Source organism: Helianthus annuus, chromosome 7 (assembly GCF_002127325.2).
Source record: "Helianthus annuus cultivar XRQ/B chromosome 7, HanXRQr2.0-SUNRISE, whole genome shotgun sequence".
NCBI classification, from domain to species: domain Eukaryota; kingdom Viridiplantae; phylum Streptophyta; class Magnoliopsida; order Asterales; family Asteraceae; genus Helianthus; species Helianthus annuus.
The window spans coordinates 131,810,585-131,881,790 of record NC_035439.2 but is presented as its reverse complement, the minus strand read 5'-3'; the positions used below and the strand labels follow the sequence as shown (position 1 = coordinate 131,881,790).

The following is a 71,206-nucleotide window of genomic DNA, read 5'->3' as shown; positions in this document are numbered from 1 at the left end:
GGTACTAGTTCATTTTTGGGGCGCATGGTCTTGGGCGCATGTCTCTGGCATCCACTGCACTTCCTCAACTCTTTCACAGCATCTAAATGCATCCCGGGCCAGTAGTACCCGGCGTTCATCACTTTTGCCACCACCATTCGAGGCCCGGCATGAATACCACAAATTCCTTCATGAACTTCCCGGATTAAGTAGTTTGCGTCTTCGGCATCTACGCATCTTAGCAACGGGCCTAGGTATGACTTCCTGTATAAAATTCCATCGGCCATCTGGTAGTGCTCGGCCTTGTACTGGATTTTTCTTGCCTCCGCTTTGTTTTCCGGGAGAATCCCAGACTGAAGGTACATGATTATTGGGGTCATCCAAGAAGTTGTCCCTGTTTGGATGACGCTTACTTCTCTGAGTGGAACGGATGGGTTGCTCAAAACTTCTATGCGCACATCCTTTGCTAGGTGTTGAAAACTTGTTGATGCGAGTTTACTCAGCGCGTCTGCTGGCTTGTTCTCGCTTCTGTTTATGTGGTGCACCTTGTAGGAGTAGAAGGTTTGTAGCAACGTTTTTGCTTGGCTGAGATAGAGTGCCATTACATCCCCCTTGGCTTCGTATTGGCCGTTGATTTGCCCCGCTACTAGCATGGAGTCCACATGCGCTTCGATGTGCCGGACCCCCATTTTGACCGCCAATCGTAAGCCTGCCAGGAAAGCTTCATACTCGGCTTCGTTGTTTGTGCTTTTAAAATCTAGGCGTATGGCGTACGCGAATTCATGTTTGTCGGGGCTTACCAGCCTTAGCCCTGCGCCTGCTCCGTCTTCGTTAGACGCGCCGTCGGTGTATAACAACCATGGCTCTTCTGTTTGCTTTTTCTCAGCTTTTTCCATTGCTTTACATTCTCTATCTTTGTCATCTGGAACTTCTGTCATAAAATCTGCCAAGACTTGGCCTTTGATTGATGGTCGTGGTCTGAAAACCACATTGTGACCTCCCAGTTCTATCGCCCATTTGGCTAGCCTTCCTGATATTTCTGGCCTTGCAAGGATGTTGCCGATGTTGTAGTTTGTTAGCACATGGATGACGTGATTGGCAAAGTATCTGCGCAGCCGCCTTGAAGCATGAATCAGTGCAAGGACTAGCTTTTCCATGATGGCATACCGGGTTTCTGGGTCGGTCAAGGTTCGTGACACATAGTAGACTGGTGTCTGAGTACCTTGACGATCGACAAGTAAGACTGCTCCGACTGCCCTATCGGAAGCTGATAGGTAGAGTACCAAAGGTTCTCCTTTGTTTGGTGCGGTTAATGTTGGCAGTTTGATGAGACAATCTTTCATCTCGCGGAACGCGCTCTCTGCTTCCGGAGTCCACTGAAACGGGCTTTTTTTCATACAATTGCGCAAGGTTTTGATGAACGGGAAGAATTTTGCAGCATGATTAGCTAGGAAACGATTGAGCGCGGCTAGTCGCCCTGCTAATTTTTGCATGTCTTTGAAGTTTGACGGAGAAGGCATCCTTTCTATGGCTTGGACTTTTTCTGGATTCACCTTAAAACCATCTTTTGTGACGATGAAACCTAAGAACTTTCCTTCTTCCATTTCGAATGAGCACTTTGCTGGGTTCAGCTTAATACTCACGCTGCGTAGCGTGTTGAAAGTCTTTTGGATGTTAGCCAGCATCATGCCTTCTTCTTTGCTCATAATCACCAGATCGTCCATATACACTTCTATGTACTTGCCGATGGCGTCGCTGAACGTTTCGTTCATCAATCTTTGGTAGGTCGCGCCCGAATTCTTTAAGCCGAAAGGCATCTTGGTGTAACAGTACAGCCCTGTCGGCGTGCGGAATGCGGTTTTATCCTCATCTTGGACAACCATTTGAACCTGGTGATACCCCTTGTAGCAATCAAGAAAGCATTTCCACCTGAATGTTGCCAGAGAATCGATTTTTTCGTCTATGTCTGGTAAGGCGTAGCAGTCGCGCGGACATGCCTTGTTTAGATCTTTGTAGTCGACGCACATTCTCCAGCTGCCGTTTGGTTTCTTTACCATCACTGGGCTTGCTACCCATGTTTGGTATCTGACTTCTCTGATGATGCCTGCATTCAGTAATTCCAGTACTTGCTCTTTCATGGCGTCGTGCTTTATATCGCCCAGGTAGCGCTTGGCGTGTACCACTGGCTTTGCGTCCTCTGAGACGTTTAAACGGTGCTCTGCAATGTGCCGTGGAACACCAACCATGTCAGCTGGTGTCCAGGCAAACACGTCCATGTTCTCGTGTAACAACTTCTTGAGCGCTGCGCGTGTTAAGTCGGACATCGCCGGTCCTAGGGTAACTGTTTGTTCTGGGTGAGGGCTGTTCAACACCCATTTTTCTGCCTCTGCGCATGGCGCTAGTTTACTTGCTTTTGCAGGCCTCATTTCATCTGTTGCTAAGACTTCCTTGCTTGCGTATATCAGTGCGATGCCTGTTTCTGTTGGGAATCCAACGGCTGAATGTGGTGCAGAGCAAATCATACTGAAGTCTCCTTGGGATTCTCTTCCTAGGAGGATGTCGTGTCTTGAGTGTGCGGGTAGCACCATGAACGTGACTTCTTCTGTTCTTGAATTTCTTCCGTCCGAAAGTAACACCGGGAATGATATCTGTCCCAGGGGAAAGACGACCTCGTTGCAGAAACCAGTTAATGGGTAGTCAACTGGCTCCAAGCACGCCTTATCCTCCTGATCAAATTGATTGAAGCATTGTTCATATATGATATCCGCGGTGCTCCCCGAATCGATGAAGATGTAGTCTGTCTGGTAGTGACCAATCACTCCTGGAATAACTATTGGTCGTTTTTCCCTCGGGCCTCCTCTAACAATTGGGAAAATAACTTGCTTCTCGCGCCATGAATCATCCTGCGTGCGCTTGTTGTAATTTTTCCTTGGTCTTCGTGGACCTCCCTGCACCATGTGGGTTTCCAACTTCCTGAGTTTTTTGTTATCTGGCCCTTCATCTCTTCTTTGGATTTGGCGGTAGTCGCGCTTTCCGCCTTTGACCAGGTGAGTGAGCTTTCCATCTCTCAGGGCTCTTTCAATTTCTTGCTTCAAGCTAAAACAGTCATCGGTTAGGTGACCCGTGTCTTTATGGAATTCACAGTAGAGATTGGGATCTTGACCCCTTTTGTTGCGCATCTGCAGGGGTGGTTTGAATTGGTGATTTTCAGTGGCCAAGACCTTTGAAGGGGTCTTTGTCAATGGCGTCCACTGCTTCTCTCTGTTTTCTCCTTTTACTTCTTTTCGGTGGGCTATCTGATTGATTGTGTGTCGCGCATCTTCTCTTGGTGGGCTTCTTTCTCTGTGATTGGAAGTCTTCAATGACTGGCCTCTGCCTTTTCTGCCATGTCGGTCATTAGAGTTATGTGCGCGATGACGGTGGTCGTCACCGGTCAACTGTTTGTCTGTCTGCGCTATTGTTTTGGCGGCCTCAATGAAGGTTTCCCAATCTTTGGGTCCTCCGTCTCTTCCTTTCACGCGCTTGATTAGATCATCACACTTGACTGCCCTCATGAAGTGCGCGCGCATCATTTTCTCGCCTACGTCTCCAATCTCCAGACATTCCTTGTTATATCTTGTGATAAAATCTTCCACGCTTTCGTGGTCTCGGCGCCATATGTTTAGACAATCTGCTGGGTCTCTGGTGTGTCTCCGCTGTTGAGAGAAGTGTGCTAGGAACTTCTCTCTGAAGTCGACCCATGACTTAATTTTCCCTGCTGTTAAGCTGTCGAACCAGACGCGCGCCGCGCCTACGAATGTTTGTGCGAACAGGTGACACCAAGTTGGTAGGTTCCACCCACCTGTTGCTCCTGCGCCTTTGAAAACCTGGAGGTGGTCATTTGGATCTGTCAGGCCATTGTATTTGCCAACGTTGTGCGGCAGCTTGGTTTTGTCTATAGCGGCTGTGGCAATCTCCCTGATGAATTTTGAATCTTCAGCCATGTCGTCTGGACGATAGCTTAGGGTATAATCATGTTCTGCCTTTGGGTTGTACCCTGCGCGTTTAGCGGGCTTGTATGACGCGTGTTCCGGATGTAACCTGCTGAACACCATGCTTTCCTTGTACGTTGGGTCTTCTTCTTCGTCTTCCCACTCATTGTTCATGTTGCGCACGCCCAGGCGGCTTTGAATCGGCTTTCGTTGTAAGTTGAAGTGCTGCACATAGTTGCTTTCTGTTTCACCGTAAGTGTCGCGCGTGTCGTGCGCACTAGGCTTTCTAATGTTTGTTGCAGGTCCTTTTTCTAGGCGTAAAGTCCACGCATTGACCTGCTGAGTCGTATGTGTGCTCAGAGACCGTTGCGGTGGAGTAGCGAACGCCGATTGGTTAGCCTGTGCTTGGAACAGGGCCTGTTGCGCGCTCAGTTGTGTGTAAAACAGGTTTATGGATGCCACTTGTTCGGCGTACCAGGAAGCCAAAGTTTTTCCTTCGGGTAGCCCTAATAGTGCAGAGAAATTTAGTTGTACTTGTTCCGATGGAGCTGAGGGGCCAGCTCCATGGCTTGATGTGTGCACCGGTGGAGGTGTTTGAACCAACCCGGATGGGGGTATTTGCTGGACTACCCCTTGTGGAGGTTGGAAAGTGGCTCCGTTTGTGGTCTGGGTGATTATCCTGGTGGGAGTTTGGAAAATGGGTCCAGTTGTGGTTTGGCTAGCAACCCTGGACGCACTTCCGAAAATGCTAGGAAAATCGTTGTTTGTTTGCCCTTCCTGGATGATTTCGTTCCTCTGACCCCTTTGGACGTGTGCTGAGTCCGAAACGAGTTCAAAGGAAGAAACTTCTCCATCTACATGGTGTGAAGGGTTTTGCTCAGCCATTTTACGAGTGTTTCTTGAAAAGAAAAGAGATGAGATTGGTTTTGCAAAAAAGCGGATGGCGCCAATGATGAAACACCGATTAACACCAAGGTTAACCGATGGGGTTATTTCTTTTATGGGTTCAACCTCTTTCCTTACTCGTGACAATGGCTCGAAACCTGCAAAACAGTAACCACCGTCAGTCTCGTTAAGAGGGGGAGAAAGGGGATTTCCCTCTTAACCAGGCTCCGGCGTGAGAATAAGTACTGTTCTGAGAGAAATAAACAGTGTGTGTATAGTGTGAGAGAAAAAGAGCCAAAAGATCCTGAACCTGAATGATGAAGGGTCCTATTTATAGCCGGAGGGTGAAGAAGGAAGGAGCAGCTGTGCCAGCTGTGGGCGCGTGCCAGCTGTCCGACCAAGGGGAATATCCTCTTGGTCTGCTCTGTCACGGCAGGTGTAGTGATACACGTGGCGTTCTTACATTTGCCCACGCTGGAGACCTCGTACCGGTGTTGTCAGCTCTGCTCCCTGATTTGCCGCAGGCCTATGTGGCGTTCTGCAAGTGGTGACACGTGTTGTCCTTTATGTTGGATAGAGCATCTTTGGTGCCACCTGTAGATCTTCCAAAAGTTTCTAGAAGCTTCTGGATTGCTTCGCTGATGTGGACGCCCTGTATGCTCCAAAGTGGTGTGGTCCCTGCCATGTAGGCAGGGAATTGGGACCATACCTCTTCACGATAGGATTTAAACTAGTGGCACCAAGGGTGTGTTGATAATGTGTATATCTACGTGAAGTTGAGGGTTCGAGTCTTGTGATGGACAAAACACATATATATCTAATCTAACTTATAATAAAAGACTCCAAATAATGTCACACGAGATTCTCTCCTTTAACCTCATGAATTTTATTTATATTTGTTGAATGTATTTCTTTTAATATTAATAACTAATATATAGATATCACTTATATTTATCTTTATCCTTATCATTATCTAAGACTAATAAATAATTTTAATTAATGTTAGATGACATTTTCTCCTTCAATATTTTAATAATATTATTATTCATATCTAAATCTAATATCTAATAAATTATTAATATATCTTGAACTAATATGAAAAGAATTAATTCACAAATATTAAACTAATCAAAGAATAAAAAATAAATTGAAACCATATCGTGTATTATGCACATAATAAATAAGTATTTAACCATTAACTAGAGTTTACTCTATTGATATATAATATATAATAATTTATTCAAGTTTTACAAAATTTAGATTTCTAACTTTTTTTTGTAATTTATGGTGTTGTACCTTATGTATAGACTTCTTTTTTCTTTTCATTTCTAACCAACAACTTTTCTTCTTTTGCAATTTAGACCCTTTGTTTTTTTACTTTTAACTCAAAGTTTTTCATCTTTTGCAATTTAACCCCAACTCTTTGTTATTTTCAATTTTGGTCCACCATACATTTCATCTTTCCCAAGTTTTTCGTGTTGTTCAATATTTTATGAGTTAACGCACCGCAACGTGCGTCTGGGGTTCAATATTTTTTTGTATATTTTTCCCTGTTTGACTAGCCCGTCGCAACACATCTATTTTTCTCCATTTGACAAGTTCGTCACAACGTGCAGGTCATAAATTGACTTAGTTATCTTTTTCTATGTTTTACGTTTCAGTTTAATTTCTCTGCAATGAGCGTGCGTGATTCAAAGATTTTACGACTGCTTTTCGCGCAACGTTGTTTTTTTCCGTTTTTATTTATTTTGTTTTTACGAGCTTTTCCAGTGTTGATGGTCACTGACAGTGGTATAGCATTAGTACTACTTGACACACTACAACTCAGGGACAACTGTTTAAAAGAATATAAAAAAGCGTTTTAATTGATTTTCTTCAAACCCGCATCAATATTACTATCTTGGTTCTTTGCTTTAAACAAAAGCAATCATGTTTTGAGTAACTTTTCAAATTAATATTCTTAAACTTTGAATAACTTTTCAAATTAATATTAATATTCTTACACAAAAGCAAACATGTTTTGAATAACTTTTCAAATCAATATTCTTTATTTAACATGCCCTCCCTCAGTCTCTTCAATTATTCTATTACAGTTAATGATCATCCTTATATATACTCTCTTGAAGCCCATATTTACACCTCATTTATACCTTCATAATCACAGAAGATCAGTAATGACATTGGAATTACACAATTCATCTACAATGGAGGCACACTTAACATCTGGGAGCTGTAAGCTTATACCGGACAATGACGTCGTGACCCCTCGTTCGCTAATCAAAGAAAAACTTCCGATCATCCATGGTAGTGTTGCTGTTAAACCTCGGCGGGTTTCTCTTCGTTCAACCGCTGATTCTCGCAATATTGATATTGGTATCGATTTTGTTCCATACCCTTGATTACTACTTGTTTATTCGAGCCTCGACTTGTCTAGGCCCGTGAATGATTTTTTAAGCTTAAGTTTGGCTTGTTTATAACATAATTTATTGTCTATTTTTATTTTTATTATAAATCAAACTATGTATGGTAATTATTATATCTATACTATATAATAAAAGAAACCAACTTTGGGACACTTGTCATTCATAGAGGGCATCCATAATTTTATTTTTCTGCCTAATATAAATTAATTAATTAACATTAAATACAAAGGATTTAATGGATAAAATTAAATTTTTTTAAAGTTATCAAAATAGTATTGAGAATATATAACGTGTAATTATCTTTTAACTTAGATTTTGTGAAATATTCAAAAGTAAAATACTAACGAATAACATCCGGGCCGGTTCAGTAAACAAGAAAAAAAAAAAACTATGGTTTTAGGTCCCAAAAATTACATATTTTACGTTATCCTCATGCTTGCAAATGTTTCAGATTAGATTAGAGGGCTTAACCATTCAGACTCTGTATAAATTTGAACCATTCAGAGGCAAATGTTTGAACTATTCAGACATCTGCTTGTGAAACAAACAGTCTGAACCAGTAAGTGATCAACCAGTGAGAGATCTGAACCATTAAGAGCCTCATTAAGAGGTAAACAAACAACCCCTTAATGGGTTCTTAATGGTTCAGCACTTAATGGTTCAGACTGTTTGTTTCACGAGCAGATGTCTGAATGGTTCAGACATTTGCCTCTGAATGGTTAAGCAATATACTGAGTCTGAATGGTTAAGACCTCTAATCTGAATTAGTCAGACATTTGTCTCTGAACGGTTAAACTTTATACTAGCTCTTATTGGTTCAGACTTATTACTGGTTCAGCACTTAGTGGTTCAGACATCTTACTGGTTCAGTACTTAACCATTCAGATGTTGCCGAACAACCCCTTAGAATTCAACTCCACTTCATTCTACATACTTGGTATAATATTTTGCTCTTCATATGCTATACATATTATCCATATAGATCACATAGAAAAGATCATGTTTTTTAGACAAATTTACCATGTCAAATAAGTAATAATTTATTCCCCTTTAATCAAAGAAGGAAAACTATGAGTTATTTTAAAAAAAAATTGAAAGGGTAACTTTCATTAAAACACACAAGACAACCCAAACCGGGCCGACCAAAAAAACAACTACAAAATTACATATCTACAAAGGAACTCCATTTGCCCCAATAATCGAGTTATATACTAACGATATACATGTACCACGAGCTGTAACTAACATGTGTTTTAAAACAAGGTACCTTATAAACTCTTAACATGCAGAATTTTTTCCTAATATTTTTAATGTAATTATATACTAATGATATACATGTACCACGAGCTGTAACTAACACGTAGAGGTTTGTGAAAGGTATATTTACATTCGAAATATCATATTTTTTTTAAATTTTGATTTATATAGCTGTCGTATAGTGTCTTATGTCTTTGTTTTTATTTTCACTTATAAATATGTTTCCTTGGTTTAGTTGTACATGTAAAGTATTGCAATACACATAATATTTTCTCAACTACAGTTAATTGGTTTTATTAATTGTGATTCAGCCCGTGTATTACACGGGTCAATAACCTAGTAATATATATAAAATATATTAGATATAAGTTACATAAATAATAAGCTCCTTTAGAAGTTCGACAAGTGAAGCTCGATCTTGGACTCATTTATTAAATAAACTTATTTCTAGGTTCATGTTTGGGCTCAGACTCATTAATTAAGCTCAGCTCGATTCAAACTTTTAGCGAGCCGATCTTAAGTAACGAACATCTTGGCTCGTTTATAGTCCAGAATTTCTATATTTTTTTTTCAATTGTAGCTTTTAATATTTTTGGATTCCGGTTTATTGGATTTTCATTTTTGAAATGTAATGAACATATGGGGTTTTGTGACACTATTTCTCGGGTCTTTTTGGTATCTTTGTTTATTTAAGTGGTCTTCTGATTGTTCATTGCTTGATTAATATAGTAGCTTTGTTACGGTGGTTTTTGACTTTTTTCACGGCCGTCTCAAAGGGCTTCAGACCCTAGTCCCAAGCCTAGGGCCACCCAAATTAAAAGACCTCTAAAATTTGGTGTGCTTTCTTTATACTAGCCTCAGTTATTATAAGATAATATACTAAACAACCCACTGAAAAGGCCTGCAATTTAAACAACCCATTAGTCCATTACCCAAATTGAAAGGCCTACAATCATTAGCTATTATATCAATCGAAAAAGATTTTTAGAAGAACTTGATTACGATAATTTCATCAAACAATTTGCCTCGGTTAAAGCTAGAAAAATAAATTTTATTTAAATATATGCTATATCTATAAAAAATGGAACTTACTTTTTTTAACTACGCCCACTGTAAAATTTATAGTTTTTAATTGTATGTCACAAGCTCGGGTAAAGAATCAGGGTTTTGTTACTAAATATGTTGAAAAGGATAATTTTGCAAAAGGGCCTCCACTTTGTAGTTCGCTTAGGGCCTTCGAAAACGTAGGAACGACCCTGACTTTTTGTTGGTATATTTTCTCTTGTAGGAGAAGAAATCAAGAAACTCTTATTTTTTGTGTGTTATATCTCTATGCCCGTATCAGAACATGCATAAGATACGTGAATTTTTGGTTGTATATATGGGTTTATTCGCATATTACCTTTAGTTGTGTACAATCTGATTATTTTATTGCATATATGAATAATAAAATGTATGCATTGAACAGTCTAGACGTGATACAGTGTAACGTTATCGAGAGTCTTCTATCTCATGGCTAAACAAGTGATTTGTTATGAATAGACCAAGTATTGATCTTTTATATATGGTGCTTGTTGCATACCAATTAGTTGGTGTCAGTAAGTTTTAACATGGTTCAAATTCAGTGGCGGACCTACACCCTTAAGAAAATAAATCTTGGGTCCGCCTGAGTCTATTTTGTGCTTAATTTGCCGTACACACTAAAGGAGAAGGATTGTCATTTGAAGTAGATGTATCAGTTTTATCGTAGGACTTTGATGGATAATTCGGGATATGTTTGATTGGGTCAAATGTGTAATATCATACAAATTAGCTAAAAAGAGAACAAGTCAAATGTTGTCTAAAGTGTAATTTTAATGCATATAATGTACTAAATTAAAAAAAAAATAGGTTATAGCTGTAAAAAAATATATTTTGACGAAATAATAGCTAACACATAAATAATAACATCAACCCGCCATATTATCTGAATTATCTTCGTTCAAGTTTTTTTTTTTCTATATGTTTCTTACTAGGTTATAATCTCGTATATTACATGAGTTGAATCTAATTTATTTAATTTAAAATAAACAATTCCAGTTAATGTCACGTGACATTCTCTTTCAAACTTACAATTTTACTGATGTTTTACTTTAAAATATTTTTTTTAATATTTATCCTTATCCTTCTCTCAATTTTAATACATCAATCATGATTCACTAATGAAATTATACCTTATAAATTATTTATATCTATACTACCATATAATAAAAGAAATCAAATGGTGGACGCATGACACCTTTTACGAATTTCCCGTCTAAAATGATTTTTCCCATTTGTCCCTACTTAATTGTTCAAATTCGAATAATTATGATAAGTATCAATTTCAATTTACGTAACTAATTAAAATTATATAACATATGAGAAATAATTTTTTTATTCATAATCACAAATGACTTCGTAACTTTCGTTTATCCAAATCATAATTTTCAAGTTTAACTTAATATGATGGGTATATTTGGTTTCTCTTTTATTTTAATTTAATCTCTTCTAATTAATTATAGATAACCCTCCTACTAAATATTATTTAGTTTAATATCTTGTGAATAATTATATTTAGTTTAATCTCCTTCTCATTTATAATATTACTAGGTTAGAACCTAGTGTAATACACAAGTTGAATAAATGTAATTTCATATACTAACTAATAAATTAATTTGTATATTAAATAATAAAAAAGTTTAATCTTTAAAGAACCTTGTGTAGGGTTGAATAAATCTAATTTTATATATCAGATAATATTGAAAGTTATGTACAATTTGATTAATAAATTAAGTAATAAAATCAACATAATATTTTTTTAATTAATGAAAAGAAAAATGAATAATATATTAATACAAAGTTTGGTTTTCGTGATTGATAATTTGGTGTATTTAAAAAATTAGTATATGAAGTTACATTTATTCAACCCGTATATTACACGGGGTTCTAACCTAATATATATATATATATATATATAACCCTAAAAAATTGGTCAACTTCCTAATATTATAAAAAAAAACATTACAACAAACACGTTATATAATAACACAAATAATATTAGAACTAGTTTTCGCCCCGCCCGCGATGCGGGGCAAGAAGCCGAATATTTCTCTCTCATAACATGTATGTCTGTACAGAGGGTAAAATCGTAATTATATTTTGAACTGGAGGTGAAATCATGATTTTAAAGTGAGAGCAAAATCATAATTTTGAGCTAGGGGAAAACATAATTTTATTTTTAACTGTGGGAAAAAAACGTAATTTTGAGCTGAGGGCAGAATCGTAATTTTGAACTAAAGGAAAAAAAAATTATTTTTAACTGGGGCAAAAACGTAATTTTAAACGGAGTGCGAAACCGTAATTTTAAACTGGGAACAAAATTAAAAAGGAGTTTTTGAACCGAGGGAAAAAGCGTATTTTGAGCTAAGGCAAAAGTATAATTTTATTTTGAGCTGGGAGCAAAAACGTAATTTTAAACAAAGGACGAAAGCGTAATTTTAAATTGGGAAAAAAATTTAAAAAAAATGAGTTGGTCCAATAGGGAAGTGACAGGGAGCTAATAATTTTGAGCTAGTGGGAAAACATAATTTTATTTTAAACTGGAGGCAAAAACGTAATTTTGAGCTGAGGGCAGAATCGTAATTTTGAGGCAGAGGGAAAAACAAAATTTTATTTTGAACTGGGGGCACAAGCGTAATTTTGAACGGAGGGCGAAACCGTAATTTTAAACTGGGAACAAAATAAAAATTGAGTTTTTGAATCGAGAGCAAAAGCGTAATTTTGAGCTAAGGGCAAAATTAAAATTTTATTTTGAGCTGGGGACGAAAACGTAATTTTACCTAATTTTATTTTTTAGATGGGGCAAAACCGTAATTTTAAACGAAGGACAAAAACGTAATTTTAAACTGGAAATAAAACTAAATCAAAAATGGTTGGTCCAATAGGAAAGTGCCAGACAAGCTGCCTGGCACTATTCCTTTTGTCACTTCTAAATGTATATGTGGATAATTTTAATTTATAATATTATAAACTACCACCTCCGCACAAATCTTATAAAAAACGATTACATTTATCACACGAAAAATTTAAATAATATTTTAATTTGTGAAACAATTAATATATCCGTCAACAATACACAATATTCTACCGTATGATAAGGTTATAATATTATTACATTTATTAACCATGTTACACATTTTTATAAGGTTATATTTATATTTCCTCAACCCGTGTGATAAAATGCATGATTAGCCTCAATGAGATTATGAACTGGTTTACAACCAGTCATACCAAACTCAGCAAACAAATCTAAACAATATTTTCTCTAAGACAAACATAAACCTTCAGTGGTTTTAAGAACTTCAATACCAAGAAAATACTGTAACATACCTATGTCTTTAATAAAAAAAATTTAGACTTAAGAAGACTTTTAATTTTATTAATTTTAATAGAACAACCACCAGTAATGACAATATTATCAACATAAACAAGAAGAATGATAAAAATAGAATCACTGGTTTTAATAGACATGGAATGATCGCATTTACTTTGTTCAAAACCTAATTCAATCAAGACATTAACAATCTTTTCATTCCACATACGAGGAGCCTGTTTAAGGCCATAAAGCGATTTATTTAATTTGCAAACTTTATCTTTTTGACCAGAATTGTAACCATCAGGAAGACATATATAAACTTCTTCATTCAAATTACCATATAGAAAAGCATTGTTTATATCAAGTTGATGTAAACTCCAACCATAATGAACAGCAATAGCTAACGCACATCGGACAGTCACCATTTAAACCACAGGAGAAAAAGTATCAAAAAAGTTTATACCCTCCTTTTGACTAAAACCCTTGACTACAAGTCTAGCCTTATACCTTTCTATTTCTCCTGAAGCTTTGTACTTAATCTTATAGACCCACTTACACCCAATAGGTTTCCTATTAGGAGGCAAATCTACAATTTCCCATGTATTATTTCTATGTAATGCCTCTAATTCAGACTTGTGATCACTTAAAGGGAATAGATCTCTATGTTGTTTGGCTCTATGACAGATTTCACATGGTGAAAGATTAACATTTTTAACATCCAATTTGTTTTTTAATACATGTAAAACAGGTTCAGCAGGATGGCCTAATCTAGCATGCCATATATTAACATCACAATTAGCATTACACAACTTAACAGAAGAACTACCACAGAAATAGAGACCATCAAGTTGATTACCAGTCACCTGGATTTTCTTAATTTGAGAATCCTGAATATAATAGTTATTTTCATCAAATGTCACAGTTAGTTTGCAATCTTTGGCTAACTTCTAAACAGAAACAAGATTGACACAATAATCAGGTACAAGAAAAACATCATATAAAATGACCTTATCACTTAACTTGATATCACCGATTTTAGTAACCAAAGCACTAGTGCCATTTGGATGTTTAATGTTTATATTATATTCAGTAACATTAATTTGATTAATAAAACCAACATCAGTCATGACCATATGTTGATTAGCCCCAGAGTCAATGATCCACCCAACCCTATTTCCATCCTTGAAAAAATTAGAGAAACAGTAAACAAGTTTGATATCACATGAGGTTTTGCAAGATATATCAACAAAACTATTAAAACACACAAAATTGTCAGACCTACCAGCAAAACCACTGCTCTGTGGATCATTTTTTGACTTATCATTCAAAAGACTAAGAAGTTAAGCCACCTGTTCACTAGTCAAAGAACTCATAGTAGAAGATGGAGGAGCAGTATCAGACGATTCAGCAATAACATTATTACTAACCCTGCTACCCTTATTCCCATTATTCTTTGATTTCATTCAAGTAGGATAACTAACCAATTCAAAACACTTTTCAATAGTATGACCCGTCTTGTTACAATGAGAACATTTAAGATTGGGATTAGGAGGTCTAATACCCTTTTTCTTTGAATTAAAACCTTGATTTGTTTTAGCAGCAAAACCAACTGTACTATTAGGGATCTTTTCAGAAAAAATTTTCATATGAATATGTGACTCTTCTCTTGAAATAATGGAAAAAACATCTTTTACAGTAGGAAGAGTTTCACTAGTTAAAAGATTAGTTCTCATAGACTGGTATGTACTATCAAGACCCATCAAAAATTCCATCAGTTTAATAAGATGATTAAAATCATTAAATTGTTTAGATGCATCACAAGTACATGAAGGTAAAGCAAGTAACTGATTAAATTGTTTCCACATGCAATTCAGTTTATGATAATATTCAGAAACAGGCATGCCACTTTGTGTAAATGAATTAATTTTCTGATACAAATTAAACACAACCGATCCATCAACTTTATCATAAGTTTCCTTTAAGTCTCTCCATACCTCAAAAGCAAGCTTAGAATACACATGACCAAGATACAGTTCATCAGACACAGAATTTAAAATCCAAGTGAGAACAATTGAGTTACATCTATCCCACTGTCTATCAGTGGTAGACCTACGACAAGAACCACCAATAAACCATTAAACCCAATTTTATTCTTAACTTGTAGACCTAAATTCATAGAGTTTGCCCAAACTATATAATTTTATGTCCCCTTAAGTTTAATAACAATAGACAGATTAGTACAATCACTATGGTGCAGAAATAAAGGGTCACCTGCATCAATCTTACTAACCAAAGTAGCACTAGTAGAACCCATAGTATTAGTAATAACAACAACATCATCTCCAGTCATAGTAATCAATCAAAAAACAAAATAACAACCAAGCAAAATCAAGAATAGGAGACCGAATAACACAGAATTAAGATCAATCAAGAGACAATCAAGATAATAAGCAAATCAGACACAAAGAATAGCAAACTGAATAACACAGAACCAATTAAGAAACAATCAAGACAATATGCAAATAAAGCACATAACAGACACAAAGAAACAATGACCAGCGAAGCCTGAACAACGGTCCGATCAGAGATTCGTCACTCAAAGGTGCCTCCGCGGACAATATTCAGGGAGCTATAGACACTTAAGGCAAAACACGACAAATGCAACAGAGTGAACCCTCTCTGTATCCCAATAATCAAACCGGTCTTGCTAAACCCAGTATCAATATGCCTAGACACACTGACTCAGTGATGCAAAAAATAAAAGACAAGGTAAGGATAGAACGATCTCACAGCGGGTGCGTATAACTCCAGCAAATCAGACTTGTAACCTTCACTTAGGGTTACAAGGATCTGATCAGATGATGAACAAAAGCGTTCTGTTGGTTTGCTCTAAAAAAAGACCAACGAGAACCTTCAAGAAGCCCCAAAAGAAACCCTAAAAATTAGGGTTTCAAACTTCAGCAGGCACAGATCTCAAAAAGACCAGAATCACCAGGTATGAAGTCGGCAGAACCAACTGGAACAACCAAGAATCCAATAACCACTAGAAAACCACTTCGACCCCAACGGATCTGAGAGAAAACCTTGAACGCAGCGAAAGATATCAACCCCAAGAGCATCTAGTGCTCTGATACCATGTCAAAAACACAGTATCAATGTAAAGAAGCTTTATTATTCACCAGTCAATCTTACAAAGAATAAACCCTAGAAATAACTGAACAAGAACAACGAAACGAAACTGAAGGAAAAAACACTCAGCTTATGCAGATCATCAATATGATGATCTGCCCTAAAAGATGATCAAAACCGATCACCACAAAGCTCTCGAACACAAAACAGAAAACCTTTTGAATGATGAAACTTCTAGAGAGAGGGAAAGAGGATGCAGAGGATCTCGGATGAATGAATGATCAGAAACCCAAGACACCAACCTTTTAAGAAGCCGGACCAAGAAACCCTATGCGCATACAACAGCCCATCAACCATCTCTTATAAGCCCATCAACAATCTCTCAAAGCAACATGAAAAAAAGAAAGAAACATATAAGAAGCATCATATAGAATTGAGAAATAATAAAGGACATAAAATATATTGTATATATTTCAACAACCCTCTTTATGAGGGTTTAAATCGTGAAAGATTATGTGACAAAAATTCACACCTTTAGTTATAAGTAGGATTGTATAAGTCATTATAGAATAGATGTGTCTATGAAATCCTAGTTTTGATGTGGCTCACATATCTTAACATAGGATCTTGCCTGGTAGTGATTAGATGGTGCAGATAGAATGTGTGGATGGTATGTACATAGAACACAACCCTTTACATTTTCAAGTGAAAGCATAGAATACATAATTCACTCAAAAACACTATTTCACTCGCCATAAAAAAGAAATTTAGCCTTATCACTACTAACTAAGTAATTAGAGATGAGATGAATCTTTCAATCCCATTACTCAAGGTGGGTTACTTCTCTTGTAGTCACAACGTTACAATGACCAACCCTCACTTACCTTTGCGTATGTGGCCTTCACACGTCCCTCATTGCCCACCCGAGGATCCACTTATACATTAGTCTTATTGAAACTAGTCAAAACATTAGAAAATAACATCTTACTATTGATTTAATTAATTTAAACATTAAAGCCGATGACCTCTTAGCTTACTAGCATCTACTATTTATGCTAGTATGTTCTCCAAAGTAGTACAAGTTAAATTCCTCACAAAATGAGCATTAGAAGAAATTTACAAGTAGAACTGAAAGAGTGTGTCATGTGTGTTTGCCGTTAAAAAAAAAATAAAAAAATTAAACATTAAAATGACTATTTTTGACAATCTAATATAAATAATGTGTGTATATATATTCGTGGAAAAGATCCCGGAATATGCCGATTATTATTATCGAACTAAAGCCCACTCCTTTTGTCTACTTTCCCTAACAAACTCTACTCTAAAGTTTAGAGTCTAAACTTTTACTCCGATTGCAGATTTTCCGTCAACGATGCCGGAGCACACGACGGCGATTGATTACGTCATGGAGGCCGCCTCCGGTCCTCATTTTTCCGGCTTGCATCTCGACGATCGATTCCTTTCTTCTTCATTTACCGATTCAATCAAACAGCCGTTCGTCATCGGTAGGTTTTTCATTCGATTACTCAATCACTTATTACAGTTTTATACAGTTTTTGTTTGTTTATTATTTTGAATTTGTTGTTGTTAGGTGTTTCTGGTGGTAGTGCTTCCGGTAAGACGACGGTTTGCGACATGATTATTCAACAGCTTCATGATCATCGTGTTGTTCTTGTTAATCAGGTGCGTCTGTGTTTTTATTAGGTTTTGGAGTGTAATTGAGTTGTTTGATTGTGAGATGTGGTAGTTTTATACATTCATTACTGTAGTATAGGCTGATGATATAGTTTTAATATTTGGTGTATGAATGTAATTGATGATCTGTTTAATGCTTAGGGAGGGTAGATTTAGCGAATTAGTGTATTGGCTTATGCGGACTACGAAGGAATGAAATCGTTGGGGGTGAAATTTACTTAACTCAGTTAGAATTTCTTTTGAAGGTGAAAATTGTTTAATATATCATATATTACAGTTTTGAAACACCTTTGTTAGATTCAGTAATTTGGAGAGGAATGCTAACCCCTGGCTTCGTGAAAGGGTATTACTGAATCCGTTAAGCAGATCAGGCCCCGATTAACTTGTAATTATAGATGCTAGAAAACATTAAGAGTAAACTTCCGTTTTGCTCCTTGTGGTTTGGTCATTTTAACGGTTTTGCCCCAATCCTTTAAAAATAGACATTTTACTCCCTGATCTATGAAGCTTATCTCTATTTCACTCCCCGCACTTAACGCCATCCAATTCAACTGTTAAATCCTGGTTCAGATCTGGGATGGGAAAAAACTAAAATGCCCCTCATGTGAGGGGCATGTGACCAGGATTTAACAGTTGAATTGGATGGCGTTAGGGGCAGGGAGTGAAATAGAGATAAGTTTCATAGATCAGGGAGTAAAATGGCTATTTTTAAAGGATTGGGGCAAAATCGTTAAAACGACCAAATCACAGGGAGCAAAACGGAAGTTTACTTAAACATTAATATTAAGAATGGTTGAGTATTAATGTGCTTTCTTAACTGACTCGTGCTAGTTTTGATAGATACAAGGTTTGTAGTGTTTAGGTATTTTGATCAAGTTATGCATGTATCAGGTTGCCTGTTATATACTCTTCACGTCATGATTGTTTTTCTGTTGCAAGTGGCAAACTTCTATATTTGAATGAAAGGTATACTGTATACTTGAAAAGTTTCCAATATGCCTTTTTCTCTTATGTAGGATTCGTTTTACCGTGGTTTGACTGCTGAAGAATCTGCACGTGCTCACGAGTATAATTTTGATCACCCTGGTAATGTTCTTATTAGTTTTGGGTCGTGTCAATTTTCATTTTGCCTTCTGTAATGCTGCCGTCTCTTGTTGTAAAATAAAAATATTTCTGTTGTTGTAGATGCTTTTGACACAGAGCAAATGCTAGAGTGTATTGAAACACTCAAACAAGGAAAGTCGGTACAACTTCCAATATATGACTTCAAAAACCACAGGAGATGTTCTGAATCCTTCCGCCAGGTACTCGCTTCTAAACTTACAGTCTTGAATAGAGTACAGCTTTCAGTTTTGTTGATATGTTTCATTTGACCAGCAGCGCATTCTATAGTTCAGTGTTGAGTGTTACTTTTCAAGTACCTGTTTAATTTATTAACCTTACGAGTTACGTCATTGAAACACATCTCATTTATTATAATGGGAGCGGGTTTTTTCATTTAAGGCCATTTAAATATGGAAACTACGTTATAAGCCACCCAAGTACATATATGGTTTTCTATATACCAAATTCAGTTAAAAAAACATGCCTAATGACAAAAGTGCATTAGAATATTGAAAAGACAAAGTACCCTTGCATCAACCCTAATGACAAAAATGCATTAGAATATTGAAAAGACATAGTACCCTTGCATCAACCTATCAAAAAGCAATAAATCGATGAAAAGGAAATGAGGGTATTTTTGTCGGTTTACCAAAAAGAAATCCGATAGATACTTGGCTGCATGCCTGCCTATAAACTAATTTTAAAATATGAGTGTCCTTTAGTGAAAAAAAATGAATACTTGAGTGGCCTTCACAGCTAGGTAGTCAAATTTGCAAGGTGCAAAGGGTTCGCGTGTTGCCTAGGCGCAATGCTAAAAAACAGTGCATGATCAAGACCAAAGCCGTAATTAGTAAAACAAAAATATATATAATAGCCAAAGAAACTTAACAAATGGTAGTACCATTCCACAAATATGTTATAAAACTTAATATAGTTAGCAATTAGAATCATCAAATTAATACCAAAAGTGCAAAACTAATTACAATTCACAATAAAAAACAAGATTCATTGTTTATTATAGCCAATCTAATGGTTTGATTTGGTTGTATAGAAAGCTCCGTAGGTTGTACATAGAGAACTAACCTTCTTTAGTTATACGTAAAGGTTCTTTGCTTGTACGTAGACCTTTTTTGTGTGTTAATTTTTTTCTGGATGTCTAGAACTTTTTTATAAGTATTTTACGAATATCATGCTCCTCACTTAAGCGAGGCTAGCGTCTCCGCCTCGCGTTTATTGGAATTGTGTCTCATGCCTTTTAGAACCAAGGTAGCGTCTCTCTGTTTTGTTAGGGAATATAAGAGGACTTATCACTGTTAATTGTCAAATTTGGACTGACATCCTTAAACCAGGGCACATGTGCTTGACTTTTGTTTATATTTGAAAGTAGTTCTTAATACGTTTATGTTTTACATTACATTCCTAAATAATGTACTATCTTTGGCATCTTATCATAAGAATAGGTACCTTTTTCATCTTTATTGGGGTTATATTAGAATAATCTTACACCAGGGAACATCAATTGAACTTTTTACTGAATGCGTAGAGTTTGGTGGGTGAGAAATGTAGGGTGAGGAGGGTTGGGTAGTCAGAAGGCAGAGGATTCAAGAATGTTAATTCTGAATGCTATTGTATATCCGTACATTAATTACCAAGATAGTTTTGTCAACGATTACATTTTAAATTATTTTCCGTGTTCTTGTTAGGTTAATGTATCCGATGTTATTATCTTGGAGGGAATACTGGTGTTTCATGACCAAAGGGTTCGTGACTTGATGAATATGAAGATATTTGTTGACACAGGTGTTTATTTTTCAGCTTTCTTTCTAATATTCTATCTCTCCTTATTGTTACCGTATTTTTGTATGAATGAGTCCTCCTATATTCATAAAATGGTCGCAATTAGTATCTTTTGACCTCATTTGGTTTGACTTCTGTCGTCTCTGTTTACTCTTTTCTGAGTCTTAAGCCTGATTTAAATATCAATTAGTTATTTACTGGTTCCAGCTACCAACTTCAAATTAGGTGCAAAACAGAAACCAGATTTTACTTTATTACCGATTTTAGCAACCAAGTTACATTATTTTACCGACAGTAGCAACAAATGATAGCAGGTCGTTTTTTGCTGGTTTTTTAAGAAGTGATGACTTGGCATCTTATTTGTGATTTGTGAATTGTGATTTTAGGTTATATTATATGTTTTGACATTTAATAATTATTTTTGGATAAATAAAAAAAGTTTTTTTAAACTTGTAATTTTTTAACTTTTTTGTACACATAAGCATTTTTTGCATATATGCACATCTTACAGCTGTAGTGGCATCAACCATAAGCATTTTTTGCATATTTTTGTACACATAAGCATTTTTTGCATATGTGCACGTCTGACTTACGGCTGTAGTGGCATCAACCATTGCCACATCATCAGTTCACAGGAAAAATCATCAAAAGAAGTGTAAAGTTTACCTCTGTATCTGCAGTTTGCACTTATACGTATTTATTGCCTTAACCAACATGTCTCACATTTTTATGTGTTGACGAATAACTGTACTAGATGCTGATGTGAGGCTTGCTCGTAGAATAAGGCGAGACACAGTTGAGAGGGGTAGGGATGTAAATTCTGTACTTGAGCAGGTAAGCTCTATTTTTTTTTAAAAATCTCAAGAGTACTTGTTTGCTAAGCAGTTAATGCGGTAAAAGATCGGATATCGGTCAAGGACCGGTATTTGAGATATAGGTTATCGCGGTGGGATATCGGTACTCTTAAAATCATGTAGATTTTATATATATATCAATTTAACACTAACAATTCAGTATACTCTCCTACCATTAACAAATTAACCTTTCGCAACTTGCAAAAGATTAACAATTGTAGCAAGTAGGAACTGATTAAGACTTAAAACACTAACATTTAACACCAGCAATTAACAATTAAAACTTAAAACACCAATAGCAGCAATAAGAAGAAAGATGAATGGTAGAACTAACACTGTGTTCCCGAGTTAAGTTAACGAGAGAAAAGAAAGGATTCTCTCCTTTTCTTTTCTTTCTCTCCGTTTCTTTCCAAATTGGAAAGATTAATTTTAGCCAAAAAATCTCTTATTTTCTCTCCTTTAATGAAACTCTGGAACACAACTAAAAATTATTTCTTTCCAAATCTTTTCTTTTCTCTCATTTAATGAAACTCGGGAACACAGTAAGAAGAAAGGTACTGCTATTGGGAAAATCGGTGATATATCAGTCAAATATCGGTTGATATCGCCGATAATGTTGGTACCGATATTCCGACCAATATTTGACACTGATATTATATATAGGGACCGATAACTGATATATCGGTGATATATCACCGATCTTAACTGCATAGCTTGTTTGGAGTTTTCTTAAGGTTTATTAATCATCTGGTGCTAACCAACACCAGGCAATAAAATGTTTCCCAAAAGTCAAAACTAATAAATACGTGATTAATCTCCAGCTTTAGACCATGTGTAGTGGTAAGTTTGTATAATGCCCCTACCATGGGGCATTATTCGACACGTGGCATCCTAGTCAGCGTTGGGGCATTATAGCAAAAGTGGCGTAGTGGGGCATTATGCCAATAACCCCCATTCAATCATTTGAAAAAAAAACAATAAAAAAAAAATAATAAAGCAAAGAGGCTAGTCAAACAATGGAGACATCCCATTGGCCACATCCCCCTTCAAGTCAAACATGGCAGGAAGCATGGCAGGTTCTTGGAAGCCTCCCATTGGCCCATGCATTTGACCCTTTGACCCATCCATATTATTCAAATAAAACGCCCAGCATGAATTCCAATTTAGCGTGATTTTTAAAACGCTCGGCTTCAAAATTTTTGAATTATAACGCCCAAAACGCCCGGTGTAGTGGGGGGAGGGGCGTTTTGGGGCGTTTTTTTTCAATTTTTTTTTAAAAATCACGCCCCACTACACATGGTCTTATAGCGCACGGTGGCTCAAATTTTGGGATTTAGGGTTTACGTACTAGATTCCAAATTTAAAGGTTCAGATGCTAGGGTTAGCCCCAAGAGTCACTGTTTTTTTTTACTTAATTTAGCTATTGATAATGTCTTAACAAGTGAAAGGGGAGGTAGAAATCGTTGAAGTTGAACTGATGTTTGATTAAGAATTTTGACCGAGGATTTAATACATATTAATATATTATTAATAATATAAACCTCTATTTATCTGTGCAGTATGCAAAGTTTGTTAAACCCGCTTTTGATGATTTTGTTCTTCCCTCAAAAAAGTACGCTGATGTCATCATACCAAGAGGTGGTGAGAATCATGTGGCAGTAGACTTGATAGTGCAACATATACGCACAAAGCTAGGTCAACATGACCTTTGCAAACTATATCCCAACATATATGTAATTCAGTCGACATTCCAGGTATCCTCTTCACAAATTTTTCTTTCATCATTAAATAGTGTGTCATGTATGGAGAAACAACGTTCATCTTATAATTATTTTTGTGTTATGTTACAAAGACATGTACATTAATTCAAGATCTGTGTTACAGATTCGAGGCATGCACACATTAATTCGAGATAAAGACATATCAAAGCATGATTTTGTATTTTATTCAGATCGGCTGATACGACTGGTAAATCACTCTCTTACCTTATATGGAATATTTGGAAACTGATAGTTAAAGTCTGGATATTTTAGTATTAAATGCCGATAATTAAATGAAATTGGTCCCAGGTTGTGGAGCATGGCCTTGGTCATTTACCATTTACGGAGATGCAAGTAGTCACTCCAACAGGTACATTTTACTGTTTGTTTTTTCATGAAATTACTAAAGGTGTTGGGAGTTACTCATTGTGTCATGTAGGGGCGAGCAGAAAACCGATTTAACCGAACCGGAAAAAAAACGAACCGCACAGAAAACCGAAAAAACCAAACCGAAATTTGCGGTTCGGTTACGGTTTTGCATTTTATAAAAACCGAAATTAAAAAACCCGAATCGAATAACCTAAAAAATCACTTTTTATAATCTTTGTTATATATTGATTTAGGAATTATTAATTTTATTCTTGAATGTTAAGTATTTATAATACGAACATTAACATGTTTAATAATCATTGAAATGATTTATCCATTGTCTAAAAGAAATAACAGAATTTAAAATAAAATTTAATGATTTTTAAAGCATTATAAAAGAAAAAAGTCTTAATAAAAACTTTGGAAAACAATAAAATAGATTAGAAGGTTAGGTTTATGGAACAATATAGTTAAAAAGATTAAATATATCAACTTAAATGTAACCATCTAAAAAAGATTCTTAAACTTTGAATTGTACTTTTTATTTTTGAATCTTACGTAATTTGTTTCAAAAACCGAAAACCGAACTTTCGGTTACGGTTTCGGTTTCGGTTTCGGTTTTACCTTAAAACCGAACCGAACTGAACCGAACCGTGCACACCCCTAGTATCATGTGTTGCTCGGTGGAGGTGGACGTATGTCACACCGACCGGACCACGTAAATCTTGTATTCCATTTCTCCGTTTGATTTCTGTTTTGTGCGTGTGATTGTTTGGTTGTGATTCGCAATCCAAAGATACCTAACATCATGTATGTAGTCTTGTACCACCTGTTAATGTTATTTTCATATTTTGTTTGAGACTTTGAGTAAATGTTAGAAATTCAGTAAAAAAGGTAAATTTGCATCTTTTCAGATAGTTGTCTGTATATCATTGAAAAGTTACTGTTGTTGCAGGATCCGTATATAGTGGAGTTGACTTTTGCAAAAAACTGTGTGGTGTCTCGATTGTTCGAAGGTGAGTAGTACTTAACGACCTGATTGTGAAAACAGTTTAATAACCTTTGAATATTCGGTTCTTGTTTTATAGTGGTGAAAGTATGGAAAATGCATTGCGTGCATGTTGTAAAGGCATAAAAATCGGAAAAATCCTTATCCATCGTGATGGTGACAATGGGCAGCAGGTAAGTAATGAATAAATCCATCTTTTTATTTTAGTTTTGTTTGCGCTTTTTGCATTATCGTGCAATTTTTGAATAACAAACAATATATATCTTCCGTAACATGTTCAGCTTATCTACGAAAAACTCCCAAAAGACATTTCAGAACGACACGTACTTCTCCTTGACCCTGTTCTTGCTACAGGTTTGTTATATGCTCTCTGCGTGCATTTATTTGCGTATAAACAGCTTACTGTTTGCTTTTTAGTATTGGCTCATTGTGAATTATATAAAATATCAAGTAAAGTACACGGATGGTCCCCTGTGATTTTCCAAAGTTTTGGATTTGGTCCCTAGCTTTCCAAAAGTACACAGCTGGTCCCTGTGGTTTGCACTTTGTAACGCATTTAGTCCCCAGCTTTTTCCAAAAACCAGGGGCCGACTCTCAAATTCCAATATTTTACACTACAAAAAAATTGGAAATTTCGGTAAAATTAACACTACGAAGGGAAAAAGCAGGGGGGGTCGGGGCACCCCCCTGGCCCCTATGAAGCTTCGCCCCTGATTTGTTGGCCGGGACTGAATGCATTACAAAGTGCAAACCACAGGGATCATCCGTGTATTTTGCTCTAAAATATCCCAAGAATGTCTTGAAATTTGACTTAGTTATAACTAAATACTTGAATACTTTGCAAAAGTTTAACCTTTTATGATGATAAACAAAAGACCAATAGGTCATTGTAACTTGAATTTTTTTGAGAGATAAATATTGCAATATAATTGTTTTGATTACAGGTAATTCAGCTAATCAGGCAATTGAGCTACTGATACAGAAAGGAGTGCCGGAATCGTATATAATATTCCTCAACCTCATCTCGGTGAGTTCCCATTTAGCTACTCATTAACCCCTTAAAGATAAAACATAACACGATCCACCATTTACTTGTTTAAGTAAATGATTCAAAATTGCACGTTTCTTTTGACTCATTATATTCATGCGATTTGCTTTAGGCCCCAGAAGGAATCCACTGTGTTTCAAAACGGTTTCCTTCAGTGAAGATAGTAACCTCAGAGATCGATGTTGCAATAAATGAAGAGTATCGCGTTGTACCTGGTCTTGGGGAATTTGGTGACCGTTACTTTGGCACCGATGACTGATCATAATAAGAAAATTCATATTTGGGATCAGTGACAGGGGATAACCAACTGCCATGAAGGGTTTAATAAAAAACAACTTCAAATTTAATCAACCGTAAGGTCTTAACCGCCTCGCTTGATGGACGTATCCTTTAAGATGTATTATGTGATCCCCTGGTGTTTGGATGGTTATATATGTATATATATTAAAGTCACTGGGCATGGATTTTATTGTTGCTGATAGTAATCATTTCGGTTTGTGCATCATTTTCTCTTTACTGAGGCTTGTAAAACATGGGTCTCTTTTTCTTTCAAGTATTGAAAATGTTATTGTATAACATATACTGTGGTTATCTCAACATTTACAAAATAACCAGACTTTTAAATGCCAACTCTACTAATGGGCTGTTTGGTACTCTGAATTAGTAAGTGATAAGATGATGTTGACCTCTTTATGATGCCAACTCTACTAATGGGCTGTTTGGTTTCTCTAATAGTTTAGTTGACCTCTTAATGGTTAAGTGATAGAATAACGTTGAATGGTTAAGAGACAGATTTACCCTTGCCCTGATAAACTTTCTTAACCCTAAAACTTTAGCCACCACTGCCAATCACTACTATCACCGTTTGTCACTGCCAACCACCATCCCCCGCCACCACCGTTAACCACCCACCACCATCATCAACAACCACCACGCCAACAACCACCATCACCACCCGCCAACCACCAGATACATTTCATTCGGCACAAAATAGTTCAGAGGGGTAAAATAGTCATTTTGCACAGTTATTTAGAGCTTTAGCCAAACAACGTTCAGAGCCTCTTACCCGGTCACTTACTCGTTCAGAGGTTGCCAAACAGCTTGTATGGATGACTGACATCTTCACAAAGTCAAATTGTATGTTTTGTAGGCATGGTCAAATCTGTTACAAACAATAGGAGAAATATCATGTTGCCTAATCGATTTGGTGTTTAATGTGATAATATCCCCTTTGTTTGATCGTTGTTTGCCTTAATGTGTGTTAGCGCATTTTAAGTTTACAAAAGTCTTACAGTTTCATGGTATCTATCTATACATGACTGCTATTAATATATGATTTTGTGTCGCCATGATTATAGGAAAGCGCTTCTAGTGTGTTGTTAAGGTCTCATGGACATTGTTAACGTGACAAGATAGTATTGTCCTATTTGCGTATTGACTTTCACATTTTGAGTTTTCTAAAGTGGTCCAATGATATTTTTGTTCAACTTATCGTTAACGAGTCTCACTTGTCTAAATATCCAACGCAACCATCAGATGCCATTTCGTTAACAAGGAAATAATCATAAAACAACCCAAATTATTGTTACTAATATTTATAGTTTTATACTACAGGTAGATTATACGTAATCCACCTACGTTACTAATCAACCCCCTAACTGAAGCTTGTATATGACCGTACATGAGTTTACGAAATATTGGTATATGCGTGTTTATGGCATGTATACACCTGTATAAAGCAACCAACGATACAGCTCGCACCAGTATAAACAACCATTGTAATGGTATATGATTGTATGAAATGTTATGCACTCGTACATCGTATGATGATGGATCAATGTGATGACTATGGGTGGTGCATCTAGCATCTATGGGAGGAGAGGTGTTTCTATAGCATAACTTTTTACACCATATTATGTGGAACAGTATGTAGAACACGATACATCAGACTCTAGCATATCTGCCACATAATTATGTATTTTTCTCTTATCCTTTTTATTTTATTTTGTAACACATCTAAAATTCATCATATTTTCCATAGTTGACAATCATAACCTATTCTTTAACACATGAAAATTGTTAGCTGTATAGATTAATTTGGTATACTCAAATTATACAATGGTCCTCTTATTAACATTTGAAATTCGTTAGAATGGGTCCAATTGGGTCAATACAAGTCACTACCTACACAACTAGCGTCATCACCATAGCCAGAGTCGCCACCACACGACCACACCTTTTTTATCACCACTAGCCGCCTTAAAAACATATATGTCGAGTGAACCCATTTTGATTACTTTTTTTCCTTCTAAAATGAATCGCGTCCATTTGATCCGCACCCGCTTGGACTCGAACTAAACTGATTTTTTGTCATGTATTCTAGGAATCATTTTTCTATTGTGTACGTCACAAATTCTACCATTTGCTTGCAAAAGGATCATATGTTAACTACTTTCATAACTAGGAGTGATGCACTAAATCAAATAATATGATCAATGAATATTAATTTCTAAACAACAAATATACACCGTACATCATAGGATCATAACATGATTTCGCAAAGGAATCTAGCCCGTTCTCTCAGGAAAAAAAAGGAAAATTGGCCGGACTCAATTTAGAGGGCTGTCCTCAGGCATTTCCCAGTTATCATTATCGTCATCCCTCTTCTTGTTCACAGTTTCCGCCTTATCATCATTAAAATTTCTGAAAGGGCCGCGTCTGTAAATTCCCATAAATAACAAACTTCTGTTAGACATTGTATTTCCAATATACGATACATAATAAGTAGAAAGAATTATAGTGAAAACAGTAAGGTAGTACAAGCATGTGAAAATGACAATGTATGTTTCATAAGTACGAGCCGGGGGTCTCACTGGAAGCAGCCTCTCTATTCTTAACGGGTAGAGGTAAGGCTGTCTACATCTTACCCTCCTCAGACCCTACCTTAGCTTTACTATTGGTGGGATTTACTGAGTATGATGATGATGATATGTTTCATAAGTACTTCCATAAAATCATTTGACTTTATTTGACTTTCCGGTAACAATCTTCCAATGTTTTGTGTTGTGGTATGCATTACTTCAAATGTAAAACTATTTTAACACATTTTGACTTCATACAACCAATTCCACTTGTCTTGTCTTGTATTGTATCATCCTTATGTGTTTATGCTTCCAATAATGCCGAAATGACTTACTTAAGTTATCTTGCATCATACAATGATTATCCATTTAATTGCTTGTATGTAACCCTAAGGACGCATTCTTTCTAGAACCAAGTGTTGAGAACTGGAAAACCGCATAATGGTCTTTGTATGTAACGCATTGGATATAATCAAGGTAGTGAGAGAGATAAAAGTGGCGGGTATGTAACCGTCTTGTGCATCACATTCAAAGCACTAAGTACTAGTTTATCATGCGGTTCTCACATTTCTCAACATATTTCGATTCTGATTTGAACACTCCCCTGCAACAACGCTATTAGTTTATTTATCTACAAAACAAACAGTCTGCAGATAACAATGTCTGCGCGTGGTCTGCGTGACGCAGACAGAAGAGCCTGCACACAGATCTTTTTTAGATTAACAAACACCACCTAAAACTTCATTTCGTTTGCTGCAGCCCTACCTAACTACTACTAACGGAATCTAACTGATTTCCAAACTAAACCTAACCAAAAAATGCACATGTTCATGAGCATTACAACTCTAAAATCACATCTATGATCGATACACCAATCATGCAAATTCATAACAATTAGAGTTCACCTGCGTCGATTTCGCTTAGCAGCCTCGCGATGTTTCCGTTTCTTCTCCTCCTGTTTATTCTCAAAATACCTACGACGCTTACACTCCTGAATAACTCCAGCTTTCATAACTTCTCTACGGAACCTTCCAAGAAGCTTCTCCTCCGGCTCATTATCCTCAACAACAACCTGAACGTTGTACGCTGATCGGAAAAACAGAGTGTTAGCGTGCGCCAGTGACGGACACACGACCGACATCAAATCATTCGAACTGGAACAAGTGACGAGTGGAGCAAACGCTTCTTTGATGTTGTTGTTGTTGGTTGGAGATGAAGATGTTGAGAATGAGAGGTGTGATGGTGGAGATTTGAATGGTGTGAAGATGGATAAGAAGGTGGTTAATGTTGAGGACGCCATTGATGGAACGAACAATAGAGGAAGATGAAGTTTCTTATCTGAGACTGGTTCGGTTCTTGGCAGGTTTCAAATATAACTAGTTTAATACCCGTCTGTTGGACGGGTTACGCTAAGGTAACAAACAAAGACAATGTATATTGATGGTGTTTCGGTTTGCTTCTCTTTTTTCTCTTTTCCATCTCCTATTTGAAAATACTACAACCATCGAACTTTTCTTTTTCTTCTTTTCAAACCAGTGAAACACATTATCCAAACACTACAAAAATGACATATTAACTTTTAAGAAGTCAAAAACTTAAAATCAGCTGAAAATAAACAATCCCAAACACCCACATCAAGTGAACACAAGTCTAAAGAACATTATAAACAAAAGTACCATTTTTAATTTATAAAAGGAAAACCTACGTGAACGGTGTACAACCACAAACAGTATAAAATAAAACTAATCGAGAGATAAAACATGAAATACTGTCATTTTAATGCAAAATTACATGGTAGGCAGCATTGGGGAAAAGTGTTATAATAATCAAACCAACATCATGGCATTAATAAGGCAACATAATGACTAAATTCATCTACTTGATTTAAGGCTAGAGGGTATGGTGATGGTCCTCCAAGGGAGGATGATCCGCCACGTAGGCGCCACATCATAGTCCTTCCAAGGATGGTCCATCCCACAAAACTAGAGGGTATGGGAGGATGGTCTAGATGATCCTACCCCACCACTTTTATATTTTTTATTTTTTTAATCTCTATGCACTATGTACAAGTAATAATGCCTAATGTACAAATCACTAAAGCTGTATAAATCTTTATTTTGAAATTCAAACAGTACAAGTAGTAATGCCAAAGAAAAGGTATATTTATGCTATGCGCCCTTTGCACCTGGAGTGCGCATTGCGCCTTTGATAGCTATGATATTTATGCTGCATGAGAAGCCTAAAATTCTGCAGATGTCGTGCTATTTGATGTTACATTTCAACAAAACCACTATTAATCTCTTACTCTACGTAGTTAAAGGCGCGCGCCTAGGCGAGACGCAGCAAAACCGCCTTGAGTGCACTGAACCAGAAAAAACCCAGCCAAAAGTGGTTGCAAAAAGGTCTGAACCAGCTGAAAACAAGTCTAAAACAGCCAAAAATGGTCTGGACCGTGCGCCTTGCTTGTCTTAGGAGTGTGCTTTTTAAGCTCCTTACGCCAAACGTCACCCTTTGTGCCTTTAACTACCTAGCTCTTACTATAGACAATACCTGTATCTATGTATATGTAGTTCGTGAACCCTTGACCATTTTTGACTATATGTTTTGTTAAGACATCATCTACCTTTATTCGAAGTATCTTCATACATAGCTGTAACCAACATCATCATCATGTAATCAGCTAACTTAATTGTTATATAGTGGGAATGCCCGCGCGTTGCCGCGGGTAATTATGTTTTTTTTTAGCGCACCTTGCCTGGCCGATTTTACGTAATCTTTTTTAATACCAAATTCTTAAAACAGCTAAAGTATTTGAAATAGTGGGAACCCGGGCGTTCGGCGGAGTCGACCATACAAGGTGGTAACATGGTTGAAATCTTAAAGCAATAAAAAGAATCATATGTAAGTTGTGTGTGTATATATAAGCACCAAATCTGACTCGGTTTACTTAAGTTGTGTGTGTGTGTAAAGTCAGTTATTCTAGTTGAAAATATTACCTGTTGAAAACTTGCCCCAATGTAATCAATTCCACTGAGCCAGTGGTTATGAAAACCTACAGTAACCATCTCACATGGTGAAAAGAACTGGTGCCCAACATCAACCCCTGCAATCATTAAGCCCCTAATACGGTCAACTTATGTATAACAATAAAGAAAACTCATAAGAATAATTAACAATTAAACAAAAGATTAATTCATAAGAATAATTAACAATAAAATATATAACATATTCCCGCTTACTTATGAAAGGGTCAGGTCGGTTTGTATTTTGTTAGCTAACGGGTCAAATGGGTAAAATCTAAGAATTTTGGATAAAAATGAAACGGGCCAAAGGGGTCAAAAGTTTTTCAACGTGTATTTTTAGCGCATACAACCTCATAATCGATTTATACAAGAAAATCAAAGTTACAGCAATGCATTTTTGGAAATCAAATCGCGTGTTTCCTCGTATGACAAATTAAAGCGGTAATTAAGGTCACCCAGCCGTATAATTCGCCTAAAAATTACAAAATCAATTTGTAAGCTTTAAACATGAAATAAGCAATAACAGATAACAAACCACATATCTAAATCCTATACTTACTCATGATCCTTAATGCTCCTTGGAACTGCAGCATTTGACATTGGAAATGAGTCAATCTACAGATTCTTTAACCCATTCAACATATTCGAAATTTGATTCAATAAACTTAGAGGCAATAATCAAGACCAAATTTTGATGAGGTGTTCAACGTTTTTTAATTGAGTTAAAAAGTTAGCCATGATGGAATCGATTTACACTAACAGATGGTAGCGCCGGTGGCGTAGCTCCTCGGCTCAGGCGAGTGAAGCTAGCAGCGGCTCCGAATGGTGGTTGGTTCACGAAAGAGGCGGGAGGCGGCAACAGCTCGTTTATTCACGGCCGGTCTCCTGCGTCGCAACAGGGAACAAAGCAAACCTAAAAATCTCCTTCGCCTCTGATTGTTGAAACAAACTGGCTCTGACGTCGCCGTGCGTCGAAACCCTAGTCGTCAATGCCAGAGTTGGCGATCAGAAACAAACAACTGAACTTCAATTCAAATCGTATAAACAAGCGAACAAAGAAACACATCACAATCACGTCCAATTCACGTTCACAAACACAAATCTCAGTACCATACTCAACTTAAATCTCTGTTTTCGGATCAGAAACAAACAATTAAGCTTCATTACGCTCGATTCATCTTCAAAAACAGAAACTACAGCACAACATGTAACCCTAGCTTGTGTTTTCTAACCAGAATCGGTTCATTACTGCACAAAATCAGTTCATTACTGCAATGAATCAACCTAAATCGAGATCTAACAGGACATCAATAGAATCAAAATCTTCACAAAATATCTAAAAACACTAACATATACACAACTACAGTAGATAATCTCAACAAAATTAATTGCAGAAGCAAATTAAGAACAATTAAAGATTAAATAAACACATACCGGAGATCGGTAGTTGATCGGAAACGGAAGTAGGGCACGGAGGTGTAGATGAGAGTTCCGATTGAGCTACAGAAGGTGATGATGATAGGGACTGAACACGACCGGTGATGAAACACATACCGGAGATTGGTCAAACCCTAACCTTTTTGTCCTTTTGTGAGCGTCTCAAACGTCCTTACCCCGACGTTGGCGACGCGGAAGGAACGGCGACGGAGGGCCAGGAATGGAGAGGTGAACGGCGACGGATGGAGGACGATGCGGGACGGTCCCATACCGTCTAGCCTAATGAATGAGGATAAAATACATGTAAATACCTGATTCTTTACGCAAGTCTCATCATCATTAAGTCAATTGTTCATCGAAGTGTTAAACGCAATTGTTCAAATCTTAAAATTAAACTCAGTTTTTTTTGTTGACTAACTTGATAGTAACAGTCATACCATTTAACTAAACTTTGACATTCAAATGTTACAATTTTTGTTTTATAATATTTTCAAGTGTGTCTCAGTTTTACTTGTATTGTTATTCCATGCTCCTTGATATATCTAGCTTAGTAATAACAATAGAAATAATAGTATGGACTTGGCCCTTTTGACCCATTTAGTAGAATAAACCCATTCGACCCTTGTAGAAGAAAGTGACAGTTCTACCTATTTAATAAACGTGACCTGCTTGACCCGTTGTTTAAAGCTCATTCGTTTGACCCATCAAGTATGCACCTAAACTACATGACTCGTTTGAACCCGTAAAGCTTCAACTTCCCGCTTCCAACTTGACTCCCAATAATTCCTAGTCTTGAAAAACTGCTCCTCCAATTCGTCCAAGTATGATACGTGCGTCAAGTATGATACGTGCGTCTGATGTCGATTGTATATGGACAGATGTGTTTTTGGATGTCTTTTTTCGTCCATAAAATTGCGCACACCCCCCACTTCAATTCCAGTTTCTTAGGGTTTAGAAAATAATGTCTATATATGCACTAAAAGGCCCAATGCATCACCCGTTCGATTCCTTGCTCGGTTAAAACCGAGCCGAGCAGCTCGGTTCGGTTTAAAAACAAACCGAGCACAAGCATAGGTACGCTCTCTTGTCGCTCGTTCGGTTTCGATCAAATTTATATTTATTAATATGTATATATATATATTATATTATATTTATTAAATATAAACATAAAACTATATCCAACCCTAAATCCTCAATTCCTCATTTCCACCTAACCCATCTTCAGTTCAAAAAAAAAAAAAAAAACCCTAGTTTCTCTCAACTCTCAACACATCCAGTCCGGCCGACATCATCCAGTTCCACCGTCACATCCCTCATCCGCCGACATCACCGTCCGCCGCAGGCCGCCACTCCACCAGCATCACCGTCCGCCGTATAGCCGCTCCACCGTAGTGCCGTACAGCCGCTCCACCTTAGTGCCGTACAACCGCTCCACCGGTTAGTTTATAATATGCATTTCATATGAGAGTTTTGTTGGTTTAGAAAGTTATTGGTTGCTTTAGTTAGTTTATAATCTGCATATTTTCATATGAGATATGGTGTTAGGACAGATTCTCAAAGTTCAAACATGTTCTGTTTGTTTACCTTTGAATTTGACAAATATGTTCTGTTTGAATTTGACAAATATGTTCTAGTTCGAATGGTTGTGTAGGGGTACTAAATAAAACTGAGCAAAAGTGAACCGGACCGAGCGGCTCGGTTCCAAACCAAACCGAGCACGAGCATACCTCCGTTCGGTTCGGCTCATGAACACCCCTAATTCTACTTCATTTTAATGGAAGAAATTTTTCATATATTTCAGGGTTTGACCCTGTACAAGCGATAAGTGAATGGGCTGGATTTGACCCTGTACAAGGTTTGGTCTACCAAGCTAGTTATGGACCTTTCATATATTTTAGTGGGCTACTGATAAGCGAATGGGCTGGATTTGACCCTGTACAAGGTTTGGTCTACCGAGCCAGGTATGAACCTTTCATCTATTATTTATGTATAATTTGTGTTGTATTTTGTTTACAGGTCTAAAAGGTTGGAATGAACCGAAAATAGTTTTTAAAATTGAACCGAAAATCCATTTTGTGATTAGAGTCTTGTGGTGAAGGGTTATTAAACAAAGTAGGATTTTTCATAGGCATGTCTAACGATTAGGATTATTTAAGATAATATTTGAGCTTTTAAGAAATATCATTTTTTTATAAAATATTCAAATAAGTATTAAGAGACCTAATAACAGCTTGCTAATATAATAATGCTCTATTGAAGGATAAAACAATAATGAACGAAAAAGGAATAGGACTTTAAAACTTGAAAAATAATAGGTGAGAGAATCATACAGATCTTTAAATCCGTGTAATTTTTCCAACGTATTTAAAACAATTTCAAACACAATAAACAAAAGAAGTATTAGTACCTTGCTAATACAATAATGCTCTATTGAAGGATAAAACAATAATGAACAAAAATGTTTTCATTATTTTAACTTAATTTAGACGTCACATGTGTTAAAATATGTTTTGCAGGTTGGGCTTGAATATTGTTGTGTGAAATCAGTAAACCGTCGTAAACAGAGGACTATGCACCGGGTGTGGGTTCATGGGAAGTTCCAAAAACCCATGTAAGTTCGTTTTGTACTAAATTCTAGATGATAGAAACGCATAAAAAACATCATTAAAAAACTCAAAAAGAGAACACAACTCTGTTTATTAGCTTTATTTTGGCTTTGCCTTCGCAAATCTTATTCTTACGACGAACGTGTTATAACACATAACACAATCTGCAGTTAACTGGTCGTGTACTCTAAACTCCTTATCGTAGAGTAAGAACGTACATTTTACAAGCGTGAGATTCTACAGTTGCCGAGATTTGTCCCTTCACTGATCTTTGAGTCTTGTACTACAAAAAAAAAAAAAAACAAGTGAGACATTTAAGTTGCTGCAAGTAGACATGTACAAAAAAACCGGTTCGAAAAAAAAACGACCCCGTTTGAAAAAAAAAGCGGTTTCAACCCGATTCGGCCCGAGGGTTTGGATACCAGTTCGTATTATAATCCGAACCAGTTAAAAAACGATTTAAACCGATTTTTTTGTCCCAGACCGGTTTATAACCCGGACCAAACCGGTTTAATAGGTTTGGGGTTTGATCCTCAGAAACCGGTTTTAAACCTGAACTGGTTTGAAAAAAAAAAAACCTACTTTGTTTACCACTTAAAAAACCGGTTCGGTTGGTAAAAATAACTATTTGTACACCTCTAACTGCAAGTGCATGCTAGAATGATAAAAAATTTAATTCAAAATAATAAAATATTTTTTTGATAGTCTTACTGCCCACAAGTCATGAGCTTTAACGACTGTGGTCGATTTGAGTCCTATGTCGGATCAATATGTTGTAATTTCGGCTGTTGGGCTTCCTCTGTTCCATAGAATCACAGCAACTTTGTTATGTGCAAGTGGGCCAGCCCAGACCTCCAAATCACCATTTTTCTTAACCTTCTTTCCTTGGACTCCAAGGCTCTCTGTATCAACACGAGGCTGGTGAGTAAATATCCAAAAAATTATAAAAAGAAAATAATTATAAATTGTCTTAACCGACCTTGATTCACTGCTAAAACTACTGAGTATGTAGTATGTTTCTTTGCTCATTGATCGCACGTCGCAACCGACCAATAAAGGCGCCTAAAATGTCTTGTCAGTCTCTTGGTTTTTTATTAAATTATGATAAAAGTAACTATTTTGAAACATGGACTTCACAATGCATAATTTATGTTAACGAAACAAAACCAATACTTGCCTTCACTTGTAGGTCATCTGTTCCATCAGTTTGTTGCTGTTCAATCACAATTGATGACTACAAGAAGTAAAATACTGATTAAAGACGTGGTCTGTAAATCAACACAAAGCAAGAAGATAATTGGTATGTACCTTTTCAGTCTGCTATTCTTGCTCCATACGACTTCGTGTTTATTAGACACTAATTCTAATAAGAACATCACTCCACCCTAGCTGTATAGGAAACTAAAAAATCTGTAGTTAACATATGTACAACATTGTATTTGGTTTAGTATTACCTTCATTGCATAGTTGGCTGCTTTGAATAGGTAGTAGTCATCCATGGCTGCAAATCTTTGTTGTCTGAATGGAAATGATATGTAAGCAAGAAATATAGAAGCTTGGGGTACGTATTATATAATCATCATACTGGGTAGTTACATCCTCCACTACTCCACTAACTTGCTGAAATAAAGGAATTAAAACTGTATTTTGTTTTTTTCAGTTTCTAATTTTGTATTTTTATTGGCTTATCTTAGGAAACTACTGCTAACTGCTGCAATATGGGAGCGTAGAGAAAGATAGGGGAGTGGAGTTATTTCAAGGGAGTGAGGAGTTTACAGGGAACTGCTGAGAACTGCCAAGATAGCAGTTAATTTTGTGAGTCGTGGAGTGGAGATAGTGGGCAGCAAAAGGTGGAGGTAACCACCCGCTTCAAAAACCGACCATAACCTCCGGGAACCGCCATTAGAGTGGTTATTTTTGGGAATTTAAACAGCTGAGATTTCATCTCAGCATGATCCTACGGTGAATATTGATTTGCAAAACGGTTAGACTTAATGGGTTTAATATATATATATATATATATATATATATATATATATATATATATAATTTTGTGTGAATTTCAAAGATTGCTCTTTTTCTTTATACCAATTTTTTAGGCGATGTTCTTTATGTTTAAAATTGATGAGTTTTGTACTTTATCTTTTAAAATCTATCACGTTTTGTCCTTTTGGCATAACCCAGTTTGATTTTTCAGTTAAATGTGGTCATGTGTAGGTCATGTGAGGGTAGATCCGTCATTTAACGTCTCTTTTAATACCCAAAGTTATCATCTTCCCCAATTTCATTCTTCATGAACCCTAGTTACCGATTCCTCTGATTCTTCCGTCAACATCTCTTTCATAAGCATTCTTAACAATTCTTCCGTCCCATTTCCAGTAGACTACCATACTCACTATCCCATACTCCGATGAAAAGCGACTCTGCGTCAGGACTAAACGTTGTACTAGATATCTCACCCATAGTCACATGGAATGCAGTACGCTCCGGTACGCGGTACGAAAACCGGTACGCAATTCGGGCCTTTCTAAAAATCGGTACGTTGGGGGTAGGTTCATTTGGGAACGCTAATCCGGTACGTGGTACGGTGTATCCTATGGCGTACCACCGTAGTTTGGTACACATCTATCTACTATAATAAAAGAAACCAACTTTTGGACACGTGTCATTCATTAAAGGTATCCTCAAATATATACTTATTTTATATTAACTAAATAAATAAATAATAAATTAATATTAAATCTTATCATACTTTAATAAAATATTATCCTCAAATCTAAATTGTTAATTTAATATATTTTTAAAACAAATACCCCTCTTCCCTACTTATCTTATATTAAATATATAAATAATAAATTGATATTAAATGTTATCCTAATTTATTAAAAATATAACTTTTTTATTATTTGGTATACAAAATTATATTTATTCAATTCGTGTAAAGCGCATGGTTTTTAAAATTTAACATTTTATTATTATTATTTACTATACAAACTTACATTTATATAACCCGTGTAATATATGAAGTTTTTTAAGATATAACTTTTTTTATCATTTGTTATGTAAAATTAGATTTATTCAATACGTGTAATACACGGGGTTTTTAAGGATATATTTTTTTATTATTTGGTAGATTTTTCAAACTGACTATACACGTGTTTTTTAAAGATACGACGTTTTTAGTATTTAATATACAAAATTACATTTATTTAATATGTGTAATACACTTGGTTTTTTAAGATATAACTCTTTTTTAGATCTATTCAACACGTGTAATATACGTGGTTTTTAAGGATGTAATTTTTTTTATCATTTGGCAGATTTATTCAACCCGATTATACACGGGTTTTTTAAATGATATGACATTTTTAGTATTTAGTATACAAAATTACATTTATTTAATCTGTGTAATACACATGGTTTTTAAACATATAACCTTTTTTTAGTATTTGATATAAAATTACATTTATTTAACCCGTACAATATACGAGTTTCATAAAGATATAACTTTTTATTATTTAATATATAAAAGTACATTTATTCAACCCGTGTAATACAGGGGGTTTAACCTAGTATCATATATATAAAAAAGTATAGAATAGATCTTTCATTAAATTTTCAAAAACATAATCAAAATTCAAAAGAGAAACTTTATAAAAGAAAATTCATAATCAAAACATAAATTTCATAAATCTCAATCTATCTTTCATTAATTGTAGTGTGAAAAGTTAATGGCGGGAAAAAAACTGTTCAGTTACCTCTAATATATAAAAAGCAGGAAAAAGTTAATGGGTTTTCAAATTCCGGTACATGAATCTGGATGTGCCGGAACGGCAGCCACTACCAACGGAAACACGTTTCGGATTAATTAAAAACGTGTATTCATCGATTGGAACACTATTATGGTACACAATCGGGAACGGTCCTAAATAGCGATCCAGGTATGCGTACCGGAGGCGATTGGGACTACTCTGTACCGTGATTTGGTACGGCCGATCTGGTACGCGATACAAGGGTCTTTTAGCGTTTCCTGTGACTATGAATTCTCACCAAAGAAATTAATCTCCTGTTCTGTCTCATAACCGCTTTTGACATCAGGACTACATGTTGTACCGGATATCTCACCAAAGAAAAAAACGAACATATTTTGTCTCATAACCGCTTTTGACATCAAACATGTGCACAAAGTCAGCGGGTTCCGCCATGGCCATGAACCGACCGTCAGATGAATACCGTATAGATCTAATGGCTCCGATGTTGCCTTAAGCGCTATTACGGATTCTGACAGGTTTCGAACATCCCAAACTCTGCAGGTTTTATCTTGATTCCCTGTCGCGAACGTTTGACCATCGGGATGCCATGCGGATGCGAACGAGAAATCCAAGTGTCCTTTCAAGGATGCAACTGTCTTTGGAAGAACAGTTAAGAATACTTGTGAAAGAGCTGTTGATGGGGAATCACTTGAGAAGAACCAGGGTTTTGGGTGGAAGTCAGATATCAATTTGAGGGAAGTCTGTAACTAGGGTTCATGAAGAATGAAATTGGGGAAAATGATAACTTTGGGTATTAAAAGAGGCATTAAATGACAGATCTACCCTCACATGACCTGCACATGACCACGTTTATTTGAAAAATCAAACTGGGTTATGCCAAAAGGACAAAACGTGATAGATTTTAAAAGATAAAGTATAAAACTCATCAATTTTAAACATAAAGGACAGTGCCTGAAAATGGGTATAAAGATAAAAGACAATCCTTGAAATTCACTCTATAATTTGAGAAAAATAATAAACTATAGAGTAAACTGCGTAAATGTTCCCTCAGTTTTTGTCACTTTAGTATAAAACTCAAATCTTTTGAATCTGGATCCCCGAGGTTTCAATTTTGTTGCCATTTCCATATAAAAACAAAATCTGATCAGAGTTTTCAGTTAACATTCAATTTTTTTGTCTTTTTCCTCCTTTTTAATAAATAGCAAAATGGTCAGATTTTTTAATTTGTTATAATAAAACATTAAAGGAAAAATTACACTTTTCGTCCTTTATGTTTGTATCGGATTGCAATTGATACCCTTTAACTTCAATAATTACAGTCACAATCCTTTATTTGTAAAACCATTACATCATACGTCCTTTTCCACTAACTAGGTTAAAAATTTCAGTTAAGTCTATTCATAAAGGGGCAGTTTAGTCGTTTTACTTAATTATTATTTGTATAGTATTTAATAAATAAAAAAATAAAACAAAAACCAACTTTAAAAACTTAATAATTCATAATCAATAGAAAATTAGAAACCATCTCATTCTCAACTATCTCTGTTGCTCTCTTTCTCCCTGAACTCTCTTTTTCTATGAGCCACCACCACCATCACAGTGTTGCCATCTTCACCACCGCCTAAACCCACCATCGCCTGAAACTATTTCTACCAGTTCCTCATTTCTGGCGGCAACCAAACTCCACTGATAACCACCATCTCCGGTCGCTTCCTCAAATCCGGCGACCACCAAGCTCCACCTCACCGATAACTACAAGAACCCCTTCCTTTAAATCACATATGTACAAGCACATTTGAATTAGATCCGATAACCACAAGAACCCCTTTCGTTTAAATCAGATCTGAATCAGACCTGTGAGAGAGAGTGTGGTGGTGATCAGAGGTTGGGAGAAGATGCGGTGGTGGGGTTGTTGTAGATTCGGTGGCGAGGGTGGTTGTAGATTGACTGGTAGTGGGGGTCGGAATGAGCGGTGTGACTTTTATACAGCGGGGGTGGTGGCTGAAGATCCGACAGGGGTGTGGGGTGGATGGCGGTGGTGGTGTTCGACTAGTGGGTGAGTTAGGGTGGTGTTAAAGTCAGTTTGTGAGCATTGTTCGTGATTTTAGCAGCTGATCTAGTTGCTGTTTTTTTTTGGTAGATCTGAACCATTCATCTCCGTCGGTGCCGCCGATGATGTCGGAGCCTGTAAAGGCGCTGTCTTCACCTGCACTGGTGCGGTTTTACCTAATTTATCGATTAATTTCATGTTAATGTGAACACACTTGTTAATGTTTTTATCTATTTTGATGTTACTTGTACAAACGATGATGATGATTACAGAGAACAAGTTTGAAACAATTTTCATTTTTTATTCACATTGATGATTCTCAATTAACACTGATGTTGATGTTGGAATCTTGACTCCGAATTTCACACTGTCGATTGCAATAAGTTTTGGCTTTGATTTGATAAAGTTTTGTTCCGATTTGATTGTTGCATCAACAACAATATTCTGATTAGAAACTTCTGTTGTTGTTGAAGATGAGTTGAGAGAGAAAGAGTGTTAAGAGAGAGAGAGAGAGAGAGTTGAGAGTGACAAAGAGTGTTGAAGATATGTATAAATGGGTAAAATTACAAAACTACCCTCATGTGCTTTGCACATGACCTGATTTAACTGGAAAATCTAACAACCGTTAATGAAAAGGACGTAGAATGTAATGAGTTTTACAAATAAAGGACTGTGACTGTAATTATTGAAGTTAAAGGGTATCCATTGCAATCCGATACAAATTTAAAGGATGAAAAGTGTAATTTTTCCAACGTTAAAAGGGAGAAAAAAGAAAAAAAAAACTAGATGTTAACTGAAAAATCTCACTAGATTTTAATTTTAGATGAAAATGATAACAAAATTAAAACCATAAAGATACAGATTCAAAAGATTTGAGTTTTGAAATAAATTAGGAAATATAACAAAACTCATGAACATTTTGACAATTTACTCTTAAAAAAAAAAAAACTTAAAGAAAATCCCTGGTCACACGATTAGGGCTAGTAGCACAATACCGTCAGCTGCAGCAGGGGCCCACACACAGGTGTGCTTTTGCCTTTTGCAAAGAAAATGGCGGGAAAATAGCACACACAATCCATCTCCATCGCCTCACTTGAAACCGTCGGAGAACAACAACAATGGAGGCAGAACCAAAACCGTCATCATCATCATCGTCGGAATCGTCTATTTGCTGGCGAAAACAGCTGGATGCGAACCTTAAGAGGCTTCAATCTCTTCTATTCGGAGCAGATATCGCTATCCAGAAAGGAGATTACAGTTACGCTCAGCTACTCTCTCTCCGTCTCATCGGTTTTCTCGATTCTCACTGTCTCAACGACGAAGATGAAGCGCTCATTCGTCCGATTCGCCGTGAAGCGGTTTCGAAACTCGAGTCGGCTCGTCAATCGCTCCTTGCTGACTCGGATCGGTTCGTGTGTTAACACCTGTTGTTTACTGAAGCTTTTTTTTTTTTTTTTTTTTTGTAATTGATTTTGTGCGCTGGATTTGTTGTTGCTGATCTAGGTATTTGATATATTTAGTGCTGTTCTAAATTGTTTATGTAGGAATTTTAGGTTATTTTTGAAACGTGAGTTATGAAATTCCGAAGGTTTTGTTACCTTTTGGCTTTTTTATAACTACGTAGCTCATATTTGTGACTTTGATTTAGCGGTGGGGAGTGTAAGGTTTAGTCTATGGAATATAAACAAGTTACAGATTACACTCGTCCTGACTCGGATTAGTATTTATTTCAACACTTGTTTACTGAAGCTGGTTTTGTAATTGATTTGTGTGTACTGCAACTTCTAGGTATTTGATAGATGTAGTGCTGTTTTAAATTGTGTATGTTGATCATCATGTTACAGTGTTGCATTGGCTAGAAATTTTAGGTTATTTCCGAAGGTTTGTTACTTTTTGGCTTTTTTAATTTCTATAGTTATTGTTGTTCATTTTTATGCCTTTGATTTTTAGCAGTAGGAGTATAAGGTTTAATATATGGAATATAAACAAACAGATTACAGATGTTGTTTTGAAACTTCTTTAGTGCTTTTATAAATTGATTATGTTGATCTCCTGCTACGGTGTTGCATTGCCATAGGAATATTAGGTTATTTCCGAACCGTGAATCCTGAAATTTCAAAGGTTCCTTACCTTTATAACTATGTAATTCATAAATTGCTTTTAAGTTGTAGCGTTAGGGAGTATATGGTTTAATCTATTAGATATTAACAGATTACAGATCTTCAGATGTTGTTTGAAACTTGTAAATTGAGTTAAAAACCTAGTTTAAGTACCTTAACTGTGTTTTATTTAGTTTTTTGGTTATCGAAGCTTTTTAGTCGTTGGTGTTTATCCATGGTTTTTGCACCATTTCGCTGCAGTCAAGCTTTTGAACAAGCCGGTAAAGATGCAGGGTTTGTTTTCCACAAGCAAGGGGATATCAACATTGAGAAAATTAAGGAATCAAAATATTTCAAAGCTCTTCTGAAACATTCTAAAGTAAACACTCTAAACGAGGTACACATGTTTGTGGATGCTTAATTTTCTGGTATTGGTGGTTGTTTTTCTTCCTCTTATATACATACTTTATAGCTTTTGTAAACTTTTTTATAAGACAATCAACTCTTTTCTGCATTGTTGTATAGATGCTAAGTTCTAACCACCAGTTATGATATAGTTTAAAAATTCAGTGGCTAATAACTACAATTCATGATAGGACGATGAACATGTAAGGCAAGAAGATATCAGTCGCAAGGCATTAAAAGGTCTTTTACCTGTAAAAGCAACATTGTATGGAGGCATTTTAGGGAAAAATAATAGTACGTATAATAGTTCTGTTGAGGTTCGTGGTTCGTCTACATATATCAATGCTGATGAGGACAGAACAAATGGAAGTCACTTGAGATCGAAGCGAGCTCACATGGAAATCAGTAGCCCAAAGATTGAAAAAGTCACGTCTCCATCAAGTAACAGTGAAGCTACTGGCAATGGATTTGTTACTGCTAGAACAAAACTGGTAACCATCTTGAAATACCTTCTTATAGGCTCGTAGCTATAATTTTCAGAAGAAAATTATTTGTTTTTAACGATTTTGTTTACTCTAATTACCATGCATCCTTGTTAATCACATCAATTAAAAGTGATACTTTGGGTAAATAGGTAAATATAGTTGAAACTAATGTTGACAATCAGTTTCTTTAACTTATTATTACTTACCGAATACTTTCTTCTGTTCTAAACAGTTAATGCGGTAAAAAATCGGATATCAGTCAAGGACCGATATTTGAGATATAGGTTACCGTGGTGGGATATCGGTAATTTTAATATCATGCTGAATTTATATATATAGCAATTTAACACTAAGAATTCAGTATACTCTCCTACCATTAACAAATTAACTTTTTGCAACTTGCAAAACACTAACAATTGTAGCAACTAGGAACTGATTATGACTTAAAACACTAATACCAGCAATAAGAAGAGAAACGAATGGTAGAACCGTAGAACTAAGAAGAAAGGTCCCGATATTCTGACCAATATTTGACACCAATATTTTACTGCATAGCTTCTGCTATTTTTATATCTAGAAATGCAAATGTATTCCTAAAATATTGTTTTAATATTTGATTTAACTAGAAATTTTACCCCGCGCGTTGCGGCGGGAGTTTGATTATCAATATAGTACCGACAATCGGTATAGCAACCGAAAGAGATAACATAAAATCATTGGAAAAGGATTATTGAAACGTCCACGTATGTATAAAAAACACTAACAAACGAAATACTAAAAGAAAAAATATTGGTTCTGATAATACCAATAGCGGAAACAATATTATTCAGTTGGATTGGCTTTGGTTCATCACGTTAGGGAGAAAAAAAAAAAAAACTCTAAAAGGCGAAATACTTAACTAAATAAAAGTAAAGTAGAGTAATTAAATATGTATATCAACAAAGTTAAAGTAGATGACGTAAACATGTACATAAGCAAAGTAAACTAACGGGGAATCAAATTTACTAAGTTGAGGGACTAAATATGTATATTAGGAAAGCTAGAGTAGAAGGACAGCAAAGTTAAAGTAGAGGGACTAAACATGTATATTAGCAAAGTTAACTAATGAGGAATAAAGTTTATTAAGTAGAGGGACTAAACATGTATATTATGATAGTTATAATAGAAGGACTAAACACGTAAATTAAAAAAGTTAAGGGTTAAAAGCAAAAAATTCTTTTGCCCAACCAGAAGTGGACACTCGGCTATGTCGGATTGGCCCACTGACATGGCCTTTTAAGTGTATATATAATAACCGTTTCTTATCTGCAGGCTTTTTGTGGTCACTGAATATGTTATCTTGTGTATGTTACAGGAATTGGATGTAAGACAAAAAAGAGGATTGACTGGATCACCGAATCCTTCAGTCTCTCCACAAAGTGATGGAACTAACAGAGGCTATGGTGTCAAATCCTACGGAACACGTCGTGGAATACGTGGTTTTGTACCGCCGATTAAATCCAACGGTGGTAACACTGGTAATGTAACCTCACGTGCATCAAAAGGTGACGATGCATTAGATGATTCCACAAAAAGATGGTAACTTTAGTGCTTGTTTAGTTGTTCATAGCATCATAAAGCAACATCAAGCGTTTTGTTTCGCTTTAACTTTTGGGAAATGTTTTTAAACGATTACAGCATGGATATGCTATGTGGTCCTGATGGTGAACTTCCAGAGAAGTTAAGGAATCTAGAGCCTCGCCTTATTGAGCACATTAGTAACGAGATAATGGATCGAGATCCTAACGTTCGTTGGGATGATATTGGTAATGGTGATGTTTAGAGAATTTTTTATGTTTTATAAATTTGTAGTTAACTCTAACAGGATTCTATTATGTTTTTTGCTAACAGCTGGGTTACATCATGCAAAAAAATGCGTAACTGAGATGGTCATATGGCCTTTGTTGCGGCCTGATATATTTAAAGGAGTCCGTTCTCCAGGACGAGGGCTTCTATTATTTGGCCCCCCAGTAAGTGCAATTTCAATATATATATACACACACATATATATATAGTGAAAGTGTAAAATACAATATTGCTTAACGCACGAGCGTACGTTATGAAAATTACGCATGTTGAAACATAATCACGCATGTTGAAAGGATTCCGAGTTTGTGAAGTAGATTCCGAGTTTATGATCTTTTACGCATGTTGAAAGATAATTACGCATGTTGAATGAAGGTTCCGAGTTTGCCAAAGAGATTCCGAGTTTATGAAGTAGGGTCCGAGTTTGTGAAGTAGCGTTCCGAGTTTATGTCAACATGCGTGATTAAGTTTTTTCACATGCGTGATTAGGGTTTTGAGTTTCACAATGTGCGTAATTTGACAATTTCACAGTGTATGCTCGTACGTTAAGGAATATTGTACGTTAACCGGCCTCTCTAGAGAGAGAAAGTTTAAAATGCAAAAGGCTCTTAACGTGCGACAATACACGACCCCCAATTTAACGTGCGTAATTAGTGTTAACCCAACCCCATGCGTAATTATGCAAATAACATGCGTAATTAGGGTTTAACCCAACCCATGCGTAATTATGCAAATAACGCGCGTAATTATGTATTATAACGTGCATAATTATGCAAAGTTAATTACTACTGTGCCAGCGCGTTCAATTGAAGGCCTAGATTAGATTAGATTAGATGTGCGGTTGACTGGTTGAGATGTTCGCGTACGCATCGCACGATAAGGCGGTCTTGTACGTTAACCAGCCTCTCTCTCTCTATATATATATATATATGAAAATAGCGTTAGGGGGCCTGTGGAACCCAACCATTTTGCCACTTGTTTGATTTGTTTGTATCTTTTTCTTGGTTTAGGGAACAGGTAAAACGATGATAGGTAAAGCAATTGCTGGAGAGGCTAAAGCAACGTTTTTCTACATATCTGCGAGTTCACTAACCAGTAAATGGGTATGTATAGATTCTTTTACGCATATGATGTATAGCAGTACAGATAAATGGTAAACATATATGCACTAAAAGTTTGACTTTAGATATATGTGAATATGTAACTCCAATGTTGTGGTTGTAATTTGATCATTATGATTTAGTGGGTAAGCTTCTTCAAACTTATTGGTGCAGTTATTCCGCTAAACTTCCTAATCTTTGTGAGGGATTGGGAGGAAAACCGTTTTTACACGACTTTTTTCATGCATTATGAAGGTCTGCTGACTTATCTATTGTATATTTAAGTAAAAAAGTAAAGTGGTGACTATAGATTGGAGAAGGTGAAAAGCTAGTGAGGGCTCTATTCGGAGTTGCCAGCTGTCGGCAGCCAGCTGTAATATTTGTGGATGAAATAGATTCACTGCTGTCCCAGGTACGTTAGATTCTGATCCGTGAAGAATTAAACCATTAGGTTCCTCTCAAGCACTGTAAATAATATAAAAGATTCATCGTATTGTGCAACTTAATGGCCATCCTACAATGTCCCCTTTTTTTGCTTCATTGTTCTTTGATTGCATGAGAGACAATCTACTAAGGATATATATATATATATATATACCTTGCAGCGCAAGTCAGATGGTGAGCATGAGTCAAGCAGGCGAATGAAGACACAGTTTCTTATAGAAATGGAAGGATTTGACAATGCGAATGAACAAGTTCTACTCATAGGTGACATGCTAAGCCTAAAATTATAGAGTTAACTGGCATTTTCGTCCCTTTGGTTTGTCCAATTTTGCCAATTCAGACCAAATTTCAAATTTGTACACTTTCCGTCCCTGCATTCTTGAAACATGCCCGTTTTGTCCTAAAACTCGTCTGTTAAAACATGCCGTTTTGACAAACTGCAGGGACAAAAATGACAGTTAACTCGAAATTATATAAAGTCTGTCCATCGTATAACTGCTGACACATTCAGTCCTTTTCTATTGCAACTTGCATGCCAATTTAACTCCTGAGATTTTAAACTTGCGCACTAAAAGAATGAAAAATAACATTTTTTTACCATTTTGCTCCTAAGTAGTAAGTTTATAGACTGAAAATTTTGAAAGACGAACGCAAGATTATATAATTATTGCACACTGCAGGCAAGAAATTTTTCCATATATTCTTTAGATAACCTTGCAAAAAGATTACTAATATAGCTTAATATTTACATTATTTAGTGAAAAAACCTCGCTTCTAAAGTTTTACCTGTTTCCACTTAATTTAACGCCATTTGGTTATGTATCTGGCAGGAGCAACAAATAGACCGCAAGAATTAGATGAGGCTGCTAGGAGGCGGCTTACCAAACGACTCTATATCCCGCTTCCTTCTTCAGGTGCAACTTTAATCCATTTTCTAGTTCTATAACTAATTTATAACTGAAATCTTAAAATAAAATGATTTGGGAGAGGTTGTAAGCAAATACCACTGCCCATCATTACATCGCCATTGTGTTTAGTAAAGTATGTAACCATTTTTGTAATTAGTATTAGTAATAAATAATAAAATAAAATTTCATTTAATTTGTTGACTATAATTTTTTTTTTGATAAAAAATAAAATAAAATTTGATTCACCACTAAAAAAAACTTGCCAAGTTACATCAAAGCAGAAGGTAGACGGGCAACAAGCTGCGCCAACTCTGTATAAACCTCTTTGTTTCGTTTATATAATGACTCATTTGGGTTCGCTACCTGACCTGATCATTTCTCAACCTTAATTTTCTCGAGTTTACAATTCCTTATGCCAATAATACGAGACTAATAATAATATTTAAAATTGCGTTTAATGTACGGGGTTGAAGAAGCGAGAGCCTGGATAATACGTAATCTTTTAATGAAGGACGGGCTTTTCAATCTATCGACAGAGGAGATTGATAGCATATGCAAATTAACTGAAGGTAACTTATTTTTTATTCTCTACAAATTATGACATTTTTATTTTTATTTATATTTTCTTCAGATTGATTTATAATCTTTTATGGCATATGTTACTGAGGTTTGTAGGCTATTCAGGATCCGACATGAAGAATTTAGTGAAAGATGCTTCCATGGGCCCACTGAGAGAAGCTATGAGAGACACAAAAATCACCGAACTTAAAAAGGAGGATATGAGACCAGTTACTCTACAGGTATTTTCATCAAAATTTCCGTAACAAAGTACTTGAAAGATGTTCAGAGTTTGACCATTGAAAGTCAACAACTTGTTATTTTTGTAGGACTTTGAGAATGCACTGCAAGAGGTGAGACCTTCTGTTTCTGTTAATGAACTTGGGACATATGAAAGTTGGAACAATCAGTTTGGGAGCTTATCGATTTAGCTTTGAAGTGACTGGTTAGATAGTTGAAGGCCACACTCGTAATATTGAAAGCCTGTGACACAAGCCATGTTATATGTTTAATTTTAAAATCCGATATTATCTTACAAGGCGTGTTTAGACGGTTGGGATGAAGGATTCCATCCATGATGAGGAAAACCACTTGCCATGGAAGATGATTTATGGTTTGATGAACATATCTGGCGGGTCACATAAGATATTGTAATAGGTTTGGGTCGGGTTGGGTTGGGTTGGGTTGTGTTGAACTGTTGACTAACATTTTCTTATATACTTCTTTATAGATGATTAATATGCCAAGTATAATATGAAATTGTGTTATCAAATTGCAAATCATCAATTTCTAGCACAAGGGAATCCTACAACTGGTTCATATTATTTGATTATTCGTTTTTCATGATTATCTAATTTTTTAAGAGTGAATTTTATTTGTATATCCTTCAATAATACGCTAGAATAATACATTTTAAGGGTATGATAACTTCAAACAAAAAGCGTACCCAAACATTATTGTAGAGCAAAATACACTAAATTTATCTTTTTAAGCCTGGCCCCCACCCTTACATGTGTCTCTGCCACTGTTTAGGTAAACATGGTACACGGGTGTGTTTAGACTAGATGGTTTTAAAAGTTCCAAGGTTTATGTCTTTGACACCAATATAATATGTTGTGTTTCAGACTTTCAGTGTTATCTCACACCCAATATTATTTTTAGACAATAGCTTAAAACATATGGGGTGGTGGCGCAGTTGGCTAGCGCGTAGGTCTCATAGCTAAAGAGTGATCCTGAGGTCGAGAGTTCGAGCCTCTCTCACCCCATAATTTTTGTCATATAAATGTCACTTTTTCGATTCAGTGTTTTGATTGATATTCTTTCTATGTTGTGCTGCCAAAAGAAACAAAAATTCCGTTGCCGGGACTTGAACCCGGGTCTCTCGGGTGAGAGCCGAGTATCCTAACCAACTAGACTACAACGGAATGGTGATTATTTGGTTAAACTATTTCATTTTAGATGACTAGATTTTTATTTTTGAATAATGATTTATTGGAGTTAAAAACTTAAAATGATTAAAAAAAAAAGTTAGCAAACATATCCTATAAGATAAATCTCAAAATGGAGAAAATAATATGTGAAGAAGTTGATTCATAAAGACGGGTTTAAGTGACAACATGGAAACACTTTAATGATTTTGTGACTTTAAAACCTTGTCTTAACTTTAAAGATAAAGACCACAACAATTGAGAACGCTTCAAATGAAGTCGCGTATGTTGGATTCACTTACAAGTGACACGTTGTATCCACTTAAAATAAGTAAAAATAAGTAGATTTGACTTATGTTTTCTCTCTAATAGGTTAAACGATTGAACTTAAAACAAAAACATGTCAAACGGGTTATAAGTGAGACAATGTTGTTCAGCTAAAGAAAAGTGATGCTCTTAAATACTTAATACTTTATACAAATTCGACGTTGTCCCTTTATCTTTTCTACCAGTGTAACAATATTAACTAGAAGCTTGCATTGGTTCTTGTTGCCACCTATTTGGATACTCAATTTGATCAAGAAAAGCTTCACATCTAGTAAATACCTTTTTGATGGAAGGAATGTTTGGGACAATAATCTTGCTGAAGTTCAGGGGCGGATGTACTGTATATTAAGGGGTGGCGTCCGCTACGGCTTGGCGTTCCGACGGTAGTGTAAAATTAGTGTAAATTTTGGAAAAATTTGACGTTTTTTCGATTTCGTTACCGCTTATTTATAAAACGTTACCGCTTGGCGCGAATCCTAGATCCGCCACTGCTGAAGTTCCTAGTATGGTCGAGTCTCTACAGGGTATTGCAGGAAAAGATTGTTTTTTTTTTTTGTTTCTTTCGATATTTTCGGTTAAAAGTCTGTTTAAGGTGATTGGAACAACATTCTTCGTGATCTAAAATGGTGCACTCATTTTTTTTTTTCGATTTTGGAAGAACAATGATCAGTTTGGAAAGTTGGAGGTTCTAATGTATAAACACAATATATAATTTTTGACGACTTTCGACTTGTTTAGCAACCTATACAAATCTGTAAGCGTTAAAAAGGACTCACATCAACTTAAAACTCAGTTGGCGGGTCGACTTTTAGGTTGATGTATTATTATTTGTACCATAAAAAAATGAAACAAGAGTATCGGGATTTATTGATAACACGATCCTTTATAATTAATGCAAACGTTTTTCAATCAGAAATGATACATTATCAAGGAACCTTTCAAATAAATTATGTTACAAAGACTCGAAAATAAGCAAAATGAAAATAAAGAAGCATCGCTACTAAAGTTTGTGATTGCAGAAAACAGTGGGGGGATTATCGTACACTTTACCACCCTGATCATATTTATTGCATGCATGCTCCTTGATGGCTGTATGTATAGCTTACATGCTTGAATGCCTAACTTGCACATGAACGCGATGCCACGATGTGTTCAAAATTCCTCTCAAGTTCCAGATGTCTTCAACCTTTTCTGGTTGTACATTTGCAGCTATGTCTACCTGCTCGTCAAAAAAAAAAAAAAAAAAAAAAAAAAAAAAAAAAAAAAAAAAAAAAAACCCAACGTTAGTTGAGATAAGTTAGGGAGAATTTTCTAGAACATTGCAATTTCATAGTGTTAATGATAAAATATAAATATTTAATGAAGAGTTGATAAATATATAATGAAGAGTAAAGTACACGGAAGGTCGTGTGGTCTATCAGAATTTTAGATTTGGTCTAGCTTTCTAAACGTACACAGATGGTTAGTGGTTTGCAGTTTGTAACGCATTTATTTCTCAGTTTTTTTTTTCAAAAGTACATGGACGGTCCATGTGGTTTCCACTTTGCAAATGCGTTACAAAGTGGAAACCACAGGGACCATCCGTGTACTTTTGGAAATCTAGTGACCAAATTCAAAATTTTGGTAAACCACAAGGACCATTCATGTACTTTACTCTTCAAAGAATGTGAAAATTTTGAATGGCTTTCAATCTGTTTGATCCTTTCGACGCATTTGACTCGTTTCATTACTAGTTAAATCATTTAGCTTAACACATTTGGTCCATTAAACCATATGGACCATTAGGTGGATCAATTTAAAGTCATTATAACTAAAGACATACAGCTTTGGCAACTATCTCTGTATTTGACTGTACATCCACATCAGCTTCAAAAAGTACCCACGCCCATTTATCACTTTTTTCGTCATCGGCAACGTATTGAATACCGGGTTTTTGATATCTAGATGCCTCCTTCCACGTTTTACCCCCGTCGGTTGAAATATCAACTCGCTCAATTCCACGCCCACCTCCTGAAACTGCATACCCTTTTACAGTTATCTGCAAAAAAAAAAAATGCTGTTTTTAAGGAATAAGCTCATGTATAAAGGTGGCAAGATGGCGGGTCAGGCAGGTGGGATAACGGGTAAATGGGTAATTTATGGTACAGAAGTAACATACTGGGTTAACACACAATTCTTTTTGTCCACGTCTTTAAATTGCATTACATACAATTAAAAAAACTATTTTATTACAGTAAAAAACTACAGTAAAGTATACGGATGGTCCCTGTGGTTTGCACTTTGTAACACATTTAGTCCCTAGCCAACAAATCTAAAGGTTTTAGCATGTCCAAGTTAGGGGCTAAATACGTTACAAAGTGCAAACTACAGAGACCATCCATATACTTTTGGAAAAAACTGGGGACTAAATGTGTTACAAAGCGCAAAGCATAGGGACCATCTGTGTACTTTTGGAAAGCTAGGGACCAAATCCAAAATTTTGGTAAACCACGGGGAACATCCGTGTATTTTACTCAAAGAAACTATTAAAACGGTCACTTAGGAGTTTGCATGTTTCAGATATTGACAACTTCAGACTGTTCAACCAGTTTACTTTAAGCTAGAGTAAAGTACATGGATGGTCCCTAGCTTTTCAAAAGTACACGGATGATCCCTGTGGTTTGCATTTTGTAGCGCATTTAGTCCCCGGCTTTTTCCAAAAGTACATGGATGGTCCCAGTGGTTTTCACTTTGTAACACATTTAGTCCTTAACTTGGACATGTTGAAACCTTTAGATTTGTTGGCTAGGGACTAAATGCGTTACAAACTACAAACCACAGGGACCATCCGTGTACTTGTGGAAAACTAGGGACCAAATCCAAAATTTTAATAAACCACAAAGACTATCCGTGTACTTTACTCTTTTTAGAAAAAATAACTCCAGTTGACCTGTTTGACTGTTTGTAAGTAAGTGGATTGATATCGCCACATCTACTCACACATACTCATTTACATTTGTGTTGTTTGCTATAAAGGGTCAAATTTTTGTTATGAAGGCGAATAAATCCATGCAAACAAAATCAAAATGTCTCATCACTAAAATCTTAAAATTACAAAAATCCTTGTAATATTTTGTCTGGAAGAGTTGTAATAAAGAGTTAATTACTGTTTTCGTCCCTGTGGTTTGTCAAAAATCACTATTTCAGTCCATTAGTTTAAAAATTGCGATTTCAGTCCCTGTGGTTTCACTTTCGTAACCATTTCAGTTCACCTCGTAACCATTTTAGTCCCTGTACTTACAGAATAAATGAATTGAAATGGTTACAAAAGTGAAACCACAGGGACTGAAATCGCAATTTTTAAACTAATGGACTGAAATAGTGATTTTTGACAAACCACAAGGACGAAAACAGTAATTAACCCTATAATAAAATGTGTTATGATATGTAATTAGATTTACGGAATCTGGTCACAAACTAGCACGCCTTACGAAACCGTCTTATCTAAAACATGAGAATATTGTAAATAAATAAAAAATGCTAACCTTTCCATGTCTCCCAACATTCACATCCTCCAAGGAGCATATCGCACTCTGTCAAAGCAACACGGAATGAAGTCAAACGCGATTAATTGACTCTGTAAACTTGCTTTCTTTCACTCAATTAATCAGATGCTAATTGTCATGAAATATATACTTATTTGGACCTTATATCTAATGGATACACATTTTTGGCTTGCAATCAAAGTAACAAAAAGTTAGGTTCAGGCCCAAAAAAAGTCCGAATCTGCCTTTTGATTTCAGAAGTTATTTTGGTTCAAGCATATAAAAGGTAACTAGTTAACTACACTAATCTACTGCGTATAAAACCATTTCGATGTAAATAACATTACAACGTTTTTAACTGATTTCACAAAATGATGTGGCAACCACATTGTTCAATAACGTCTACACCACCCGCACCTTGGAATCCATTAGAAAGATCCCGTTTTACGGCCTCCAAAACCGAGAGTCCATCAAAATTCTGGTAGGAACCATAAAATATATTTTTTTTAAATAATGGAAATACAATTTAGGGCTGAAAACGAACCGAATGTTCAGCGAACAGTTTGACGGGAAGTTCGTTTGTGTTTGTTCGTTTAATAAATGAAAGAACACGAACAAGAAATTTCATTCGTTTAGTTAAATGAACAAACATGAATAGAGGCTGCGTTCGTTCATTTATGTTCATGAACGTTCAGTAACGTGTTCGTATATGTTCATTTGTGTCCGAGTGTTCATTAGTGCTTTTACTTTATATATTTATTTAAATACTTCAAAATTCCGAAAAAAAAATATTTAATAAGTATCGGTGATTAATATTCTGTTCATAAACGCTTGTTTGTGTTTCTTTGTTTTCATTTGTGTTCAGGAGCATTAGTTTGTGTTCATTTGCATTCATTACCTAAAATTAACAAGCGGACACAAACGAACACGAACACGTTCATTTTCTTAACAAACAAACAGGAACAGATAATCTCGTTTGGTAAGTGTTCATGAACAGTTCGTGAACACATATATATTTCCTTAACAAACGAACACGAACAAGGTCATATTCGCGTTTGTTCGGTTCGTTTGCAGCCCTTCAAATACTAACAAATTATAAAATCGGACTGCTTTCGAAAGGTCGGTTCTCTCAAGTGATGCTATCCCATATAATATATATATATATATATATATATATATATATATATATCTATCTATCTAGTAAGAAGTACCTGAACAGGGAAATCCATTTGCGGCCTCCTTGTAGACCAATCGATATTATCCCAATTTACGGTAGGTGGAAACATTTTGTAGTCTTTTTGCACGAAGAATCCCTGGTAGGTAGTAGTAATAATACACTGCAGACTTAGAAGCGGGAACTCGAACATGTAACTTTCTATAAAACTATTCATCTAACCTTGCAGTCTTGGGAGTCTATGTTGATGCTATCCAGCCACTTTACCGAACGCGCACCAATAACCCCTGGGACAACTACTCTCAGTGGATACCCGTGATCCCTGTTGAGAGTCTTTAACAATTTCACAAACCAATAAGCAAAAGTGAAATCAATGGGACAGAATAAAGAGCATACATATTAGGTTTGAAATAATAAAATTTTGCTACTCGAAATTTTCATAAAATCTCTCATCAGGGATGTGTACGGTTCGCTTCGGTTTTAGGGTAAAACGGAAAGCGTAACCGAAATGTTCGGTTTTCAGTTTTTTAGATCCGTTCGGTTCGGTTCGGTTTTTGAAACAAATTATGTAAGATTCAAAAGTAAAAAGTATAATCCAAGATTTAAGAATCTTTCTTAGATGCTATGTTGTCAAAAGCGCAAAAAGCGCGCGCCTAGGCGCTCGGGCGCAGCGAGGCGCACCTATAGCGCCTGGTGGTAGCCTAGGCGCAAAAATGGGTTTTTTTTTTTGAAAAAAACGGTGTTGAGGCACAAAAAGGCGCGCGACTAGGCGCAAAAACGGTGCTGAGGCGCATTTGTGTCCGCAGGACGTGCGGGCACGCACGAGTTCAACCAAATTCCAGCTCAGAAACTCGTTTTTACTCACTTTGTTCCCACACCAATGTGGGACAAAGTATTTACTACCTTTTGAGACTTTTACTCACACACCCAAAACTTACAACATATAAGTCCTAAACTTTTGCTACTAACTATTAGCTACATGATCTTAAATGGCATATATAATAGTTTTTTTAATTTTACATTTGGAATCTTATTTATTTTCAAGCATAACATATTTTTTATATTTTTTTTCTCTATGTGCGCTTGTCTTAAAAAAAGCCCTCACTTTTTTTGCGCCTTGCGCCTAGGCTCCGGGCGAGGCCGATGCGCCTCGCCTGCGCCTTGCGTCTTTGACAACATAGCTTAGATGTTTACATTTGAGTTATTATATTTAACCTTTTTAATTTATATTGTTCACATAAGCCTAACCTTCTAATCTATTTTTATGTTTCTCCAAAGTTTTTATTAAAACATTTTCCTTTATAATACTTTGAAAATCATTTGATTTATATGTTCGGTTTTTTCGGTTGAGTTAAATCGATTTTTTCGGTTTTCTGCTCACCCCTAGTTAATACAGAAGAGAGAATTGAAGGAAACGGGACATAATAAAGAACATAAATATTATGTTTGAAATAATGAAAATTTTGCTACTATAAATTTTCATAAAATTCTCATGTAAGAAATTGCAAGATTGAACCCATCATAAAAAAAACATAAAAACCCGAGCGGGTTCCTTTAATACGTTTAATATTCAGTTATACCTCTCCATTCATTTCATAAGCAAGCAAAACATCAGCTTCGGGATTTGTTGCCTGACTCAGTGGAATCGATGCCTTGTAAGGACCACCATTCTCCTCCTGCGGTCATCAGGAAACCGTAAAAAAAAGTAAGTCGTGATCAACAAGCAACCCTAAATTGGACAAAAAAAATACAAACCTTACACCTGTCAACGCTCACAAATTCAACAAATTTTCCACCTGCTGGTGTCGTATTGGTATATTTAGGTATACCGACTAGTTCAAGAACATCCGCAAGTTTCGCTCCACCCCAAATTGCTGACACATGCACAACATAGTGCAAAAAAGATTTAGATAAGAGGCTAAATGATGGGAATGAGCTATGAGGTGAAAGTGATACATAGGTAGTCCTAAGGGGCTAAAGTGTAATATGGAGGGTAGTATAAGTAATAGAGAAATAAGGCATGTTAGGGATAGGATTGAGTTTGTTAGTTCGTTAGGGCTCCTGCGTAGTGCAGTGAGAGAGGGCTACGCCCTGGATTATCTTTGTAATTGTTCCTTTACGTATTCAGCATTACTACCATCGTTTTGTCCTTGTTTCTATTATCTTCTCTAAATCCAATCATTTCATATCCGATCTCTATCACTAAATATCATAACCAGTGTTGTAAGAACCGCTAGACGCTAGTCGGACAGTGAGGTACCAACTAGCGATTAATCGGGATTAATCAGATTGGGATTTTATATGTATATACACACATTTTTATGTGTAATTTTTTAAGTAGACATGTTTTAACACCTTCGTCGACCCATATTTTATAGTAGATAGGATTAATAGCCGGAATTTAGAGGCTTTGGCCAGGATATGGCCGTAATCACAAAACTGCCACCGATTTTTGGCCGATTAGGACCAGATTTGACCACTGTTGACCACCTAGCGATTAATTGGCCGATTAGATGAAAATTAATCGATGAACCGAGGACTAGCGATTAATCGGCGACTAATCAGAGGCAAGGCGGGATTTTTACAACCATGACAACAGTTATTAGGCGACGGACCATTTCCTAAGGCGCAAACATCCCACCCAACTCCTCTTACGGTTCTGGTTTTGCTCATTGCGGTTCGTCTATTACCAGCACACTGCATATGACAAAGTGAGGCTGTAAATGAAGGATAAATATTGTGATAACATAAAACACAAGTATTTTTGAATTTTTCATATTAATAAGGTATCAACTTTTTAATTAGGGATGAAGGGTAGACCTGTAAAGTGGCAGTTACGTTGTATTTCGGAAGACTCCTGCAATTAAAAAACAAAAAGAATATTCAAAAGTTAAAATCTGTCATGAAATAAATCAAACAGAACAGAGATTGTTATTTATTACTCACAAAATATCTTTCATGAAAAACTCTTTGGGTTTCTCAATTAGTCCTTTAATGGACACGCTATATCTGTTTAAGAAAACATATAAAAACAGTCGGTTAAAGATAATAAACAATTTTACATGTGAAGATGAAAAGAAAACATGTTTCGGGATGGGACCTTTCTATATCATCAACAACAGGTATCGGTCCATGGCTTCTCTTGTAGAAGAATTCTGTCGGAGTCACGTAAGAAGAAACCAACGCTTGACGTGGTGGTTCGGCATTAAAAGGTGCCTGTACCAAATATGATTAATCTAACACATACTTTTCGGTTTAACTACAACGAGAGGATCATTAGCCACACTGTTGATGAACATAAAGATGATAGCTGTTAAAACTCAAAACTACCGCTTTTCATATTCAAATTGATAATGATACAACCACATGTTCATGAGAAGAAATACGCATTGGATTCAATCAACTACATGTTAACGAGAAGAAAATTAGCCACACTGTTGATGAACACAAGGATGACAGCTGTCAAAGCTACTACTCTTCATATTCAAATTGATAACAATACAACAACTACATGTTAATCTATGCAGTTAATATCGGTGATATATTGGTTATATCGGTCATATCGGTCCCTTAGTAAAATATCGGTGTCAAATATCAGTACCGATATTATCGGCGATATAACCGATATTTGACCGATATAACCGATATATCACCGATATTTGACCGATATAACCGATATATCACTGATATATCACTGAACTATTGGTGTTAAATTGCTATATATATAAATTCTGCATTATATTAAAATTACCGATATCTCACCGAGATAACCTATATTTCAAATATCGGTCCTTGACCGATATCCGATATTTTACCGCATTAACTGCATAGATGTTAATAAGAAGAGATACTTATTGGAACGTTAACGAGAATAAAGTAGCCACAATGTTGATGAACACAAGCAGTCAAAACTACCACTACTCTCCATACTCAAATTGATATCAATCAATCAGCATCTGAAACTTTAACACGATCACAATCACGATTCTCATATGCATCTCAATTACAATTTAGTTATCAATCCAGATGTCTATTTTCATATTCAACCAAAAGCATAATCAAAATTTTCTTTTTTAATCAATTTAGCTATTAATTTTTTTCTTTTTTAGTCAAATTATACAGATAAGTTCCAGAAGCAAATTCAAAGTATATATGAAAACAAAATTACAAATATTGTTGTTTTTTAATCAATTTACATTTGCATAATCATTCATTATTAAGTCCTACTTACTTACTGATGAATTAAACAAAATTAATTAATTTAATAAACCATACTTACTTACTGACACTCGATGAGTCCCCCCAGCCAAATGAATTAGGGTTTGTAAGTAAGACTAGTTATGTGCATATAATATGGAGGTAAAATAAAATAAATAGCTTGCCTTAGCGTTGATTTTGAGAGCAGGATGACGAGAAGGTTCTTCTGAATAATCAGATGGTGCTCGGAGTCCTGGCATTTTCTTTCTGAGGGTGGATTATGTGTGTGATCAGGAGGATATGGCAATGAATGAAGGATGAACAAATAAAAACAAACAAACAAACAAACTCAGTGAAGAAGTATCTTACGAGTTACGACGACCGGTGGTGGTGATTGTGAATGAAATCCACAAGGTTTCAGTAGACCACACAAACTGTGTTTAACAAAACGGACGGTGAGATGAGTGGCTGTCATGTGGTTTTCAACAAGTGCTGTCAAGTTAGAATTGAGATTAGGTTCATCACTCAATTTTTATTTTTCGGTATCATTTAAACTGAATCATAAGGTCAGGGGCGGCTTCGCGCACCCGCCACCTCATGAAGTTTTGCGTCCTTTAGCGTCCGCCTCCGTTAAAGGGGGCGCTATCCTTGGCTTCCGTCAAAGGAATAGCGCACGTGAGAGGAAGATATCAAGGGGTCCTACCTTTATCAACCAACCAGATTTTTTTTATTTATCTTTTTTTTTAATATAGTTAAAAGGGGCTTTATAACGGATGTTATACCACACCGTATAAGTTAGCGATAAAGCGTTGCTTATTAATCACCTACATGATACTTATGTGGCGTAATAAAGCCCCTAGGGCTTTAAACCACACCCTCTGACAAGGTGTACAAATCGGTTTTTTTTCAAAAACCGGTTCTGGTTATTAACCGAACCAGTTTTTTTCATCAAAAACAAAAACCGGTTTTTTTATAATCGGTTTCGGTTACTAACCGGTTTTTTTACTCAAAACAATAACCGGTCAAACCGGTTACGACCGGTTTTTAACCGGTTTATTCCAAAAAAACCGGTTTTTTATAACCGGTTTTCAAAGATGAATATCCCTAACCGGTCTACAACCGGCGGTTAGGTTCGGTTCTAAAACCGGTTTCGATTTTTTTCCCAGTTTCAATTTTAAAACCGGTTTTTTTTTACACCTCTACCCTGACCTAATGCCATGCGTGATGATGATTCTTTTTAGATGTCATGTTATAAAGTGTGTATCCTTTCACTACACATTGTAATGATTTATTAGGTTTAGGATATAATAGAAAGTTTATTTGGCTAAGAAGGCTAGAAAGTAATTTTGACCATCCATTTAGTTAATCAAGTGCTAAGATTAAATAATTGAAGGGAACAAAAGAGTCGTGTGTGTTTGTTTAGGGGCATTCTAGTCAATCAAAGGCAATATTTTCTCTCTCCTCCAATCCCCCCCCCCATATTTTAAACGTTAATAACTCTTCCATACGACATTATTTTTCTATAAAAATTGCACCAAAAAAACAAGCGTTTTTTTATCTTTAAAACGAGTATACTATTGCTATATTTTCGATTTTTTTTTCTAAAACTCAGTTGCGTAAAACGCAATGGAAAAACCCCAGTTGCGTAAAACGCAATGAAAAAAAAAAACCTAAAAATGACATTTTTCTAAAATGCAATGCACAAAAAACACAAAAAATGTCTTATTTGTAAAACGCAATAGCCAGAAAACACAAAGAAATGTCTTATTTCTAAAACGCAATAGCCTATCACAAAAAGAGTGTACTTTCTAAAACGCAATGGACTGAAAACACATAAAAATGTGTTTTACCTAAAACGCAATGCACCAAAAACACAAAAGAAATGTCTTATTACTAAAACGCAATGGCCAGAAAACACTTAAAATGTCTGTTTTCTAAAACGCAATGGACCGAAAACATATAAAATGTGTTTTACCTAAAACGCAATGCACCAAAAACACAAAGAAATGTCTTATTTATAAAACGCAATGATTGAAAACACTTAAAAATGTCTCCTTTCTAAAACGCAATGGCCTAAAAATACAAAAGCAAGTGTTCTCTCTAAAATGCAATGGACTGAAAATACCTAAAAATGTGTTTTACCTAAAACGCAATGACCAGAAAACACATAAAAATGTCTTAGTTCTAAAACGCAATGGCCTAAAAACACCAAAGAAAGTGTTCTCTCTCTAAACCGCATTGAACCGGGACAATAGTTTTGTATGTGAATTGTCTGAACCAGGAAGTAGGAGATTAAAAGGCTGTCTGTGAATTCTCTGCCCCTTGGACCCTGCTACCAGGGGCGCTGCCTCCGGACCCCTGCCAAGATCGTAGAACGTAATGACTAAATCAAAAACCCAGATCGTAAAAATGAAATTAAAGAATTTCTTACATGGATCGAAGCCGATTTCTTCAACGATTGACGAAATTTGAATGATTGAAACACTTATCAGCGATCGAATCGAACGGATCAAGTGATTATCTTCAAAATCACCAGAAAAAATGAGATTTTGTATGAAATTAAACTGGGTTTTCTTCAAAAAAAAGCTGAAGAACACGTTGATCGGGTGTTTGAATCATTGATTGGTGACGAAAATCGCACTATAATGTAGTGATTATTGAGATAGAATGTGAATAAATGGTTGAAGATGGTGGGTTTTGAAAAATTGTGGGTTTTGAAGTTACCGGGGAGAAAGAAGAAAGAAGAAAGGATAAGATTGACTAAAATACTCTTCCTCTTTATTTTAAATTTTGCCACATGTCCTTATCCTATTGCTTCCTATCCTTCCTAGCCAAAATAAACTTCTTATTCCTGTCATTTATTAAAACAATTTTAAATTATATAAGTTTAAAAAGAAGAAAATGGGGTTAGTCATTAGTGGGGTGACTTTGGAATTTTTTTATTGGTTGTCACTAAATATGGTTTCACATTTTCATCATCGTTAAGCTGCTAACGATCTAAAGTCTTAGCACCTCTTAACGCGAGGTTGGAGCAGCGTTTCATTGGGTGTCACGATCACATCATCAGGGGTGTGATTCTATTACACATGGTCTAACCGAATTAATCGAATTTTATGGTTACAATTTTGGGTTAAAACCGAACTATACACTCTACTCCAATTTGCTCTAGAAACTCGAGATTTGAATCCGGTTCCATTTTCTAACTTGGTTTACGAATCAAAATAACAATCGATTCAGATTTTTTTTTTTCAAATCAAAATAACAATCGATTCAATTTTTTTTTTCGAATCAAAATTTGAATTTGTGATTTGTTTTTTTTTTAAACATGGATTGTGCATGCTACATCAAGTCATAACGAATTTAGGGGAGGAGCGAATCTGATGCTTTTGAAAGGTGAGTGACCAATAATGTTTTTAAGGGGGAAATGGACACGAGATGCTTTCGAAGAGCACATAATGCTTTTAGGCGCGGTGGAGGGAGCACCCGTAACTCTTTTAAAGGGTGAGCAGGCACCAATACGTTAAGAACTTTATGCTCTCAAACGAATTGTGAGATTTAATGTAGGGGTTAACATTCTCAAGCAAAATAATCTTAAAAGACAAGGGTTATGGCTTTGTAAGATTATTTTTCATGCTTGTTTTACAGTTCAACAATCTTACGAGCACGTACATTTTTGAGAAGTGATGTCTAATCTCAATGGGAATGTTGATTATCATGTTTACAAAATGAATGATGATTTATATATGTTTATACTTAATAATCAATATTTGCAAAATAAATATTTTGTCTTTTTAATGTATGTGATGATTGTATTTGTGAAATATTTTGGAAGAAAATGTCATCAAGTCGAGATGGCCGAGTTGGTCTAAGGCGCCAGATTAAGGTTCTGGTCCGAAAGGGCGTGGGTTCAAATCCCACTCTCGACATTTGTTTTTAAAACAATTACTTTTTTGTCAATTGGATCACATTGTTCTCCGTTCTATGGTTTTTATTTTAGCATTCATGAAACAATTCTTAAAGCTTAACTTGTATTAAACTTGTTCACTATATTCTCTTCTTTTATAAATCATGATAAAATTTGAGCATGATTCAAGAAACAATCCTACAGATCCAATTACTTAAAAATATTAGGATTATTGATCACTTTTTTCGCAAGTAGATAGCTCAATACATTCTAATTTAACTTCTAGTCGATTTAAGTTTGAATAACTTGACAAAATCATTCTCATTATATCATCGTCCTTTGTTACATGATAAAACTTGAGCATGATTTGGGAACAATTCTACAGGTCCAATAACTTGCAAATATTGTTAATGTTGATCAATTTGTTCACAAGTTGATAGCTCAATACACTCTAATTTAACAACTTCTAGTCAAATTTAAGTTTGAATCTATACTATATAATAAAAGAAACCTATTTTGGGACACTTGTCATTCTCTCATTTAATTGATTAAAATTATTAATAATACTAATAATAATAATATTTAATCTAAATTAATACAAATTTGTATTATTAATAATATTTAATCAAATCTAATACAAATTTTTATTATCAATAATATTTAATCAAATCTAATAAGAATTCATACGAATTCCAAAGTTGATATTAACTTTCAAATAATTAAATAAAATCCACCTAACATCACAGATGTTTCTGTTAAATTCGATTATTTGTTCAACAATCACTATTATCTTTATCATTCAGTAAGGTTAACTGATGTATCATCATACAAGCTCCCACCTATTCAATCATATGATTTTTCAATCTTATATTAACTAAATAAATAAATATTAATATTCAATCTTATCCTACTTTAAATATAAAAAAAAATCTGTTAGTTCAGATTAATATTCAATCTTATCCTACTTTAAATATAAAAAAACCGTTAGTTTTTTTAAATATATTTTTTATTATTATTTGGTATATAAAATCATATTTATTCAACCCATGTAATACACGGGGGTTTTTAAAAATATAACTTTTTTTATTATTTGGTAAAAAATATTACATTTATTCAACTCGTGTAATACAATGGTTTTAAAGATATAATTTTTTTATTATTTGGTATATAATATTACATTTATTCAACCCGTACAATACATATGGTTCTTATAGATATAACTTATTTTATTATTTAATATATAAAATTACATTTCTTCAACCCGTGCAATAAAGGAGGCTTTTAAAAAGATAATGTTTTATTATTTGGTATATAAAATTCATTTATTCAACCCGTGTAATACACGGGGTTATAACCTAGTAACTTCTAATTACATATACGTTACTAGTGATATATTACCAAATAAGTTACAGACTTGCAAAAAAAACCCTTAGGCTGCAACGTTATTATCCGAAAGCAAGATAAGATCTATCGTACAACCATAAGTTTCATCCCTATCATCTCTTTTACATATCACCTTTTAATCATTCATAACCTCCTCATCCTTTTGGTCGTTTTAACATACTAACATCCCAGAGGTTGATATCTTCTAAATATTGTGAGTAGTGGTTCAAAATTTAACCTACATGTGAAAGAAGCGCTGCCTCCAAACCCTGTAGTGTTTGGCAGTCGCCTCACATGCGCTTTTTAAAACCAAGGACCCAAAAGAGGCAAATAATGCAACGAAAACGGGATATAAAAGAAGCGTGTAAAGCACTCATCAAGCGAACCAAATTCAGAAATTTCAGCAAGTAAAACAAAAAACAGAGAATGTAAAAACTGATATAGGTTCAACATTTAAGCATCAAATAACAAATCCAGTTCTACTTGAAAAGAACAAAAAAAAAAAAAGATTCCTTAATACATCATACTTCTGTTTCTAAGCCATACATTTTGCACTCAGCTAGTTAGTGTCCTCCATCCGTTCCTTGGCGATCATATGATCTGATAAATAAGCCAAAATAAAGTAAACGTTAGCTGAAATTGTAATACAAGTTCATCAAACAGACTTATTTTGCTGCATAACATAATTTAGATAACCAGTTAACGCAAAACTCACGGGACCACAATACCCTACTAAGCAATGAAATTGGGGAAAACGCAGCTTGCACTGCTATAGGTGGCCTTCAAGGGGTTAAAGGTAAAAAACCAACGGAAGCTGCAATCGAACTGAGACCTCTGCTAGAGAAACTCAAACGCTTACCACCGCCACCATTGGTTTAAAAAGGCGTGTCTCACGTAGTTCCAGGTCAAAATTATGATTCGTAAAAAGTTTGTATGAAAAAAACCTGAGTGGTGCAGAAATTATGAACGGTTTACTTGATAAATAGGTTTACGTAAAAAAAACAGATGATAAATGCAGTGTCTGCCTTTCTGGATGTAAATGAAGCTTTTTTAGCTGTACAAAGATGTGCCCCTCACATGCATATTTCATACACTAAACTAAACACAAGGTTTAAAAGAACGGAAATGAGTTTCGAGGCGTTTTCCCTTCGCCTCACGAGGCGTAAGGCCGAGGCGGTATTAATAAATAAAGAAAAAAATTATATATATTATGAAAATAATAATACTAAGTTCATCATCAGATTCATCAAAATCATCAAAAACACACTTAAAAAGACATGAAATGCTTGAAATTGACACAAAAAGTCAAAAACATCAAAAACAACTATCAAAATCCCCTGAGGCGCAGCTTTCTTAGCGCCTCAGCCCCTCTGAGGCGCAGATACATTAAAAACACCATGAGGTGCGCCTCCAACTCGTTTTTTGGCCGTTTCGCCTCAAGGCGCGCCTTGAGGCGCACGCTCAAACGTTTTTTAAAACCATGACTAAACAAAAAGAGTTGATGCCTAAACATATGCAATCTAGTATCTTAGACAGCTACCAATTTTAGAAGGTTACAGAGACTATTGTCCCAACTATCATCCTCGTCACGATATCCGATTGATATATTGATACTGAACACACAAGATATAATCATAAAAGGCAGACATCATGATATAACCTTTCAAAAACACAATTCACATTCCATGTGTTCTAGCATAAGTTATTGACCTCATTTTCTCCTATATCATGCACATCTCTCTCTTTCCACAGATAAACTATGCTAATGATATTAACCTCATAGTAAAAAATTATCAGTAGACCATTAAATCAAGTTTAAATTATGCATGTTCAATACTAACAAACAATCAAACAAATCAACATAGATCCACTTCATACACATAAATCAAATCCACAATAAACAAATAACAAATGTAAAGCTGCATAAAAACATAAAAAACAAACTGAATTCACCTCTAAACAGATCCGACAATGATGTTATTAATCGGAATGAAGATAAGCTTAACGAAAAACCCTACGAATCCCATCACAACGAATCCGATAGCCGTACGAACAGCAACCTTGGAGAATTCTGTAAACAAGTGAAAAAATTTCAGATCTAGACGAACAGATCAAGATCTGGAACCGAAACAGCCGATCAAAAGTGAAATTAGGGTTTACCTTTGCGATCAGGCTTGTGGCATCGCTTGACTAGACGATAACTGTCCTTTGAGAACTCTCTCAGTGGCTCGAAAACTGAATCTAGAGCGTCCATTGTTGATTGATCGAGAGAGAGAGAGAGGATCTGCAAAGAGAATTAGGGATTTGTATGGAGATACGGAGAAAACAATGAGAACAGAGAGCAAAGGGTTATACGTGTTGACCCTGAAAATCAATTCGCTCGCCTTATTATTGCGTCAGTTACAAAATTGTACCCCCAATGTTCAAACATACGGATATATCATCCCTAAGAGCATTCACATCCATCCCACCATATCTTCAACCGGGGCTATTTGTTTAATTCTTAACGTGCTCTTAATAGTTCAGACCTCTTACTGGTTCAGTACTTAATGGTTCAGACTGTTTGTTTCGCAGACAAATATCTGAATGGTTTAGACATTTGTTTCTGAATGGTTAAGGATTATACAGAGTCTGAATGTTTAAGACCTCTAGTCTGAATTGGTCAGACATTTGCCTCTGAACGGTTAAGCATTATACTAGCTTTTAATGGTTTAGATCTCTTACTGGTTCGGCACTTAATGATTCAGACCTCTTACTGATTCAGCACTTAATCATTCAGAAGTTGTCAAACAGCCCCTAAATTACATTAAAAAACATTACATTTTCTCTCTCCTCTTCAATTAAATAATATTTTTTATACATTTACCATTACCTTTTAACTCACCTTCACTCACAATCACTTTCAAAATATATTAAAAAATTATAGGGGTGAACATTGTCCCCCCAAATATACAGATAAACAGTAACATTTTATCTCTCATCTCACAACCACTTTTTATACTCTTTATATTTTAAAAACACCACACACAGAATTTGATGCCATGGATGTGAATGCTCTAACGTTGTCTTCCCGAGTTTACTAATGGAAATAAGCGTAAGGGAGTGGAAAAAAAGTTAAAAATATTTTTGTTTCGAAGTTCCATTAACAAAAGAAAGTGAGAATAAGTGAGAGGAAATCAACATTTAAAGTTTATAGTAAATCAGTTTTGAGTGGCTTGAATAGGAAGGATAATGTAGGTTAAGGAAAGCGAAGTGTAAGAATATAAGGAGTCAAATGTAGGCGAAAAACCGAAAGCGGGGAAAGAGAAAGATCCATACGCTTTGTCAAAAGCATTTTCGTAGTATCGATACTCCATCTTCGACACCTATTGAGTTGGCCAACTTGTACACGAGTATTGCATGACAACTTTCAAAGATTAGAAGATTCAAGCCTACTTCTATTCTGTTTCAGCAATGCAACATAGCATCACCGTGGTTGATTGCCAACTCGCTTTTAGTTATCAACAATCTCCAACTTTCAATGAATAACACGCTCTTAAGGGGTTGTTTGTTTGCATCTGACTGGGTCAATTAAGAGGTTAGGATCTGATTCGGTCAGACCTCAGCCTGTTTGGTTCACATCTGAATGGAGCAAAAATAGACAAAATGAGTCTGACTCAGTCAGACTTCAACACAAATCTGAACGGGTAAGAGGTCCAGTCAGACCTACTCTGATCGAACCAAACAGCCCCTAAGTTTAGTAAGATATTTTTCATCCTCTTTTGCCTTTTGTGTTCGTATCCATACTTGCTTGAATATATTATATAATTTTGATTAGTTTAATACTAGTATTCAAATAAGGTTTTAATTTTAAACCCTGATTAAGCCATTATGAAATCTAGGTTTGGTGTTATGGTCTCGTGGATGAGTGTACCTCGTCCTATGTAATAGATTGATGTATATTATGTGTGGTGAAATACGCACGTCCTTTGGTTGTCTAATGGTTGACATGATATAATTTAGAAGGCTTTATGTGTTAAAATATCTTTTTGGAGTGACCTAATTTAGTAGGTTTTATGCTTTAACAATACACTTTAAACGATTTCTGACCCATTAACTCATTGACATACATCATTTTAAGTTGTTTATAAACACTTTTACATGTTTAATACTTTGACCCGTTAGAAATAACGTATTCCCTTCTTTAGTAAGCATGTTGATATTGGTACTTCTAACTTGTACTACCTTTGAGATTCGCATTGCGGGATCCCACACTCAAGGGTGGACCCAGTTGAGAGGGATGTGGGTTGCTTGCACCCCATAATTTTTTTTAATACTATGAATACAATATCTAATCTAGACTGCCTGATCGGGTGTCGAGGTCCGGTCAAAGATAGAGTTAAATTGTGTATTCCTGATTACCTTAAACTATATAGTTAGTGGCATGGCAATAAGGTGGCAAATCCTTGTAATTTTTCCATATTTGAAATTTCATATCTCGTTTTTTTTTAAATACCGTAAGCAAAACATTTATTTTTATTTTCAAAACTTGACTAATAGTTTGTCGTCTAAGAAAAGCCTTTATGCATGAAAGTCATATTGGGTCATACGATTGCGACTCACCAAGTGAAGTGGGTGCCCCATTGTTACACATGTTCATATAAAAATCATAATATCATACAGATAACACAGATATAACAATAAGCATGTTCACTGTCAGTGGCGGACCCAGAAATTATTTGCTGTGGGTGCGGATGAGGTGTTCAACTATATTTTTAAGGGGTGTGGTAGGGTTTTTTTGCCTAAAATATACACTAAATTTTTTTTTCAAGGGGTGCGGCCGCCCACCCTGGCCAAAGGGTAGGTCCGCCCATGTTCACTGTTGAAGGGTCGATCATCAGGCTTGGGCCTTGGACTTGTCTGGGCCGGTTATTCTAGCCTTTCTCGAGCTTTCTGTAACATGGAGAAAACAATTAGAAGAGGTCCCGAAGGGATCCTCGGGGACCACCCTCAGACACTCAACACTAGTATGGTACTATGGTTATATAGAAAAGTAATAATGATGCATATGTATCGACATGTACGTATGTAAACAATATAACGTTGATCATAGAGGTTTCTTGCTAAGAACCATGGGGGTGGTGGTGTTATTTTGATAGTAACGGAGAGAGACTATGAGGTAGAGAGGATTGGGAGCCAACATTGCTGATGCAGTGGGGTGAAGATTAGGGGGAAGATTAGTGAGTGTGAAGTGTTTAAGAAAAAAGGCTTAAGCCTTGTTGTATAGAAGAATAATGGGCAAGATAAGGTCAGATGGGCTAGAGTAGATTTGGGTCCAAACCCAAACATTGAATATTGGGCCATATTTGGACCTCCTACAGTCCTACACATGCATCAACTTTCTCTCTTTTAACATTGCTGAAGTCCTGACTCATGAATTTAGGGTGATCACTGGGGCTACAAACGAACCGAATATGAGCAAAACCTTGTTCGTGTTTGCATGTTAAGAAATATATGTATTCACGAACTATTCATGAATACTTACCAAACAAGATTTTATGTTCGTGTTTGTTTGTTAAAGAAATGAAATTGTTCGTGCTTGTTTGTTAATTTTGGGCAACGGACGAAAACAAATGTTGATGAACACAAATGAGCACAAACTAATGTTCATTAACACGAATGGAAACAAATAAACAAACAAACACAAAGAAGCGTTCATGAACAAAATATATAATACACTGCCACTTATTAAATATTTTATTTGTCGGAATTTTGAAGTATTTAAATATATAAAAACTAAAAATATTAATGAACTATCGAACACAAACGGACACATTACCGAACGTTCACGAACATAAATGCACAAACGTGACCTCTGTTCATTTTGTTCATTTAACTAAACGAACGAAATTTCTTATTCGTGTTTGTTAACGAACACAAACGAACTTTCCGTCGAACAGTTCACGACCTGTTCGCCGAACGTTTGGTTGGTTTGCAGCTCCGGTGATGATAACTAATGGA

The 71,206-nt window shown here is 35.7% G+C and overlaps 5 protein-coding genes, 1 long non-coding RNA gene and 3 other non-coding genes across 16 annotated transcripts; 5 read left to right on the top strand and 4 right to left on the bottom strand.

Annotated features, from left to right (window-relative positions):
* The first annotated feature begins 17,286 nt into the window (after positions 1-17,286).
* On the top strand, positions 17,287-26,300 carry LOC110868589 (uridine kinase-like protein 1, chloroplastic). The gene is made up of 14 exons (XM_022117791.2): positions 17,287-17,545; positions 17,632-17,723; positions 18,752-18,821; positions 18,921-19,039; positions 20,543-20,639; positions 21,391-21,470; positions 23,050-23,244; positions 23,375-23,458; positions 23,560-23,620; positions 24,575-24,635; positions 24,708-24,801; positions 24,910-24,982; positions 25,573-25,655; positions 25,789-26,300. Exons 1-14 carry the CDS (start codon positions 17,413-17,415, stop codon positions 25,933-25,935), a joined length of 1,389 nt encoding a protein of 462 aa, XP_021973483.2. The 5' UTR covers positions 17,287-17,412; the 3' UTR covers positions 25,936-26,300.
* Positions 26,301-28,133: 1,833 nt separating this feature from the next.
* On the bottom strand, positions 28,134-33,353 carry LOC110868591 (30S ribosomal protein S21, chloroplastic). Of its 4 annotated transcripts, none has more exons than XM_035975285.1 (5): positions 32,995-33,349; positions 32,120-32,539; positions 31,534-31,640; positions 29,443-30,093; positions 28,134-28,394 (listed from the first exon to the last, which is right to left on the bottom strand). In XM_035975285.1, exons 4-5 carry the CDS (start codon positions 29,835-29,837, stop codon positions 28,286-28,288), a joined length of 504 nt encoding a protein of 167 aa, XP_035831178.1. In that variant the 5' UTR covers positions 29,838-30,093; positions 31,534-31,640; positions 32,120-32,539; positions 32,995-33,349; the 3' UTR covers positions 28,134-28,285. The 4 variants fall into 4 exon arrangements, with proteins under 4 accessions (XP_035831178.1, XP_035831179.1, XP_035831180.1 ...); XM_035975286.1 differs by having other exon boundaries at positions 32,321-32,539; XM_035975287.1 differs by lacking the exon at positions 32,120-32,539.
* An 838-nt stretch (positions 33,354-34,191) lies between these two features.
* LOC110868588 lies at positions 34,192-37,626 on the top strand. 2 transcript variants are annotated; one of them, XR_004862743.1, is made up of 6 exons: positions 34,192-34,434; positions 34,799-34,958; positions 35,514-35,608; positions 36,793-36,903; positions 37,088-37,164; positions 37,298-37,626. It is a non-coding gene; the product is annotated as an uncharacterized LOC110868588 (long non-coding RNA). The 2 variants fall into 2 exon arrangements; XR_002552559.2 differs by lacking the exon at positions 37,088-37,164 and having other exon boundaries at positions 34,195-34,434; positions 37,298-37,624.
* A 4,766-nt stretch (positions 37,627-42,392) lies between these two features.
* Positions 42,393-50,049, top strand: LOC110868587 (ATPase family AAA domain-containing protein FIGL1). The gene is made up of 13 exons (XM_022117790.2): positions 42,393-42,834; positions 43,787-43,922; positions 44,122-44,421; positions 45,770-45,993; positions 46,093-46,220; positions 46,306-46,424; positions 47,271-47,363; positions 47,671-47,772; positions 47,966-48,068; positions 48,635-48,718; positions 49,186-49,281; positions 49,388-49,512; positions 49,600-50,049. The coding sequence occupies exons 1-13, from the start codon at positions 42,545-42,547 to the stop codon at positions 49,699-49,701; spliced, it is 1,902 nt and encodes a 633-aa protein (XP_021973482.1). The 5' UTR covers positions 42,393-42,544; the 3' UTR covers positions 49,702-50,049.
* A 401-nt stretch (positions 50,050-50,450) lies between these two features.
* TRNAM-CAU lies at positions 50,451-50,535 on the top strand. The gene is given in 2 exon segments: positions 50,451-50,488; positions 50,500-50,535. It is a non-coding gene; the product is annotated as a tRNA-Met (tRNA).
* An 86-nt stretch (positions 50,536-50,621) lies between these two features.
* Positions 50,622-50,694, bottom strand: TRNAE-CUC. Its single transcript has one exon. It is a non-coding gene; the product is annotated as a tRNA-Glu (tRNA).
* A 1,174-nt stretch (positions 50,695-51,868) lies between these two features.
* On the bottom strand, positions 51,869-60,425 carry LOC110868586 (sulfite oxidase). 4 transcript variants are annotated; one of them, XM_022117786.2, is made up of 13 exons: positions 60,289-60,425; positions 60,105-60,186; positions 58,823-58,938; positions 58,669-58,731; positions 58,543-58,579; positions 58,311-58,419; positions 57,478-57,596; positions 57,303-57,398; positions 55,945-56,055; positions 55,760-55,861; positions 54,549-54,596; positions 52,847-53,062; positions 51,869-52,243 (listed from the first exon to the last, which is right to left on the bottom strand). In XM_022117786.2, the coding sequence occupies exons 2-13, from the start codon at positions 60,177-60,179 to the stop codon at positions 52,127-52,129; spliced, it is 1,209 nt and encodes a 402-aa protein (XP_021973478.1). In that variant the 5' UTR covers positions 60,180-60,186; positions 60,289-60,425; the 3' UTR covers positions 51,869-52,126. The 4 variants fall into 4 exon arrangements, with proteins under 4 accessions (XP_021973478.1, XP_021973480.1, XP_021973481.1 ...); XM_022117788.2 differs by having other exon boundaries at positions 58,338-58,419; positions 60,289-60,424; XM_022117789.2 differs by having other exon boundaries at positions 58,413-58,419; positions 60,105-60,325.
* A 3,339-nt stretch (positions 60,426-63,764) lies between these two features.
* Positions 63,765-63,845, top strand: TRNAL-AAG. Its single transcript has one exon. It is a non-coding gene; the product is annotated as a tRNA-Leu (tRNA).
* A 1,740-nt stretch (positions 63,846-65,585) lies between these two features.
* Positions 65,586-67,606, bottom strand: LOC110868585 (protein transport protein Sec61 subunit gamma). The gene is made up of 3 exons (XM_022117785.2): positions 67,367-67,606; positions 67,160-67,277; positions 65,586-65,806 (listed from the first exon to the last, which is right to left on the bottom strand). Exons 1-2 carry the CDS (start codon positions 67,458-67,460, stop codon positions 67,162-67,164), a joined length of 210 nt encoding a protein of 69 aa, XP_021973477.1. The 5' UTR covers positions 67,461-67,606; the 3' UTR covers positions 65,586-65,806; positions 67,160-67,161.
* Between the last annotated feature and the right edge of the window lie 3,600 nt (positions 67,607-71,206).

Bases quoted from the DNA above. Each gene is read 5' to 3' on its own strand.
- LOC110868585 (XM_022117785.2), bottom strand. From the start codon at position 67,460: ATGGACGCTCTAGATTCAGTTTTCGAGCCACTGAGAGAGTTCTCAAAG. The intron at 67,278-67,366 runs GTAAACCCTAAT...ACTTGTTTACAG, and splicing joins CCACAAGCCTGATCGCAAAG to AATTCTCCAAGGTTGCTGTT.
- LOC110868589 (XM_022117791.2), top strand. From the start codon at position 17,413: ATGCCGGAGCACACGACGGCGATTGATTACGTCATGGAGGCCGCCTCC. The intron at 20,640-21,390 runs GTGTTTATTTTT...TAACTGTACTAG, and splicing joins GAAGATATTTGTTGACACAG to ATGCTGATGTGAGGCTTGCT. The intron at 21,471-23,049 runs GTAAGCTCTATT...TTATCTGTGCAG, and splicing joins TAAATTCTGTACTTGAGCAG to TATGCAAAGTTTGTTAAACC.
- LOC110868591 (XM_035975285.1), bottom strand. From the start codon at position 29,837: ATGGCGTCCTCAACATTAACCACCTTCTTATCCATCTTCACACCATTC. The intron at 28,395-29,442 runs GTGAACTCTAAT...GGGAATTTACAG, and splicing joins GCTAAGCGAAATCGACGCAG to ACGCGGCCCTTTCAGAAATT.
- LOC110868586 (XM_022117786.2), bottom strand. From the start codon at position 60,179: ATGCCAGGACTCCGAGCACCATCTGATTATTCAGAAGAACCTTCTCGT. The intron at 58,939-60,104 runs GCAAGCTATTTA...TATTTGGTACAG, and splicing joins CTCTCAAAATCAACGCTAAG to GCACCTTTTAATGCCGAACC. The intron at 58,732-58,822 runs GTCCCATCCCGA...TTTCTTAAACAG, and splicing joins GTTGTTGATGATATAGAAAG to ATATAGCGTGTCCATTAAAG.
- LOC110868587 (XM_022117790.2), top strand. From the start codon at position 42,545: ATGGAGGCAGAACCAAAACCGTCATCATCATCATCGTCGGAATCGTCT. The intron at 45,994-46,092 runs GTAACTTTAGTG...AAACGATTACAG, and splicing joins GATGATTCCACAAAAAGATG to CATGGATATGCTATGTGGTC. The intron at 49,282-49,387 runs GTAACTTATTTT...TGAGGTTTGTAG, and splicing joins CATATGCAAATTAACTGAAG to GCTATTCAGGATCCGACATG.